Source organism: Rhinolophus hipposideros (assembly GCF_964194185.1).
Source record: "Rhinolophus hipposideros genome assembly, chromosome: 5".
NCBI classification, from domain to species: Eukaryota; Metazoa; Chordata; class Mammalia; order Chiroptera; family Rhinolophidae; genus Rhinolophus; species Rhinolophus hipposideros.
The window spans coordinates 67,979,690-68,051,778 of NC_138051.1; the positions used below are offsets into that span (position 1 = coordinate 67,979,690).

Here is a 72,089-nt window from a genome sequence, read left to right on the forward strand (position 1 = left end):
AGAAATATCTATATCTAGGTGAGGTGTCTGTTCTTATCTGTGGCAAAGTTTCTAATTGGGTGGTTTGTTTTATTGTTAAGTTTTAAAAGTTTTTTTATGTTTTGAAAAATAGTTCTTTATCAGATGTGTTGTTTGCAAATATTTTCAAACAGATATAGATATAGAAATATCTATATCTATAGATATAGGTTTAGTTATAGATCTACAGATACAGGTATATAGAGATAGAGACAGAGATAGAGATTATAAAGAATTAACTCACATGATTATGGAGGCTAAGAAGACCCAAGATCTGAAATAGGCAAGCTAGAGAGCCAATGGTATAGTTCCACTTTGAGTCTGAAGACCTGAGAAGCAGGAGAGCTGATGATGTAAGTTCCAGTCCCAGTCCAGAGGCCTGAGAACCAGGAGAGTCAATGGTGTAAGTTTCATCCTGAGTCTGTGTCAAAAGGCAAGAAAGGACATATATCCCAGCTCAAAGACAAATAGAGAGTGACTTCTCCCTTACTCAACCTTTTTATCCTATTCAGGATTTCCACAGATTAGATGAGCCCCCCATCACATTGGGGAGGGGAATCTGCCTTTCTCAGTTTACTGATTCAAATGTTTGTATCATCCAGAAACACTCACAGAAACACCAAGAATAATGGGCACTAGTGGCCCAGTCAAATAGACATAGAAAATACCATTTCGGGAAGCTAGCACTGTGACGAGTTTTCAGGTACGCCCTTTTATGCCATCCTGGTGATGGTAGTAGCATGTTGTTGATATGAAATGGCAGAGAAATCTCAGGGTCTGGAGAGCAGTTGAGAAGTACAGGCAGGTTAGCAGGCCCTGAATATTTCTTCCACCTCCACTCCTTATACACCTAGTTTCAAAAACAACTCTTAAAAATGTTTATTTCTAGTCAAACTTTCATATAAATGCAAAGTCAAAGATCTTTGATAGATTGTTATGTTGAACAAAAGGTACAATACAATGTATCCTATTATATGTCCTATCTTAAGTGTAAAACAAGGGGAAAATATGAATGTCCTTATATTTTTTAATATGCATAAAAACCTTAGAAGAATAAAAAAGAAACAAAAACATATGTAGGGGGTGGAAACAGGTAGAGGAAACCGGTGAGAAGGCTTTTCAGTCTTTACCTTTGTGTATCCATGTAAGTATATTACCTTTAGAAAAATAAATTTTAAAAAATAAATGAAAGATGAAAATAAAGATGTCTCCTTACCTAAAAGGCCTCAGAAATTTACTGTTAAGGACCACCTGGTAAACACTCTTGGAGGAAGTACTTGAGCATGAAAATAAATATATCCAGGAAAATACTATGAAATGTGGAAAGAAACGGAGAATATACATGAAGTTCTAAAATTTACTATTATCTAAATAAAACAAAACAAAAAAGCCCACACAATATGTGACTAATTACTTCTCAATGTCCAGTTTCCTCTTCTTCCTTAGTAATAAAACCCTGAGTAACGTGCTCACCTACAAACCCACATTTCTCAGCTTCCCTTGCAGTTAGGCAGAACCACGTGATAACTTCATTCTGACTAATGAGACAAAGGCCAAAATGTTAGGTGGGACATTTAAAGGGAGTATGTGTAGAGATGATTAGAATGAATTTAAAAAAAAGAGCCAACCGTATATTATCGGCAAGAGTATTTTAAATATAAAGATACAAACAGGTTAAAATAAATGGATGGAAAAGATACATCTTGAAAACAATAATAAGGCTGGAAAGGCTCTATTAATATCAGATAATATAGAATTCAAGAAAGAGAATTAGTAAAGAGAAAGGGAGAGATTTCATAATGATAAAAGAGTCAATTCATCAGGAAGATATAACAATCATAATGTCTGTATAGACTTAATGACAATGTTTCAAAATATGCGAATAAAAATGGACAAATTAAAGGGCGAAAGATAAAAACAGTCATAGTTTTGAACAGACCTTTTCCTGCAATTAAGAGCAAATATAAAAATGATTTGAACAACACTACTAATCACCTTGACCTAATAGATATTTCTAGACTACTACACTACACCCAATAACTGTTAAATACATTCTTTTTCACATACACAAAATTTGTTTATAAAAATAGACTGCATGTGGATCCACAGACATCTCAAATTTAGAATGGAAATCATACCCTAAATGATTCCAATGGAATGAAATTAGTTACCAATAAAAATAAGATATTTACAAAAATTCCAAATATTTGGAAATTAAATAATGCATTTCTAAATAATTCACTGATCAAAGAAGAAATCACAAGAGACATTTGGGAAACATTTTGAAGTAAATGATAATGAAGATAGATAAGATTTTCTGGGATGCAGCTAGAAAGTACTTAGAGATAAATGTATAGCTTTAAATGCTTATATTAGAAAGACGATAGGGAAGGGACTGGGTATTTCTGAAATCTTGTTGAGCAGGAGTGGAGACAAATACCTATTTTGAAGATGACAGATTTAATCTATCTTTTGGGGGAATACTGCTCTTTTAACAATTATCTTTAGAAGGCTATTTGATTATACAGTTATTTTTGTGATCTGTATTAGAAACACTGCCATTCCTCCACCAGTTGGAGGACCTATAATATTTAAACACAATTAAGTAACTCTGGTTCCTTTCTCCTTTGACCTTTAACAGATAGTTTCAACCCAATATATTTCTTTTAGACAAGGTATACTTTTCCAATTTTATATGTCAGCAGTACCAAACCACAAGGCAATCAGTTGTAATCAGGTATGCAACTTACCACTGCATACCTGGACCAGTGCAATTGCCTCCTAATTGGTTTAACTGTAACTTCTCTGACTAGTGTATTGTCAGTTTAATCTTTCTTAGCCACCCCTTTTCTCTTCAAACTCTGGTATTTAGGATATAAATTCCTTATTGGCCTCAGAAATGAAGTCAAAATACTTGAAGGTCCTCTATAACTCAGTCCTACCAAATCTGTTAAACTCAATTCCCTACTATTCCTCTCCACTCCAATTAGGCCTATTCTGAATTTCCTTCACACGTACTGTATTTGTGACTGCATTTTTCCTTTGCTCACCCTCCTTGCCTCGTTTACCAATTCAGTTCAATTCTATCAATTCAACAAGCACTTAATGAAATCCTACTAAACACTAGCCACTAGAATTAGGCAATAAATGCAAAGCTGAAAAAAAGGCATCGAACTTACACTCAAGAATTTTATAATCTACATACCCTAAAAGTGTTAATTCAAATCCTACCTCTTTCATGAATCCTTCCCAGGCTTTCCATTCCATGATGATCTTTCATTTTCTATTCTCAAAGCACTCAATCTCTTCTCCACCACAGATCAAGTTATACTATAGAATTTGAATATAAACTATTTTACTGTATTTTTTATTTCATAAGTTTTGTGTCCTCCACTAAATTATAAGTTCCTTGAGCATAAGACTATGTCTTTTAGCTCTTTTATATGCCCTCAAAATGCCATGTAGATATTTTAAAAATACTTATGTATTTTATTTTACCTCTTTTACTGATACATTATAAACCTAACTATTCTGGTGTGCCAAACATTTCTCTATTTAAAGTAAAAATAAACCATGATATCACTGGGTATCTCAAGGCTAAAAACCAGTTTTGAACCTCTTAATAAATAACAAACCAATTGTATCTTTCTCCTTTCTCACATATAGTCAATGTTTTTATTTTACCAGAACTACCAATTAATTCAATCAAAGGGTCAATAAAATAAATACTCAATATAAAAAGAAAAACTCCAGCTTTTTAACTGAAATTTTTCCCTTTTAACCATTGTTCAAGGTCTTTTTTTTTCTAAAACCCAGTCCAAAGTTCTCTTCAATTCTTTCTATCATTAGTTATATCATCCTTCTGACTTCCAAAAAGCCTTTGGGAAGGTTTACTATAATAGTGATATGCTGTGGACATCCTGAAGCAAGAGAGACTCTCACCCAAAATTTGGTTTGGATAGTGAAGCTGATGATACCACCACACCCACTCCAATAGGGTATGAAAAGGCTTATTCTCACATAATAATGTTTTCTGAGACTAGAGGCCAGGCCTCCCAAACAGGTCTAAAAATGGCTTGAGAAAGCAGAGAAAGAAGACTGGCTTTGGGGTTTTATGGTGGTTAGGGGTGGGGCTGGGGCAAGAGTCCTTATACATGGCTTTAACTTCCCACTGGTGCCAAAGGAAGGGACATCTGGACTTTCCTACCATCTTGACTAGATGTGAGACAGAATGGGAAGAAAACAGGGTGACACTTAAAATCTGTCACTAGACACACACCAAAATATGGAGTCAGACTCTTTATTAATACTTGATAACTCAATACAACTAATTTAAAAAGTACAAAACACAAAGATATTGAGTAACATGCTTATATAATTTCACAAAATTTTAAATATCTTCATTTAAGTTATATAACTGATTGATAAGCAAATGCTGCATATAAAATATATAGGTGAATTTTTGTTGAAGACAGAAAACAAAATTTTAACTATTCTTCAAAAAAGCTTAAGCAAAAAGAAATATTAGGAGTATCACCATTCATATAACAATACAATTTTCAGAAATTAGCTTTACACATTTAATTTCCTTCCATTAAAAATACTGTAGTAACTGACAAAATTAGAATTTTACCCTTTCTTGTATTAGAATAAAATGACACATTTTATTCCCCATCAGTAACATAAGTCATTGGAGGTTATTATTAAGATATTACTCTTCATATTGCAAAAGTAAAGCATAAGTGAAACAGTAATTTTAAAAGCATTTTTAGTAGCTAAAGTACTAAGTACACCTCAGCACTAATACTGCACAGTTACTGCTAAAAGATCTTCTGAAGGCCTGAAGGAGTTCTTGTTCTTCTCAAAGTACCTAAAATACTATCAGAATGAAACTTACGTTATGTGGAGAAGCAGGTTTAATATTTATAATAAAGATTAATGGAAAAAGTATCAAATTCTATTAAGATTAATAAATATTCTGCCTGGACATGGCTTGTAAGATCAAAACCAAAATAACAATAGCTAATACTGCAAACAAAAACAAAATAACATGACATAGGCTTAATTTAAATCAATATTTTAATAAATGTAATCAATATAACTACGATAACCCTTTATTGCTTTAATCAACAAAAAATGTAGTCTTCATATTTTAATGTAAATTTATGCCCTAGATGATTACAAAGCAGTAAAATAATTCAAGAAATTACTAATTAGTTCAAAAAAAGTAAATTGTGTTGTATTTTGTAAAGAAGATGAAAAATCTTTCACAGAAGAAGGTGTTGAATTTTGATCTTATTCAAATGAAAATGGAAAACTAAAATCATCTTTTCCAGCTCCAAATGTATGAGTTGAAGAGTCTGATGGAAAAGAAAATGTAAAGGCATCTTCTCCTTCTGGTTTCCCAAATAAGTTTCCTGAGGAAGATCAATTGACAATATCATGCTATCCATGTTACATGATTTGTATAACCTACTAAATTATAATATACTACATACAATAAATAAACATTGAACCATTTATCTATTAAGCAGATATTTAACTATATTCCTCTTATGTGCAAAGTATTGTCCTTTGTACTATGGTAGGTGAAGCAGGTTCAAACTTAAATCTTACTTTCAAGTAATTTGAATTCAAATATATAAGGCACATACTCATAAGGTAGGAAGAGGATTAAAACACCTCAAATGGAATAAATATCACAGAGGCACAGAAACAGGTGTGCATGGGAAAAATAAGGGTAACAGAAATCAATTCAGCTTGTCAGGAGCACTGAGAAATGATAAGGAGCTATTAAAAGGGAATTAATGAAGATGAGCTCAGGAAAACTGCTGTATGTCCACTATAGAATCTGGACTTTGTCTGGTAGATAACAGGAAGCCATTGAAAGTTTTCAAGCAGAGATATGACAAGATTTATACAGCTTTATAAGGATTACGCAGAAGAGAATGTGTAGTAAGGCTGAAACAGGAGAGTGTCTAGAAGTGGGAATAATAAAAAAAGAGATGACGAAAGCTTGGCCTTACCTACAATCATAGCAAAGGAAATGGAGAAAGAAATGCTGGGTCTGAAAGATATTGCGTAAGTCAAACTTATTCAACTATTACCGTATTTTGCCATATATAATGCGCACCCACATTTTTGTCCCAAACTTTCAGGGGGAAAAAAATCTTTCGTTTTAATTTTTTAATTCAAATTTTTATCTGTTTACATTTATGTACTTGTTTTTTGTATTATAAAGGAATTTTAGCATTTATTTTTTAACATATTATGGTACACAAAATTTTATGTAACAATTAATTACAAAACACAAGAACAAATACAAGGTACAAGAAAATTTATGTGCTGGTAACAAATTTACAATACTTATGCATCATAGAAGGCCAAAAACTCTTTGTCATTGCAAGTTCATCATAAGTTCAACAAAACCAATTATCATATTCCAGGGTATTATTTTCCATATGGATATCATTATTGATTTCTAGAGTTACACTTTTAACTCATAAGCATAAATAAAAGAATTAAAAACATTTATATAGATATAACATCAGTACTACCCATGTATAATGTACATCCTTATTTTTTTTTTCACATCTTTATTTTTCCCTCACAAATTTGGGCAAAATAGTGTGCATTATAGATGGCAAAATAAGATATTTATTGAGTAAGTACAATTATTGCTCATAGCATTGTTCTAAGAAATTGACAGAAAGTGAAAAGGATTTTATAGTTTTAAAAGGATTTTTTAAAACCAAATTTACATAAGAAGTTATTTGGGTAATTACTCCCAGAAAAAACATTGTTTTTCATTCATATTATTTAAGACTATAAGTATATTTTTAACATGTTAATTATAATTTTTAATTGTTATTAAACAATTTGAAATGTACAGTAATTCAAAGACTTACTTGAAACAAGTCTTTTAAAGCACCTATATTTTCTCCATACAGAACCAATTCAATGAGTACATTAAGCAAAACAATATACATTGCGCCATTTTGAAATTTTATATGTTTTTAAACATCTGTTATTTCACCCAAAATAAATCTGAGCCAACCAAAAGTAGGGTGAATGGGTGGATGGATGAATGGATGGGTGGGTGGGTGGGTGGGAGGATGAAAGGATGGATGGGTTGATAAACACATACTTGAGTACTTCCTCTCTCCCTTTCTCAGTCTTTTCTTTTCCATGGACTTCAGTACACATCTATAAGACTTAATGAAAGATAACTACAATACAGCTATAGATCCAGAAAGAACTAAAATCTTTAATCTCCCATTGAATAAGTGAATTTGATTTTTTTTTAATTTCAGAAGAAAAGAAGTTCATATTGAAGTCTTCATTAAACTTCTATGCTCATCATAAATAACAGATTATTGTACAAGGCAGTAAGTGTAGGTGCTGTGGAGAATTCAAAGAGTCCTAGCCTTCAAACAACCTGTGACTAGAAGAGATTTTATATATAATCATAAATAATAACAGATGGTAGAATGTAAAAAAAGTATTTAAAAGAGAGGCATTCAGAAAAGTGAAGGAGAGATCTTTTTGAAATAGAAGGTTGAAGAGGAAAATAATAGGTTCTATAGAGAAAAACCTGGTTTTGAAAAGATGATTAGAAAGAAACAAAGTTGAGGATTTCAGAAAGAAAAAAGTGGGTCAGAAAGTGTGGGCATATTTGGGTTGTAATGAGTTCTTCACTCTAGCCAAATCACAGATTATTCTTTTAAGAGAAAAGGCTTAAAAGGTATGTTGGAGCTAGATTAGAAAAGTAGGAGCATATAATTTGACACTGCATGGGGAGCCACTAAAGGTATTTAACTAGGACAGTGAGACAGTCAACACTATGTATAAGGAAAATTAATTGGACTGTGATCTATAGGTAAGATGAAAACACTAATTATGCTGTTACTGCAATAGCATAAGTAAATGCTAATAAGAGTTTAAAATATAATGATTTCAATGAAAATATTATAGGTAAGAAAGGAAATAAATATTTCAGAGAAAGAACTGATGTAACTTAATGACTAGCTGACTATAGTCACAGACACAAAAGAAGTTAAAATTATTACTAACGTTCTAAGTCTTGGCAACTAGAATAATGGAGATATCATTTGGTATGTCAGAAAGAGAACAAACAAGTTTGATTTCAGATATGCTTAGTTTTTAATTTCAACAGATGTCTTAAATATAAAAAGATATCAATAACACAAATGGAAATAAGATCCTACCAGATGGCTTCACTGGTAAATTTTACCAAACATTTAAAAATGAATTAATGCCAATCCTTCTCAAACTCTTCAAAAAAAAAAAAAATCAAAGGGGGGAATACTCCCAAACTCACTTTACAAGGCCAGCATTATTACCTTGATACCAAAGCTAGAAAAGGACACTACCAGAGAAGAAAACTATAGATGAATATTCCTCATGAATACAAATGTAAAAATTCTCAATAAAGTACTAGCAAATCAAATTCAGCAGCACATTAAAAGAATCATTCATAATGATCAAGTGGGATTTATGCCTGGGATGCAAGGATTGTTCAACACACACAAATGAATAAATGTGATTGATACATCACGTAAAGAGAATGAAAGAAAAAAATCATATGATCATCTCAACAGACACACAAAAGCATTTGACAAAGTTCAACATCTGTTCATGGTGAGAAAAAAGAAAATTTTTAACAAAGTAGGTATGGCAGAACAGACTGCAACACAATACAGGCCAAATAAGGAAAGCCCAGAGCGAACAACATACTCAGTGGTTAAAGGTTGAAAGCTTTTCCTCTAAAATCAGGAACAAGACAATGGTGTCCCCACTCCTATTCAACATAGTACTGGAAGTCCTTGCTAGAGCAATCAGGCAAGGAAAAGAAATAAGAGGCATTAAAATTGGAAAGGAAGAAGTAAAACTGTCTCTATTTGCAGATGACAAAATTTTATATAGAGAAAATCCTAAAGAGTCCACAAAAAAACCTGATAGATGTAATCAACAAATTCAGTAAAGTTGCAGGATACAAAATTAACATACAAAAAATCAACAGTGCTTCAACCAATTTGGGCATTCTAATCTCCTCACCTTCTCGCTCATCCCCATCCTCCTCCCATCTAGCAACCATCATTTTTTTCTCTACATCTCTGAGACTCTTTCTGTTTAGTTTGCTCATTTATTCTGTTCTTTAGATTCCACATATAAGTGAGATCATATGGTATTTGTCTTTTTCCAATTGACTTACTTCACTTAGCATCATGTTCTCTAGGTCCATCCATATCATTGCAAAAGAGTAAGATTTCATTCTTCTTTAAGGCCGAGTAATACTCCATTGTATAAACATACCACAGTTTCTTAATCCAGTCGTCTACCGATGGGCATTTGAAGCTGAATAATATTGAATGTCAACTATAATTTTATATATATGTATATATATATATATATATGTACATATATACATATATATATATGGTCATGGGATGTGGAGTACAGCATAGGGAATAGAGTCAATGGAATTGTAACAGCTATATACAATATCAGACAGACAGATTGGGGGAGGGGGATTATCACTTTGTGAGGGGTGTAAATATCTAACTATTACATTGTTTTTTACATCTGAAACTGATAAAAAATTAGCATTTCTATACACTAACAATAAGTTATCTGAAAAAGAAATAAAGAAAATGATTCCATTTATAATAGCACCCAAAACTTAGGAATAAACTTAACTAAGGAGTTGAAAGACACTACTCTGAAAACAACAAGACATTGATAAAAGAAATCGAAGAAGACACAAATAAATGAAAGGTATTCCATGTTAATGAATTGGAGGAACTAATATTGTTAAAATGTCAGTACTACCAAAGGCCATCTTATGCAATCTCTATAAAGATTCCAATGGCATTTTTTACAGAAGTAGGAAAAAAATTCTAAAATTTATATGGACCACAAAAGACCCTGAAAAGCCAAAGTAATCCTGAGAAAGAAGAACAAAATGGGAGACATCACACTTCCTGATTTCAAGCTATAGTAATCTATAGTAATCAAATAGTATGGTACTAGCATAAAAACAGACAAATAGATCAATGGAACAGAATAAGCCCAGAAATAAACTCAAGCATATACAACTAATATTTGACAAGGGAGCTAAGAATACTCAATGAAGAAAAGGCAGTCCCTCCAATAAACGGTGCTGGGAGAATTAGAAATTCACATTGAAGAGTGAAACTAGATCTCTATCTTACTCACACTCATAGAAACTGTTAGGTCTCGGAATGTTAGAGACCTTGACTTACTGTTAGGTCTCTGAATGTTAGGTCTCAGAGACCTTGACTTACATACAGAGCCATGTCTGCAAGAAAACAACACAATGTCTGTTGGCCTGCACTTGCAGACAGAGCTGAACTTACGAGAACAGAAAACACCACGAAACAGCTACTGGCTTGCAGGCAGTCAACATTTTCTGTTCAAACAATGCTACCCTGTCAGCACAGCCCCTATAAAACCCTCCTTACTCCCTCCTTTGGGGCGGTAAGTCTCTTTTAGAGAGCAGCCATCTTTTGCTCAGCCCGATAAACTCTTGCGCTCTTACAATAAAAACTCTTAACTTGCCCGACCATGCGCATTCGTTTACCACCGATCTACCAGAAATTAACTCAAAATGAACTAAAGACTTAAATGTAAGACCTGAAACCATGAAACTCCCATGAAGAAACATAGGAAAAAAGCTCCTTGACATGAGTCTTGGCAATAATTTTTTAGATATGACACCTAAGCAAAATCAACAAAATAAAAAGTAAACAAATGGGTCTACATCAAATTAAAAAGCTTCTGCACAGCAAAAGAAACAATCAACAAAGTAAAAAGACAACCTATAGAATGGGAAAAATATTTACAAACCATATATCTGATAAGGGGTTAATATCCAAAATATATAGAATTTATAAACTCAACTGCAAAAATAACAAAAAATCCAATGAAAAATGGGCAACCTGAACAGACATTTTTTTCAAAGAAGGTATATGAATGACTAACAGGTACATGAAAAGATGCTCAACATCACTAGTCATTAGAAAAATGTGTATCAAGACCAAAATGACATATCACCTCACACCTGTTAGAATGGGCATTATCAAAAGAACAAGAAATAACAAAGGCTGGTGAGGACGTGAAGAAAAGGGAACCCTTGTGCACTGTTTGTGGGATGGTAAACTACTATAGCCACTGTGGAAAACAGTATGGAGGATCCTCAAAAATTAAATCTAGAACTACCATAAGATCCAGCAACTCCACTTCTGGGTATATATCCAAAAAAAATAAAAACAATAACTTAAAAAGATATCTGCACCCCCATGCTCATAGAAGCATTATTTATAATAGCCAAAACATGTAAACAACTTAGGTGCTCATTGACAGATGAATGGATAGAGAAGTTGTAGTACATGTATACACACACACACACACACACACACACACACACACACAGATATTATTCGGTCATAAAAACCTGGGAAATCCTGCCATTTAACAACAACCATTTAACAACATAATTAAACATAACATAAATCCTGCCATTTAACAACATAATTAAGGGAATTATGCTAAGTGAAATAATTCAGACAGAGAAAGACAAATACTATTATATGATCTCATTTATATGTGGAATCTAAGAAAATAAAAAAGAAAAACAAAAAAAACCAAACTCTGAGAAAAAGAGATCAGATTTTTGGTTACCAGAAGAAGGGGAACTGGGGGAGGAGGAGGGAGAATTGGAGGAAGGCGGTCAAAAGGTACAAACTTCCAGTTATAAGATAAATAAATACCTGGGATATAATGTACAACATGCTGACTATAGTTAACACTGCTACAATATATACCTCGGGTGCCAAAAAAATGTATACAAGTGGACACTTTGGTCAATGTTGCTCAAGCAGTAGTTCACCATAATCAGAAGTGTCTGGATGCTGATGGTAACCATTTTGAGCACTCCTTGTCATTGCAGAAGTCTAACGTGACTTGTATTCATCTTTTGTTATTGGTATATATTGAGTACTACAATTTTAATACAGTCTTTTCCTTTCTTAAAATGTGTATATATTTTTTGGCACCCTCTGTATATATAATATATATGTATGTGTTACACACACACATATATATGTATATATACATATATATGTTGTTAAGAGAGTAAATCCTAAGTGTTCTTTCTCATCATGAAGAAAAAAATTTTTCTTTGCTTTTTCTTTTTGTTGTATCTATATGAGATAATGAATACTAACTAAATTTACTGTGGTAATCATTTCACAATATTATGTAAGTCAAACAATTATGCTGTATACCTTAAATTTATACAGTACCGTATGTCAATTATATCTCAATGAAACTGGGGGAAAGACTGTAAGAAATATTAAGGTCCTAGAGTTTTGGAGAAGTGAGGAAGGGTAGATATGAACTGGTCATCATCTGTATTATAACATTTCAAAGTACTGAAGTTAATGAGTGTCGAATGAAGGTGTCAAAGGAGAAAATTAGATTTAATATGTTAGATGACAGATATTTAAAGAATGTTTGCAATTGGTAGATTTCTTCTGGTCTCATAGCAGTAAATACCATTTATGGCAATTCCAAAATTTATGTCTCCACCCCCAATGAATTCCAGATTCATATATATAATTTTTTACTATACTTTCACTTAGGTAGCTAATAATGGGCTTTTTAATAACACTTCCAAAACTGAACTCCCAGTTCCGGTCAATCTCAAATTAACTTCTATAAATTTTCATATTTCCATAAATGGCAATTCCATTCTTCCAGTTATTCATGTCAAAATCTTGGCATCATTCTTATTTCTTTCCCTAATCCTTACATCCAATCCACAAACAAATCCTTACAACTCTACCTTCAGAAAACTAATGACCAAATCTGATTTCTCACCACGTCCACTGCCACCATCCTCGCCATCATCAATTCCTACCTATATTGTTTTAATAGCTTCCTAATCAATGTCCCTGATTTCACCCATGTTTCAATACAGTCTGTTTTCCATATAGAAGCCAAGTAACTCTTTTAAAACCTGTGGGATCACTTCAGTCCTTTATTCAAAACTCTCCAAAGCTTCCAATCTCACTCAGAAAAAAATAAAAATCCTTAATGGTCAAGGGCCTCATAAGGATTGCTTTCCCTCCAAACTTTTTGATTTAATTTCCTACCAGTTACTCCTTTCTTATTTGATTCCAATCATACCAGTTTACCTGTTGTTCAATGATCATGCTGAGCTTGCTCTCATCTTTTGCTTAGAATCTCACTAGTTTGTAACCCCCACCTCCTTCAGGTCTCTGCTCAAATGCTGCCTTTTAATGATGCCTTTCCTGACTCCCTTGTAACACAGCAACCAAGGTACTCCCTACCGTTTACTTTCCTTCATAATACTTATTATCACCAGTAAATGTAGTTAACATCAAGCCCAAGCTGATCTAGGTCCATTTGGAGAATGATCTTGGAATCTGACTTCTCACAGCACTCTTTTCTTAGCAAATACAGAATTAAGGTAAATGTAGAATGTTGTATCTGCCTAGTCTACTGTGTGAGACTGCACCTGAATTAGAGGAGCTGTGAGTTGGTATACAGGCCTTGGGCCTCATGATTAGAATGGTAATAAAAGGCTGGTGGGAAACTGAGGTTGCAGCTTTTGTGTGTCAAGGTGACCTATATGCACCATGCCTTTTGTCCACAGCAGCCTTCCATGCCCCATGTGGGTGAAGTGGTAAAAAAAAGCTTATTATTTGGGTAGATGGTGGGCCTCTTAATGAGATAAAGATGCTATACATGCTATTATCTTCTATCCTGTATCTTTCTACAAAGCTAGGTAAATCTAATATTGGATTAAAAATTATATTGTGTGAATCTGATTGCTAATTCAAACCCAGATCAATTTAGTGTACTACCTGACACACAATCATTTCTTTGTCGATTTTCAGTCTCTCCCACTAGAACATAAATCCGATGAGAACTTTGCATTCTTGTACACTATTCTATCACCAGAACCAAAAGCAATACCTGATATAAAGTATACTATATGCACACATATATGTTTATATCTATATGTTGAATAATTAGTCAAGGGATAAAAGAAGAAAGAAGCTCCAATGAAAAGTAAGCACGGAGATATAGAAGGATATCCAAAACTTCAGAAAGAAGATGGGAATAGTCAACTAGATCAATGGTGCAGAGACTGAATATGGCAATAAATACCCATAATGTTTGGTAATTCATAAGTCACTAATAATATTGGAGAAAGCATGTTTAGTAGAGTAGTAAGAGAAGAAGCTAAATTGCTAAATAATAATAATAATAATAATAATAATTAGTGAGTGGTTCAGAAGTAACAGTAATTTTTAAAGAATAAACTAAGTGCCTAAGAAAATCAGTTAGAGACAAATAAATGCAAAGGGAAAAGTTAACATGTTTTTATATGTTTAACAAATTACTTACCAATTTCTTGCTGTGATGAGAGAGGATTTAAATTTCCTGCAGCACAATGTTCATTAAACTGAAAAATAATTTTCATTAAATATTACTCATGAAATCAGTATATATAGCATTTATATTTGAATCTAAAGCCTGGTTTTTCTAGTAAGCATAATTAGAGTATACAAGATAGCGACATTCTATATAGCACACTATTGTATAACACTAAAAAGAGATCTATCTTCAAAACCTATCATTTACTTATATTAAAATAGGCTTACTGACTTGATTCTAACAACAGATAAATTAATAGGCAACATAAGCATAGTGGATAGTTCCTACTTTGGAATAGTAATATAACCTAAAATTCTAATTAACTTTTGCTTTATTCTGAAGGTTTCACAAATCAGGTTCTTGGTATTATTTTCCTTCCTATAAAAGTAATTGGAAGTATGATAGCTTCATGTCACTTCAGATCATGTTTTACGGCCAAAGAGTCTATTTTCTCTGTAAGACAGGCTTTTTGAAAAATGGGATCATGAGACATAGTTTTCTGTCCTCTTTTGTTTCTCAAAATGTTACATTATGAGCATTTTTCCATGTCACTATTCTTCCAAAATCTGATTCTTTTTATGGTATTTTAATATTCTTCCATATTGACATACCATACATACATTTTCAATCATTCTTTTATTTTGGATATTTAGGTTGTTTCTATTCCTTTTTCTAATATAACGCCCACATGAATACTGTTATGCACAGATTTACATTTCTTTGACAATTAATAAGGAAAAGTGTTTTTCCCACAGATTTTATAAATCACTTGAATTTCTTTCTCAGTGAATTATCTATTCACCATATGGACTTTGTCCACATCTCTATTGAGGCAGTAATTTTTCTTGTTGGTACATATAAGCTCTTTGCATATTAAACATATAAATTCTTTATCATATTATTACAAATATTTTATAACACATTATCACTTTGCCTTTAAATTTTTTAACATATAAAAATTTGTATGTAACCAAACCCAAACTTTTAAAATTTTCTTTTGGCTCTTCTTCCATTGTTTTTATGCTGAGAGAATACTTCCTCCTCTCACGATCTGGCAAATATTCACCTATATTTCCTCTGAAATATTGATGGTTAACATTTTTTTTTTTAAAGATTTTATTGGGGAAGGGAAACAGGACTTTATTGGGGAGCAGTGTGTACTTCCAGGACTTTTTTCCTAGTCAAGTTGTTGTCCTTTCAGTCTTAGTTGTGGAGGGCGCAGATCAGCTCCATGTCCAGTTGCTGCCCTTGCGTGGGACATGAACCGGCAACCTTGTGGTTGAGAGCCCACTGGCCCGTGTGGGAACCGAACCGGCAGCCTTTGGAGTTAGGAGCATGGAGCTCTAACCTCCTGAGCCACCGGGCCAGCCCGTGATGGTTAACATTTTTAATTTAATGCATCTATAACTTCTATTGGTGTAAATGCAAAATGAGTGCCCAATTTATCCCTACTAATTTGTGGTCCCATCTTTATCACATTCTAAATTCTTTTGTGTCAAGACTTTCTAGACCAAGCCATCAATCTATCATTCCTTGTACCATTATTTCACTATTTTGATTGCTCTAGTTTTATAGGGTGTTTTATTATGTAGAAAGTGAAATACCCCCCACCAATACTCTATTTTGTTATTCTCTTATTATTAATGTCCATAGGATCTATAATGCTATCCTCTCTTTCCTTCCTAATAAAGGTAAACTGTCTTCTGTTAGTCTACGAGGAGTTTATAAATTTTGTTAATATTTTTCAAAGAACTAACTTTGGCTTTATTAATTTTCAGTTTTCTATTTCACTGATTTCTCTTATCTATCTTATTTATTCATTCTGTTTACTTTAGGTTTATTTTGTTCTTTTTCTAGCTTTTCAAGGTGGAACTTTCAGGTCACTGATTTTAGACCTTTCTTTTTCTTTTCTATTAACTTTAAATAATTAATAATTTAAATAATTATCATTTTTGCCTTGGTTTTGGCAGCATCCACAATTTTTGATATGCTGAATGTTCATAATCATTCATTTCAAATCTTTTCTAATTTCTCTCATGATTTCTTCTGTGATCCATAACCTTAATATTCAGGATTCTCCTAATATCTTGCTATTCATTTCTAATTTAATTTAACTTCATTTCATTTAATTCTACTGTGGTCTAAGAATATACTCTTTGTGATTTCAATCCTTTTAAATGTGTTAAGACTCATTTTATGACCCAGAATACAACTTCTCTTGGTGACTGTACCATCAGCACTTGAAAAGAATATATATGCTGCAGTTACTGGTGTGGTGTTCTATAAATGTAAGTTAGGTCAAGAAGTCAATAGTGTTGTTCAGACTTCATAAAAGATCTTTATTGATTGAGAAAGGGATGTTAAAAATCTCCAACTAAATGTGATTTTGTCTTTCTCCCTTTAATTCTGTTAATTTTTGTTTCTGTATTTTGAAGTTGTTATTAGGCATATACACATTTGTCACTGTTATATCTCTCTTAAGAATTGATTCTTTTATCCTTATGAAATGTTCCTCTTTACCTTTATTAACATTTTTTGTCTTGAAAACAACCTAAAATGATATTAGAATAGTGCTTACAGTTTTCATGAGATATCTTTTTCCATCAATTCACTTTTAACCTGCCTTTGTCTTTAGAGTGTGTCTCCTGTAATAACTATAATTGGGTCATGCTTTTTATCCATTCTTACAAACTCTGCCTTTTAATGGAGTGCTTAGCCCATTTATGATTAATATAATTATTTTTAAATCTCTTATTTTCGTCAATTTACTATTTGTTTTCTGTTTGTTCCATGTGTGTCTTTTTACACTGTTCCTTCTCTGCCTTCTTGAGTTAAATATTTTCTTAGAATTCCATTTTAATTTATTACTAATATTATCTTTGAACATTGTCTTGATTATTCTTGACCAGGAAACTTAATAATTATTTGCCAATCTCCTTCCTAACCCCACCATGCCAGGACTCAAATTAGATTTTAATTGGATTACGTTTATAAATCACTTGAGGAAGAAATATATATTTACAGTATTTTCTTCCTATACAGGTACTTCATATATCTTTCTAGGTATTCAATTACTTTTTAAAAATATTTTTTGTTTTTTTATCCAAATGTATGTTTCCTGCTAAGGTATGTACACGTATTTTGCATTTACGTTACTATTGTAAATGAGAATTAGCTAACTGTAGTCTATGTTTTTATGGGCAGTATACACCTAGGAATTAGCTGTTTTTGAAATAAGCATTTAGATAAACATTGAGACAAAGTTGAAGACATGAAATGCTATGAAATGTATAGTATTATGTCATCCATCAATACATTTATAATTTCCACAATTTAATATAGTGTGACGCATGTAGCAATAAATATTCTAATCTATATAAAATTGACTAAATATGACTAATTTAAATGAGCAATAACAATACCATACTGATATTACATTGCTATATAAATGGCATTATTAAGTGCTTAGAGCTTTTCTAAGTGCTTTGTATACATAAATCCATTTAATATTCACAAACCCTATGGTAAAAACTATTATTTCCATTTTACAGAAGAGAAACAGAGAGTTAAGTACCCAAAATCCCACATCCAATATATATATACCCAAGTAGTCTGGCTTCAGAATCTAGTCTTAACCATTACACTACGCCATCTCTACTGGTCAAAACAGCACTTTACCATGATTTCTATCACTGAACAGTATAAATCACCATTAGAAGGATATTCTTTAGGACTCTTAAAATTAACCAATGATAATGTTGCTATAGACACACATGTAGATGAAAAGGCCAACTAATAACATGGAGAATTTTTACACTGAGAATATGGGAAATTTGTTTAAAGTTAGATACATGAATTATAAAGCCAAATTAATTTTTAAACTGCCTTTAACTGCAATTTGAATAATCCCTACTCTGAGATTTTTTTTTATATATATAGATGTCAGCTTGGGGCACCTGAAGTTGAAAACAAAAAGATAGTGGGGGAACATTGCTATACTATCAATACTAAGAATCTTTTTAAAAATTGCCTCTGACCCAGGATAGTTTGGTACTAAAGAATTAAAATTACTTAAGGTTCCAAGTGTACAATTTTTTAGAAATTTAGCTTTAGCTTCTCATATTACCTGATCTGATGACACTTCTGAATCAAATATAGAAGAATCAAATAAATTCAATCCAGGTGATCTAGAAGTATAACTCATAAGAAAAGAAAGTCCAGGGGATTCCTTTTGTGCTTGACCTTCAGGCATTGTATTTCTATTTCTGTTAAAGAGAAATAAGAAATCACCAAAATGTTAAAAATATACTATTAAATATTGCAGACTGGAGAGCATCATAAGAAATGCACAGAGGTAAGAATTACTATAGTAAAGGAGTAAGTAGTTATTGAAGTGATAAACCTATGAAGAAAAAGATGGTTTTAGCTGGTGAATAATGTTAAAGTAAAACAATGAATTACAGAATGATAATAATTCCTACTGAGAGTATACTGTCAGGCTTTATTCTAGGCATTTCCATCAGCATTAACTTACTTATTCCTCACAATAAGCCTGTGCGATAAGTACTATTATTATCACTTTCATTTTACAGAAGAGGTTTTGAAGCATAGAAAAGTTAAATGACTTGCTCAAAAGAATGTAAGTGGCCAGAGTGGGGATTTGAATGCAGCAATCCAGAGTCAAAGTCCAAGCTCTTAACCCAGATGCTACTATATTGTCCCCAAGATCTTGAAAGTCCAGTCATAAAATTTTTGGTCTTGATGAGAAGCCAACCATTACAGAGTGCTGCATTAGGGTGTTAAACCATAAAATGATTTGCGAAAAATAATTAGACAAAACAGTATATAATAACACGGTGGTTAAAAGCATGGATTCTGGAGGCAGAACTGCCTAGGTTTGAATCTCAACTCTATCACTAATGAATTGTAGCATCTGTGATTGTTCCCTCATCTGTAAAATAAGGATAATAATGTACTTACATCTCATAAAGTTGTTGTGAACCTTAAATGAGCAATATTTATAAAATTCTTAGATACAGCGCTATTAAGTTTGTTAAATGTAACAGAAGTCTAAAGATAACTTTCATAACTACCTCCATGACCATTAGTCACTTAACTTTATAGATCGGTTTTCTCATCCACAAAAAAGAGGTTTTAGCATATGATTGCCACATCTTTTTATATTTTTCAGATTTGATGAGTTCCACTTTGAACATGCTGTGTTTGTGTCAACAGCATGACATTCGTATATATAACTCTTACTAGCAATTTAAAAGATAGCAATAGAACACAGGTGAGAGATTCCTGATGAAGTGAAATCTGACATACCTTTTAGAGAAATCTCAGGGTTCAGCATTAAGGGAGGGATTGAACTAAACAAAAAGGCTAAAATGCAACACTGTTTTCTTGGCTGCAAACTATGTATCTATGGTTTCCAAAGTTAATCATGTTAGAGATATTTAACCTACTGAGGTTCCTTAACAGAACAGCAATCTTGCTAGACCTTATAGTGTACGGAAAAATGACTGCTGAAACATTATTTGATGATGTCCACAACCTACCAATGGGATACCAGCTTTTTAGCTTCTATAGCTTTTTTTCTTATCCTTTGGAAAAAATCTCAAATGTACATACTATTTAACTAGATAAGTACTCAGGATCTATGCCATATTCAGTTAAATGCTGCAGGGAAAAAATGGGAAGAGGATCTATGAAGTAAGAATAGCAGAATGTTAGTAATTGTTCAAACAGGGTAATAGGTACGTAGGTTCATTATACTAGTCTTTCCCTCCTTTGTATATTTGAAATATTGCATAAGAAAACTTTTTAAAGTTAAAGGTACTAGACATTTTACTACCCTTATCAATTATTTATATAACTCAATATATAGATTATATTTATAATTATATATAATTATTAATTTAAAGCCTACATATCAGAGGAGGGAGTTTTAGGAAACAGTGATTTCTCCAAAGATTCAGGTGTTTTCACAGATTCAGTAGTTCTTAAAAATGAAGGAATTTCAGGAGTTCGTGGAAAATCCTCAGCCCTTTCTTCTACTTCATCATTATTCTCTCCTGGCATCCCAAGATGTTCTTCACATATAACCTGAAAATTCAAAGTAACAGAAAACTATAAAAATGAATGTTATTGCATTAATAAACTCACATAGATAAAAATGTGTGAGGTGGAAAACACCATATTAATCTATGATGTTATCACTTCATAGGCAAAATAAGTGAAATAAGACTAATTGGTGAAAGTGATACCAAAATATACCTATCCAAAAAATGGAAAAAATTATTTTTAATTTTCTAAATTTTCTTTTTCTTTCCAGCTCCACCTACTCCCTGCCTGAAAAGATAAATGATAACCAGAACATACTCAAAACGATGAAAAGTGGTTAGGAATGATTTTTCTTTTAAAATTCTATAGCATGCTCTGGCTCAAAAATTGCATATGGCATCTTCTTGAAAGGGAGAAGTAATTTATTTCTAAGCAATCTTGCTCTCATTGGCTATGTTCTTTGCAATTTTTTGCCCTTATAAATTCATTACACTACTTTCTCTGCAAAGATTGAGAACCTGAATAACTAATTTTCCTTTTTATGATTCTATAGACTAGGAATATGATTTCTCAAATATGTTTGTTATACCAAATCCCATTACAGAAACAGTTTGGGTTCCTCCGTCAAAAAAATTTAAATGTGCCTTTTACCTTCTTTACAGCAGTATACTATACTATGTTGTTTTTCTGTAACCCTTAGTAGCTATGGTAAAGTATACTACTATGTTGTTTTTCTGTAACCCTTAGTAGCTATGGTAAAGTTGGTATACGTTGTCTACATCTATCACAATGAAAGCTTTCCATTATTAAAAATTATTTTGAAGATATTTTTGTGGTAACCACTGGTTTTAAATTGCCTTGGCAAATCATTCAATCTTACCAAACAAAATACTTTTCTTCAGTTATGATTTAACTGTGGTGTCAATATATATAGTGAATTATTAGTAAGAACTTTTTGTATATTTTCATGTAAACTTTTTGTAGCTTCAGTTTTTAATCTAAAACTCCTCTAAGGAATAGATTCTGTAATACCATCGCAACATGATTACTAATATAGTAACATCTAGACCTCAAATAAACTTCATTATACTAAATCTGAAATTAAAATGGAAAAAGAATGTTTTAAACTGAAATATTTTGCTTAGAAATTAGAAACCAAACATTTAACTTACTTGTGAAGTACATTTTGATTCTCTCAAATGTCTTACTGTCCCTTTATCTCCACACTCAGCATCTGTTTATTATAAAACAAACTATTTTTTTCTTTTTGCAATTTAATTATAAGTAAAACATAGAAAACCATTACCAATATTTAACTATTTTTGACCTACATAAAGGCAGTTTCAAATAATTCAACCCAATACATAAAGACAAGAATAAAACCTATGTGAATAGTTTAACAAAATTATAAAGCAAATATCCATGTAACCACCACCCAGGTGAAGAAATAGAATATTACAAGTACTCCAAAAGGCCTTATATTCCTCATATCCTCCTCCACAGATGTAATCAGTATCCTGACTTTTGTATCAAATCATTTCCTTGATTTGCTTTATATAGTTTTAATACCTAAGCAATAGTTTATTTTTCCTTGTTACATGATGAAATAATAATCTATGTGCCCTTAATTTTACTTTTTTTGTTTAGCATATGCTTGTGAGATTCATCTATATTGCTGTACATAAACATAGTTTGCTTACTTTTACTGATGTAAAGTACTCCATTGTACAAACACAACACACTGTCTCTATCCATTCTACTGCAAATGGGCATTTGAGGTGTTTCTGCTTTGAGGCTATTACATTCTTTAATATATACGTGCAAATACATACCTGTATTTCTCTAGGTATAGACCTAGGAGTGGAATTACAAGGTATAGGGGTATGTTTATCTTCCATTTTACCAACTGTTAAACTATTATTTTTTCAAAAGTTTAGTTTCCAAACTAGTTATCAATTTTTGTTGTGGCAACTAGCCCTCCCGAGCTACCCTAGGAAATCACTCAATTTCACCAGACAAAATTATTAGCTCCAATTATAATTTAGGTATGGTCTCACTATATGGTCATTTATAAATGACAGTTCCTACCAATAGTTATGAGAGTTCCTATTTTCCTATTGTCCTAAATTCTCATCAATACTCAGTATTGCCAGACTTTCTGAATTTTGCTAATCTGGTGGATGTATAATGATATATCATTGTGGCTTTATTTTTCAGTTTCCTGATTTACTTAGCAACTTTTCTGTTTATCTGCCACATAAGTTTCTCTATTTAAAGTGCCTATTCGTAAGTGAATGAACCAATCAGAAACAGTTTTGGGGACAAAAAGGAAAAAATAGAGTTGTTAGATGGGCGGGGGAGGGGATAAGGGGAAAGGTGAAGGGATTAGGAAACAGCCGGTAACCACAAATGGCCTCAGGGTTTTTGAAAATTAATTTGGGGAACGTAATCATTAATGTTGTAAAGCTTTTGTTGGGTATCTGATGGACATGTGTCCTATTTGGGAGACCACCTCAGGGATACTGTGGATGCCTGATCATGGCACTGTACACCAGAAGCTAAACAATAATGAATGCCAACTATAATTTTATATATATAATGTGATGGCTCAGTGCGAGGTCGGAGGGATAGTGGATGGGGGGAGGGGGGTTCACAGTGTGAGGGATATAAATGATGAACGTCTAAGTATTACCTTGTCTTGTACACCTGAAACTAATAAATTATAAAAAATAAAAATAAATAAAGTGCCTATTCGTGAATTTTGCACCTATTTCCAACTGGGTTGTCTGTCTTTTCCTCCTGGTTTGTCGAAGTTCTTTACATTTTTGGAAACTAGTCCTTTGACAGTTTTATATATTGAAAATATATCATTTTGCCTTCCATTCTTGTTATGCCTTTTGATGACATGGTGACTTAAATTCTATTATTTTCATGACTAAAACTTCTTAATTTTAATATGGCAAAATTTATCATTCTTTCTTTTTAATTCTTATTTAAGAAATCCTTTCTTATCTTGAATAGGTGTGTTTTTATTTGATCATCTGCAAGCTTTATAGTTTTGCCTCTTGCACTTAAGTCACAACTATTATTTTCACCACATAGTAACTTCTTCTAAATATAGGCTTGGAAATTACTGAAAGTCTTTTCTTCTTCTGAGATAATTATATGCCTTCTTAAGTATGAAGCCTTATTATATATTTTCAATGGCAGCTAGGACTGTGCCAGATATATGCATTACCCCACAAAACTGTATTAGGGATGTACTGTTCCCAGAGATTAGCCATTCCTTCTTTGTCTAACACTCTGTCAGCTTGACATGTATAGACGATTATAAACAGGTGTAACAGATCACCTGTGCACATAAAATACAATTCTTTATTCTAGAAGAAAGCAGGAATATCCATCTGCATGGAATAAACATATTATATTGGTTGAGTCTTATACTAAGAATGGGAGAAATAGACTCATAGTATATTATATGACCATTTTGAATATGCATATATTTACAGAATTTTTATATTTCCCGAATGAGCCATTTTTAAATTTCAAAATAAAAGTCAGTAATCCACATGCTACAGACAAGAAGAGGTGAAGACATTTATATAGCCTAATGAATGGAATAATTAGTATTCGTTACTGGGTTACTAAAATATACATACATGTGTATGTGATATATTACATATTTTATATACACATACACTTATACATATACATATATATACATAGACAGAGAATGAGTTGGCATTTCAAAGTGTATCAAAGTTCCAACAGCAAGTTGATTCTAGGATAATAAACTCATACATATATATCCTGTGACCTTCCTATGATTTTATTCAAAGAAGGTAATCCAAGATAGTAAAAGATTTATATAAAAGAATATAGTAGCATTATTTACAATAGCAAAAAAACTGGAAACAGGACATTCAAAGTGAGAGAATGGCTAATTATAACATATCTATACAATGGCATATTATACAGTCATTACAAATAAAATCTACTTAATAGTATGGAAAAAAATACCCTCAACAGTGTATCAAATAGAAAGGAAAGGATACAAAATGACATACATAGTATACTTCAAATTTGTGGGAAAAATATAAAAGAACAAAACATACATATACATAGAAAAAAATCAAGAATATACACCAGTATGTATGGAGTTGTTTATGTCCAGGTGGTGGTATTTTTGTATCTGTTATATATTTCTCTGTTTTCCAAATTTTCTACAATGAAATGTATTTGTTTTATATTTAGGGAAAATGTATTTAAAAACCAGGCAGGCATTGTCAGTTAACCAGAGAGACAAATAATCCAAATAATTTATTTGAGTAGTATGAAAACTTGATACAATTTGTAACTTCTACTTCTTAGGAAAAATGTAAACAGCAAATACCTGTCTCTCCTTTTTCAAGCCACTGATTGCAATTTGATTGTTTCTGCAGGGTTAACAATCTAAAATACAATAAATATCATTTTATATTATTTGCTGAGTTAACAAATTCTTCCAGAAATTTAAAACATTTTCTTAGTTTTAAAAGTTACCTGAATGGCATAAAATTTTGTGAACTTTTAACAGCCATAACATGTGAACATTTTGAATGGTTATTCACAGCAGAGTCACTAAATTCCTGAACAAAAGAAACTAAGCATTAGAGTAGGCTACACAAAACGATAAACGTGTTTGGCTTTCCATGGCTACTCAGGACTCTCCAAGAGCACTCTCAACCTCATCATCATCACTATTGTTATCAATATCAATCACAACTACAAACATTAACTGAAACCACTACATACAAAACATTAAATCAAATACTGGGAAACAAAAATGGTTTAACTCAAGGAATTTAATGTTTTTTACAAGTATAATAATTATGCTTGGTAGTATTTCTACATTTAAAGTAAACTTTTAAAAATTTTATCCCATATTCATTGACTAATCAAGTGAATCTTACCATTTTCTAAACTGATTAGCTAATTTCTGTGTCTCTCTCTATCCTTTATAATCTCTCAAACTGAACATAGGAAAGCAAAACAGCAGGTTAAAATATTAAAGCGTAAAATGTTCTTTTTTACGTATGTATGAAAGAGCTAATATTACCTTTTGAATTTTAACTAAATTTTAATATTAATATCTAAACCACTGCTTTACTAATGTTTGTATTGTTTCAAGTTTCTCATTCTCCCTAAGTCACTCATTTTGAAGAGTTCCTGATTCTTATTTGACCCAAAATGAAAATATATTTAAATAGGATAGTGTATCCCATAATAGCCACTGGTCCTAATTTTGTCATCTTATCGTGTTTTGGATCATAGAAAAACACCTTGTCCCGTAAAAAACACTGGTCTCTTAAAAAATAAGTGCCGTTACTGTTTTGATGTATGTTTTAAACATACACATTTGTATATATGCCTCCTGGTAGAAGTATTTGTTTGGAGTAGATGCCAAGAAGTGAAATTGCTATGCATATGTTATTTTTTATTGGTACTGTCAACCAGTCCTCCAAAGTAGTTGTACCAAATTATACTCTCACTATTGCTAACCTCACTAGATATTGTCAAATGTTTTGATGTTTGCAAATCTGTATGTGAAACTGGGTAACTCATTGGTTTAATTTACATTTCCCTATGCTCCAGGCATCTTGTTATGTTTTGGGCCCTTTGTCTTTCCTTTTCTGTAAACTACCTTATCTTTTGCCCATTTTTATTCTTTTTTAATTACTTCTCAAAAATTATGTATTTCTATAGTGGCTGTACAAATTTCTATTCCCATCCACAGAGTTCTCATTTCTCTACATATTCACTAACACTTATTATATTTTGTTTATTTGATAATAGCCCTTTTAACAGGTATGAAGTGATATCTCATTATGGTTTTGATTTGTCATCATAAGATTTATAAATAGGAACACTATATGATCCAGTAATCTTACTTCTGTGTATATATCAAAAAATAAAATAAAATAATTATATTGAAAAAAAAATGATGGATTTCTTTAAATGTTAGATTCTGGATACCAATCCCCGGCCCATTCCACCATCATCTTTCAACTTTGTTAGTATCTTTTGACACAGAGAACTTTTTCATTTTGATGTAGTCTACGATCAGTTTGTCTTTTTTTGCTCCATGTTGTTGTAATTACTGCATTTTGATAATGTTTTAAAATGTTTTGGGATGATGAAAATGTTCTGGAATTAGACAATGGTGATGGTTACACTACTTTGTGAACATACTGAAAACCACTGGATTGTATACTTTAAAATGGTTAATTTTGATATGTGAATTATATCCCAAAAACAAAAGTTTAAAAATAAATATTGTGGATTACGTCATCAAAATGGCGGCGTGAGGTGAGCCTCTATAAAGCTCCCTTGGAATTTACAACTAATCGAACAACAATAACTCCAAAAAGGACTCCCTGCACAGCAGACAGGCAAGACGAAGAGGCCCACTACTGAATTCACCTAAAGGTGGAGAAGGGGAGAAGTGCGGAGACGGAGCCGTGCGGGTGCAGGACGCAGACCTAGCTCAGTGCTCCGAGCTCACTGCATCCCAGAACTACCGCAGCTGCGGGAGAGGGAAGAATTCGGACTGCTAGGGCTCCGCATAAGGCCCACAGGGCTGAAGGGGCAGCACATAACACGGCTGAACCCAACGCTCACAGCAGACACCACGTAGTAAAGACTGAGGGAAGAAGGCTGAAAACGGTGGTTTAAGCCCTCACTGCCAAGCAGAGAACGGAAGCCTTAGGCACTGAGACAAGCCGCCCCATCCCGATCCTCCCAGAGCTCGCCCCACCCCCACCTGCCCAGAGCTAGAAGCGGAACAGTAACAGTGTCAGATCAAAAGAACAGAATATTTGATGTTCTGAGAACTGTGGACCGCAGACACAGATTCGCAGCCCAACTAGTTCCGGCAAAGGGGAGGGAGCCGTGGAAGCGGGACGGGCCATGGTGGTGGTCGCCACCATTGCTCTGGGCCACCTCTCACAACTCACCCTGCCCCTGGCCCCACCTATCTGGGCAGATCCCTGCAGGAGTAAACAGAACTGCTAAAACATACGGGCTCTGAATCCGGTGCAGGAAGAGCTTTGGAACTTCAAAAGTTCTCCGCATACCCACACGGACACTGCGCCCTGTGACCCAGGTGAACTATTAACAGAGGAGAAGCCGGTCTCCCAGGGAATCCCCTCATTGTGTGAGAAGCTGGAATAGTGCAGAGAAAACAAAGCACTACCATGTGAGAAAGAATAAAAAGGCTGCAGTCGGAGAGAAAATAAAACATTCTACCAACAAGTACTGAAAACAAAAAAAAGACCTCTTCCTATCAACCTGTTCCAGAAGCCACTCCTGTAGATGTCTAGGAAGAGAAATAATACATCAGTAATTGCCATGAATAATCAAGACAACGAGACAGCTCAGAGAGAAAGTGAAAAGTCTCCAGAAAAGGAACTTAAAGATATGGAAATATGTAACTTAAATGACAGAGAATTCAAGATTGCAGTTCTGAAAAAACTCAACGAGATGCAAGAAAACACAGAAAGGCAGTTTAATGAACTCAGAAACACAATCAAAGAACAACATGAGCATTTTACGAAAGAAATTGAAATTTTGAACAAGAACAAGAACCAAATAGAATTTCTGGAGATTAAGAACTCAATAGAAGAAATTAAGAATCAAATAACCAGTTTAGGTAGTATAGTTGACCAGAAGGAGGAAAAAATCAGTGACATCGAAGATAGAAACCTGTAAATTACACAGATGGAAGAAGGAAGAGACATGAGACTTAAAAGAAATGAAAGAACTCTACAAGAACTTTCTAACTCCATCAGAAAGGGCAATATAAGAATAATGGGCATACCAGAAGGTGAAGAAAGAGAGAACGAAACAGAGAATATATTCAAACAAATTGTTGATGAGAACTTCCCAAACTTGTGGACAGAACTGGATCCCCGAATCCAAGGAGCAAATAGAACACCTAATTACCTCAATCCCAACAGGCCTTCTCCAAGGCACATTGTATTGAAGTTGTCTAAAATCAACGACAAAGAAAGAATCCTCAAGGCAGCCAGGGAAAAGAAGACGGTAACCTACAAAGGAAAGCGCATTAGATTATCATCAGAGTTTTCAGCAGAAACTCTACAAGCCAGAAGGGAGTGGAACCAAATATTCAAACTATTGAAAGAGAGAAATTATGAGCCAAGAATAATATATCCAGCAAAGGTATCCTTTAGCTATGAAGCAGGAATAAAGACCTTTCCAGACATACAGAAGCTGAGGGAATTTTCTAATACACAACCTGCACTACACGAAATACTAAAGGAGGCTATTCGACCACCATCAACAGACACACTCTGTGGCAATCAAAACATAAAAAGGAGGAGAGTAAAGGCCTGAACCGGAATATGGGAATGGAGTAAGTAAGCGTACTGCAGAAAATGGAATACCCTAAATATCAAACTTTCTTTTACACAAACTTAAGGGTAACCACTCAAAAACAAATCCACAACTGAAATATAAACTGTAATAAAAGAAGAAACAGGGTAACATTATAGAATACCACCACACAGAAATAACAGACAACAACAAAAAGACAAAAGAAACAATGGAGACATAGCCTTACCAGAAAACTAAAGATAGAATGACAGGAAATCCTCCCATATCAATAATCACCCTAAATGTAAATGGACTGAACTCACCAATAAAAAGGCACAGAGTAGAAGATTGGATCAAAAAACTAAACCCAACCATATGCTGTCTCCAAGAGACACATCTCAGCTACAAGGACAAGCATAGACTCAAAGTGAAAGGGTGGAAATTGACACTCAAGCAAATGGTACCCAGAGAAAATCAGGTGTAGCCATAATGATATCAGATGAAACAGACTTCAGGGTGAAAAAGATAACAAGAGACAAAGATGGACATTTCATAAAGGTAAAGGGGACTATACAACAAGAAGACATAACAGTCATCAATATTTATGTCCCCAATCAGGGAGCACCGAAATATACCAAGCAACTACTAATAGAACTAAAGGGAGAAATTGACCAAAACACAATTATACTAGGAGACTTAAATACATCATTGATAGCTATGGATAGATCATCCAAACAGAAAATAAATAACGAAATAGCAGCCCTAAATGACACATTAGATGAAATGGACATAATTGACATATATAGAGCACTTCATCCTAAACCATCAGACTACACATTCTTTTCTAGTGTACATGGAACATTCTCAAGGATACACCATACACTGGGACATAAAATCAACCTCAGCAAATTTAAAAAGACTGAAATCATACCAAGCGTATTCTCTGATCACAAGGCTTTGAAATTGGATATCAACTGCAAAAAGAAAGCAGGAAAAAACAGATATATGGAGACTGAACAACATACTTTTTTTTTTCTTCCCCCCACCCCAAACAACATACTTTTAAAGAACAACTGGGTCAAAGAAGAAATTAGGGAGATCAAAAGATACATGAAAACAAATGACAATGAAAATACATCCTACCAAAATTTTTAGGATGCAGCGAAAGCAGTTTTAAGAGGGAAATTTGTATCATTACAGGCCTATGTCAAGAAACAAAAAAAATCCCAAATAAATAACCTCATGTTATACCTTAAAGAACTAGAAAAAGAAGAACAGGTGAAACCCAAGGTCAGCAGAAGAAAGGAATAACAAAAATCAGAGCAGAACTAAATGAAATAGAGAACAAAAAGACAATAGAAAAAAATTAATGTGACAAAGAGCTGGTTCTTTGAAAAGATTAACAAAATCGACAAACCCTTGGCTACACTCACTAAGATAAAAAGACAGAAGACACTAATTAACAAAATCAGAAATGAAAAAGGGGAAGTTATCACGGACACCACAGAAATACAAAGGATCATCCAAAAATACTATGAAGGACTATATGCCACCAAATTCAATAACCTAGAAGAAATGGACAAGTTTTTAGAAACATACAGCCTTCCAAGGCTCAACCATAATGAACTGGAAAATCTAAACAGACCGATCACCAGTAATGAAATTGAATCAGTCATCCGAAACCGTCCCAAAAGCAAAAGTCTGGGACCAGATGACTTCACTAGTGAATTCTACCAAACCTACAAAGAGGATCTAATACCAATCCTGCTCAAACTTTTCCAAAAAATTGAAGAAGAGACAGTACTTCCTAACTCATTTTATGAGGCCAATATTACCCTGGTACCAAAACCTGATAAGGACAACACAAAAAAAGAAAACTACAGACCAATATCTCTGATGAATACAGATGCTAAAATCCTAAACAAAATTCTAGCAAGTTGAATACAACAATGCATTAAAAAGATTTTTCATCACGACAAGTGGGATTCATCCCCGGGGCACAAGGATGGTTCAACATCCACAAATCCATCAATGTGATACATCACATAAACAAAATAAAGGACAAAAATCATATGGTTATATCAATTGATTCAGAAAAAGCATTTTACAAGATACAGCATCCATTTATGATGAAAACACTTAATAAAATAGGTATAGAAAGAAAACACCTTAACATAATAAAGGCCATCTATGACAAGCCCTCAGCTAATCTCATGCTAATTAATAGTGAAAAACTAAGCCCTTTGCTCTACGTTCAGGAACACGACAGGGCTGTCCCCTATCACCTCTACTTTTCAACTAGTGTTGGAAGTCCTTGCCAGAGCAATCAGGCAAGAGAAAGAAATAAAAGGCATCCAAATTGGGAATGAAGAAGTTAAATTATCACTCTTTGCAGATGACATGATGCTATATATAGAAAACCCTAAAGACTCCACCAAAAAGCTGTTAGAAACAATCAATGAATACAGTAAAGTTGCTGGCTACAAAATCAATGTACAAAAGTCCATTGCATTCCTATATACTAACAATGAAATCTCAGAAAAAGAAATACGAAAAACAATTCCTTTTGCAATTGCAGCAAAAAGAATAAACTACCTAGGAATAAACTTAACCAAGGATGTGAAGGACCTATATGCTGAAAACTATGAGACATTTTTGAAAGAAATTGAAGAAGACACAAAGAAATGGAAAGACATTCCGTGCTCATGGATTGGAAGAATCAACATAGTTAAAATGGCCGTATTACCCAAAGTTATATACAGATTTAATGCAATCCCCATCAAAATCCCAACGGCATTTTTTAAAGAAATAGAACAAAAAATCATCAGATTTGTTTGGAACCACAAAAGACCCCGAATAGCCAAAGCAATCTTAAGAAAAAAGAACAGTGCTGGAGGTATCACACTGCCTGACTTTAGCTTGTACTACAGGGCTACAATAATCAAAACAGCATGGTATTGGCAGAAAAACAGGCACACAGACCAATGGAACAGAATTGAGAACCCAGAAATAAAACCACATAAATATGGACAGATAATTTTTGACAAATAAGCAAAAAACATACAATGGAGGAAAGACAGCCTCTTCAATAAATGGTGCCGGGAGAATTGGATAGCCACGTGCAAAAGAATGAAACTAGACTGTTATCTGTCACTATGTACCAAAATTAATTCAAAATGGATCAAAGACTTAAGCATAAGACCTGACACAATAAACTGCATAGAAGAAAACATAGGTACTAAACTTATGGACCTTGGGTTCAAAGAGCATTTTATGAATTTGACTCCAAAGGCAATGAAAGTAAAAGCTAAAAGAAATGAATGGGACTATATGGAACTTACAAGGTTCTGCACAGCCAAAGAAACCATCAACAAAATAAAGAGGCAACTGACTGAATGGGAGGTTTTTGCAAACAGTGCCGCCGATAAGGGTCTAATATCCAAAATATACAAGGAACTCATGAAACTCAACAACAAAAAATCAAACAACCCAATTGAAAAATGGGCAGACGACCTGAAGAGACATTTCTCCAAAGAGAACATACAAATGGCAAATAAACATATGAAAAAATGTTCAACATCACTAATAATCAGAGAAATGCAAATAAAAACCACAATGAGATATCACCTCACCCCAGTCAGAATGGCTATCATCAACAAGACAAATAGCAACAAGTGTTGGAGAGGCTGTGGAGAAAAAGGAACCCTTGTACACTGTTGGTAGGAATGCAGACTGGTGCAGCCATTATGGAAGGCAGTGTGGAGGCTCCTCAAAAAATTACGAATAGAATTACCATATGACCCAGCAATCCCTCTCCTGGGTATCTACCCAAAGAATTTCAAATCATTTATACATAAAGACACGTGTGCTCCAATGTTCATTGCAGCTTTGTTTACGGTGGCCAAGACATGGAAACCACCAAAATGTCCTTCAATAGATGAATGGATAAAGAAGTTGTGGTATATATACACAATGGAATACTATTCGGCGTTAAGGAAAGATGATCTAGGAACATTTGTGACAACATGGATGGATCTTGAGAGTATAATGCTAAACGAAGTAAGTCAGACAGAAAAAACAGAGAACCATATGATTTCACTGACATGTGGTATACAAACCAAAAACAACAAAAGAACAAGACAAACAAATGAGAAAGAAAAACTCATAGACACAGACAATAGTTTAGTGGTTACCAGAGGGAAAGGGGGATGAGGGCAAGGGGGATCAAATATATGGTGATGGAAGGAGAACTGACTCTGGGTGGTGAACACACAATGGGATTTATAGGTGATGTAATACATAATTGTACAACTGAAATATATGTAATTTTACTAACAATTGTCACTCTAAAAAATTAAAAAGAAAATGTATTAATAAGAAATAAATATTGTGATATCTGGTAATATAAGTCTCCCTAATATTCTTTTTAAAAATCTTTTATTTTAAATCTTTACTTAAAACCATGTATTAATCTGTTAATGTAGTGACTCACACTGATAGATTTTTCTAATGTTAAACCATCATAACATTCCTTGGGAAGATAGCTACTTTTTAGAATTGGTTCAAATACCCTTTTTGTTCTAGTAAATGGTCAATTTTGGTGAATACCGCAAACAAAAATTTAACTGAATTCCATGTATGTTAGGCACAAACTTTGCTAATTGTGTTGTTCAGATCCTGTACATCCTTACTTATTTTTTATCTACTTGATTTTTTTTCTGTGGCAGAAACTGCCAGTTTTCTATCCTATTCAAAATCTACTTTCCTTCTGTGTTCTCATTTAACAAACAAAAACAATGCCATCTGTATTTCTCAACCTCTCCACAGACGGAAGTAGCCATGTAGCTAAGTTCTGGCCAATGAAACATTACCACAAATTGTTTAAGAAGCTTCCAAGAAAGACCTTTAAAAATAGGGTTGAATCAGCTAGCCTCTCTCCCCTCTTCTTTCCTGCCTGGAAGGAAGGTATGATGGCAAAGTTGCAAGGGTTAGTTTCTGACTATGATTTGACATTGAGGCAAAAGCTTAGCATTTAAAGATAACAGGAAAAGAAAGCATATATATAGAGTCTAAGAAATAATGAAACTGTGGAGATGATGCTGTCAGCCCTGATAAGTGAACTTGAGTCACTTTAGAAATGCATGGCAGGCAAGAGAAAAATAAATGTTTATCTTGTTTAAGATGCTATTATTTCATCGGTTTGGTTTTGTAGTGTTTCACATGTAGCCAAACTCAGAACAGCAAACTCAGAACAATTGAACTGTGGGTTCAATTGTTTTTCTTTCAAATTCTACTTATTTGCTTTCTATATTTTGAAACTGTGTAACTTGGTATATTGTGGTTATGACTTTTTGGTAAATTATTCTTTTTAAAAATATGAAATATATTTATCTCTACTAAACTTTTTTATCTTGAATTCTGTTTTATATGGCAATTACATCTGCTTTGGTTTTGTTTGCATTTGCGTGATATGTATTCTCCATATTTTCAGCCTGCATTTGTCAGGTTGCATGAGCTGTTCTAACAGTACATAGCTGTATTTTGTTTGTATGTTCCATAGAAGCAATTATGTCACAATTATGCTTTTCTCCTTCAGAAATGTCTCACAGTTTTTGGTCTACTGGGTACAGAACTTGGAATTTTAAAATATCTTTTCTATTATTTTTAGAGTATGTGAGAAGGCTCCAGCATATGATCAGGCTGCCATGTTGAAACTCTTTTAAGTTTTTTACACCCTGAGGTTGTACTAATGGTTAATATATTTATAACACACACACACACCATATCCTAAATGCAATACATTCACTGTCACTTAATGCAAGCAAGTATTTAATTTACACTAGTAAAAAAGAAATACCAACCTGTGTATTGTTTTCTTTTTGTCGGAAGTCAATATTGGCAAGCTTTGACTGCTTCACAGAATTTTCTTCTTTTTTATCTAGGTTATTAAATTGTACAAATTCAGATCAATTCCATAGAGAGAATTAAATATCATGCCCAACATTTAACCTAAACTTGTCATTTAAAAAATCAGGTAACCTACATCTCTGATGAATACTGATACAAAAATCCTAAACAAAATTTTAGCAAATCGAATACAACAATGCATTAAAAAGATTATTCATCATGACCAAGTGGGATTCATCCCTGGGGCACAAGGATGGTTCAACATCCGCAAATCCATCAATGTGATACATCACATAAACAAAATAAAGGACAAAAATCATATGATCATATCAATTGATGCAGAAAAAGCATTTGACAAGATACAACATCCATTTGTGATTAAAACACTTAATAAAATAGGTATAGAAGGAAAATACCTTAACATAATAAAGGCCATCTATGACAAGCCCTCAGCTAATCTCATAATTAATGGTGAAAAACTGAAGCCCTTTGCTCTACGTTCAGGAACACGACAGGGCTGTCCCCTATCACTTCTGCTTTTCAACATAGTGTTGGAAGTGCTTGCCAGAGCCATCAGGCAAGAGAAAGAAATAAAAGGCATCAAAATTGGGAATGAAGAAGTTAAATTATCACTCTTTGCAGATGACATGATACTATATATAGAAAACCCTAAAGACTCCACCAAAAAGCTGTTAGAAACAATCAATGAATACAGTAAAGTTGCTGGCTACAAAATCAATGCACAAAAGTCCAATGGAAGTAAAAGCTAAAATAAACGAATGGGACTATATGAAACTTAAAAGTTTCTGCACAGCAAAAGAAACCATCGACAAAATAAAGAGGCAACCGACTGAATAGGAGAAGGTTTTTGCAAACAGTTCCTCCGATAAGGGTCTAATATCCAAAATATACAAGGAACTCATGAAACTCAACAAAAAAACAAACAACCCAATTGAAAAATGGGCAGACTACCTGAAGAGACATTTCTCCAAAGAAGACTTACAAATGGCAAATAGACATATGAAAAAATGTTCAATATCCCTAATCATCAGAGAAATGCAAATAAAAACCACAATGAGATATCACCTCACCCCAGTCAGAATGGCTATCATCAACAAGACAAATAGCAACAAGTGTTGGAGAGGCTGTGGAGAAAAAGGAACCCTTGTACACTGTTGGTAGGAATGCAGACTGGTGCAGCCATTATGGAAGGCAGTGTGGAGGCTCCTCAAAAAATTACGAATAGAATTACCATATGACCCAGCAATCCCTCTCCTGGGTATCTACCCAAAGAATTTCAAATCATTTATACATAAAGACACGTGTGCTCCAATGTTCATTGCAGCTTTGTTTACGGTGGCCAAGACATGGAAACCACCAAAATGTCCTTCAATAGATGAATGGATAAAGAAGTTGTGGTATATATACACAATGGAATACTATTCGGCGTTAAGGAAAGATGATCTAGAAACATTTGTGACAACATGGATGGATCTTGAGAGTATAATGCTAAACCAAATAAGTCAGACAGAAAAAGCAGAGAACCATATGATTTCACTGATATGTGGTATATAAACCAAAAACAAGACAAACAAATGAGAAACAAAAACTCATAGACACAGACAATAGTTTAGTGGTTACCAGAGGGTAAAGGGTGTGGGGGAAGGAGAACTGACTCTGGAACACACAATGGGATTTATAGATGATGTAATACAGAATTGTACACCTGAAATTGTGTAATTTCATTAACAATTGTCACCCCAATAAATAAATTTAAAGAAAAAATCAGGCAACGATCAATACTTAACTTAAAATACAGAATTATGAAATTATTACATAACTCTTAATTCTTACTATATAATTATTATTACAATAATTATAAATGTAAAATAAAGACCAGCTGACAAAACTATATCTTTATAATGGGGAAATCAAAGAAGACAGAATGTTGATATTAATGATCGGGGGAGAAAAACAGCCAATGTAGGTAATCTAATATAACGCATTTAATCTAGTCTGCAGATCCATTGAATGAAACATGATTCAAATACCTCAGTGACTAAGTCACAAATATCATTAACACAAGTCTGATACGCACTTTAATCACATATATTGATAATACAATTTTTGAGATAAAAAATATGTAATTATTCATCCTCTTCTGACAGTCACACGACCAGACCCAAACACTTTTTTTTTAATGTAAGTGAATAATTTTTCTCTCAAAGAGAAAAAAGTTAGGTATAAAAGGTATATATCTTGTTCGCTCTCAGGAAAAACCAAAATGTTACTTTCCTAAGTCTATGGGTCTCTAGTATTGTTTGTTCTTGGTTACACCAAATGATAACTAAAATTGCTTTTTTCTGTTTCTTCTATATGTTTATGAAGAAGACTAATTTATTGAATAATAGATACTGTACCTATAACTCGTGGTTCTGAAGAATGCATATTTATTGGTCTGACTAATTTCTGAGATTCATATGGAAGAAATAATTGACTGTTCTGAGAAGTTTTATTCAATGTAAGTACATGTTGTTCATCTTTTTCAAAAATTCTAAAGAGAATAAATTACATTAAATATTCGCTAAGTAAAAAATTAACATATATTAACATAAAATAGATATTTAGATACGATATACTTAAAACTCCTCATTTCACAATAATAAAACAGTTGCAGAGAATTTAACAGATCTGCCCAGTATTACTAAATTACTTACTAGTGTCACAAGCAAAACTTTTCCTGATTAAGTTCAGTGATCTTCTTAGTTTATCACACTCTTTAAAAATGTAATCACTTTAAAAGACTTTCTAAACATGTCAAAAATATTTTAAACCAAAATCTTATCCACAAATAGCATGCTTTAGATTTCAGAGTAGTTCAAACTTTAAAACGATTTATTTAGAAACAAGTCAACTAACATGAAAATAGAAACCATTAAAACAATATTACAATCATAAATGGGTCTTTTGTTTTTTACTGGAAGAATAATTTCATTGACTACTTCCTAAATTAAAAAAATAATTTTAATTATTGATAGTTAAATAATTTAAATAATATCTGATAACAATCAAAATACATATTGAGAAAAAAGGACTAGTTACATAATTTCTTCTCAATATAGAGAATTTTATATTAAAAATTTGTCAATACACTGAAATTCTGCACATTTACCTAGTTTTCTAATCAATTTCACTGCAAAATTAAAAACACATTACCATGGGAGTGGAAGAATCAAGAAAATAACAAATCCAAGGAAGTGGGTTCAGGGAAATTAACTTGGGAGAGGAATGTGTTTAAAAATCAGGATGAAAGCAATGGAGCTTGAGGAGAGGAATTTAAGAAAAATGAAAAAGGGTATGGGCAAAGGAGAAAAAGTAGAAAGTTTATCAGAAACAGCAATACTAATACATCTATTTTTCCATCACACAATAACAGACAAAATTAATCTTTTTTTTAAAATGCCTCCACCACTGATATCTATTTTATCACCATTAGGATGAATGACAAGGAAACATGATGCCACAGATTCAGTAGCATTTTGGCTCATCTTTACTCTCTGTGGCAAAGGAAGAACTAGTCATGCTGGTGACAGTGATAAAACGGTAAATACAATTGCCATTCCCATCCTTGTTCCTCTTGTTTTAACTCCTAATGGTGACTCATCATGGAAAATGGGATGAAATGTACAACTGACAGGTTACAGAACAGCAAACATGCTGCTGCTTTCCTGTTTCTCTCTACAAATTATCCTTGGCCTTACTAAATAACAAGCATATTTGAATATTAGTCCATAATACTTAAAGGTATAAATATTTTTCATAAGAAATGAACAGAAAGTAACCTGCACAAGAAAAATGTATGTAGATACTGTGTGAATATTAGTGACTTAGAATAGAATATAGAATAAAAATTTTAGATGCAGTATATTTGTTCACATAAAATCCCATTTTAAAGTTTACCTATACCTTTCTTTCAATTCCTTTCTCTTTTCTATATTTTTTTCTTCCAGAGTTTCTGAAAAATTCTTAGTTTCATAAAGTCTTGCAATCTGCTAAAAAGAAAAATGACAGAGCAAAACAAAATAATTACCTGTGAAGCATTAAGGAACACATGCTTTATCTTAACTAACATGATTTTCTTTTCTATATAATCGCAAGATTTATATTTTTGATAGTATTAGCTATCGTTTAATGAAAGTTGTTAAAACAATAAATTGTATTCCTTTAACTTTTCTTTACAACTCCATTAGTAAACCTAGATTTCAATGAGCTTCCACCTTCTTTTTTTAAAAGGACAGTCAGAGAAGCAAAGTAGACATTGATTCCCTACATAGAGACATAGTAACCATACATTTTAAAGGAAGTTGAATCCACTTTCTTATCATTACTAAAATGACATTACTGTTATCTAGAATATCATATCTATACATGATAACTATACCATATTTAACACAATTTTCAGAAAATGTAGAAAATTAGCTGTTCAATTTTTTCTGAAAATTTGGAAAATTTTGGAATTTGATGGGTTCTCATACCTGTCAATGAAGCCTACATTTCAAAGGATGACACTAACAATGTGTTCAAGAAAATAGCATGCACCATCGATCTTAAATACTAAACTAGTTCTAGCCTAGCTCTATATAGATTCTACTCGTACATTTTCAAGACTAAGTTCTTTATACCATTTACTGTCTTGTTCTCTTTTTTGAGATCACTGTTATAGCTCTTTTAGTGCCTTTAAATTCCTGTTATTAAGCTACTTCTTGTTCTTTCATCATCTTCTTTCCTCAGCCCCCAAAGGAAGTTAAACTAGTCCCCAAAACCCAGAGTTGAATATACTCAATACCTAAAACACATTTTGGCTCCAAAGGCAATCTGATGCAAACAAATGATTGTAAGCGTTTGTCCCTACTTGGGATCTTTAAAAACATCTCTTCTAAGACTGTCAACTAACATACCATTATACTTATACATTAATATATACATTAGAAACACATAACAAAATATATACCTGGTTTAAACAATTAATTTCTATTTCCAGTTCATCTACTTCTTTCTTCAATTCACATGAAATTTTGGAAAAATTGTTGGCATGTTTAAGCATATCTTGTGTTTTACATCTCAAATTAACCCTTATATGTTAAGGAACTATGTTATGTAAGCAAAATTTTACATTTATAATGTATGTACTATATCAGAAATAATTAATGTCATGTAACATTATTTACACATATGTTCCACATAAGCAATATTACTAACAGTTTCTGAAAACAGAGGTAAGACTAATATAAACATCTGAAAAACTGACAAACATAATTTATTGTTTATCTATGTTATTTATATATTGAGCTTTAAAGTAACATTTCATCCAAACTATTAGTTAGGATTTTTTCTTTTACTTCAACATTTTTAAAGGGTGGTTTTTTGCCTTTTTTTTTTTTTTACCCAAGTGCATCATATTATTTGGCATGACTAATAATATATAACCAATTTAGGTGCAAATTCAACTTCTTGTGTTGCTATCATTTATTTGTTCTCAAAGTCAACATTAAAAATCCACCCTTTTCTTGTTCCGAAAGGTTCATGAGTGTACCATGCAGAACTCAGAAGAGAGCTAGATCTTCTATCTAAACTTTCTACTTGAACTGAATTTAAACCCAATTTCAGGTAGAGAATTTTTCAGCTGCTAACAGACATCTTGCATGGTCATTAGCTACTATAATTTCCTAAGTTACTCTACAATCCATTTAGGAGAATTTAAAAATAAATAGGATATTGGTAGTGAACAAGAACTACAGAGAAAATCTGTCAAACTTGGCCCATTCTGCCTTAAAATATATGATTTATATGCTAGAGTATAAAATTTCAGATGAATATTACTTACAATGCTATGCTGTTATCTAAAGTATACATTTAAATTGGTATAGACATTCAAATCCTAATCTTCAATTCTCCCTACTTCCATCACCTCTTCTTGTTTGCCATGCAATCACACATCTCATCCCATCTTATATCCAACTCCCTAAACCCCTGCTGTACCTTCTGCATCTACCAACCTCTGCCCCTGTTAAACACACACACAGATGTTAAACACAATCTACCAACCTCTGCCCCTGTTAAACACACACACAGATGGGCAGCAAATGAACAACTAAGAACAGAATAAGCTAAAACCCAAACATGGAGAGAACAAGTAGCAAAGAGTTAAAAGGATAATTTAGGATGAAGCAGAATAAATCAAGGTAGAATGCAAGGATGAAGAAAGTTTAGTATAAACGGTAGAGTTATAATTTGATAGGAAACCATATGAAGGATTGTGGAGGCTGGAAGTTAATACTCTTCCAGCCTCCAAAGTTTGTCATCAGGTAAGATCTCCCTGACAAACAAGACTTAGACCAATTATGTATTACTTAAGCATCTAATACAATGCCATTATATTAGAATTATTTGCTTATATGTCTGTCTCCTCTACTAAAATATCCTTGCAAGGAAGTTCTGTGTCTTCCTGGCACAAGGTATGCACCCAATGAATTTCTACAGGTAAATGAATAATTGTGACTTACATCCTTATCACTTTCCATCCTAACAAGTAATAATGAATAGATTTAATTGGAACTCTTTCCTAAGACAGAGCAAGATGACTTTTTCATTGGTTGGGTTGTTAAGATACGCCATTTAAAGCCAGATACATATACCACTTCATTCTTATTAAAATTGCCTGCTTCTGATCACATGCACATATATGAAAACTAATCCCAGATGACCTTTAAAGTAACCTTTAATATTTTTTAATTAAACGAAAAACAAATCCATGTGATCCTTACCAGGGAAACAAAATAACAATTAAAATACAGAAATAGTACTCATCTAATAAAAATTCTAAGTAGAAATACTGTTGTGGATACAAATGTAATGTCCATCTAGTAAGTGATGGAAAGGGAGCAGGCACTGAAAAACAAAGTCATATTTCAGAATAAGTTATTACATTCTTTTCATGATAAAGACACCATAATTAAAACAATATACAATAAAATGTTAATACCAAGAAATTCCATAAAAACAGTTTCATGCATTTTTAGTTGTTCAGTACATGCCAACACTCTGTTTTGAATTTCTTCATATTCCTTTTTCTTCTCATAATATTCATGTGAAAGGGGTATTTCTGCGTATTTTAGTTGGTATTGCTTCAAAACATCTTTATACTGACATACATACCCATGGTACATTTTTCTGTTAAAATTAAAAGAAATGATGTCATTATTACGAGAGTACACCTTAAAACTTTCTAAATATCGCTTGTCAAAGTCTATTAAATTAAGCATAAAAGGCAAGTTAGAGATCTACTTATCCCTGCTTCCCTCAATACTGTCAGATTTTCTTTAACTACATGACATTATTCAACTCTACTCTTTTTCTTCACTACCTTAGTTATTTACTCCTTAATCCTCTTCAATTTAACTTCCACTCCCAACATTCTAATGAATTACCCTTTCCCAAGATCACCAATTATCTAATTTGTCCAACTCTGATCTCTAATTTTCTTCCTAAATAACACTGCAAAACTTGGTTCTTTTGATCACTTCTTGAATGTCTATGTTCCTTGAGTTCTGAGTCCCTATTTTCCCCAGTTTAGTTACTTCTTTAACAATGCTTTTTATATTTCCTTCAATTTCCTAAGCCAAAATTATTACATGAAGTCATGTCCTCTGTGTAAGAACTCTGGGTTCACGTTCTTGTATACTCCACAACTATTTTATAAAAAAAATTTCAGCATTGTTTGGAGGAACTCCTCCATTTCAACTCAGGTCCAAGTAAGAGGTCATCTATTTAGGCACAAGTCTTGAGCAGAACACTTAATTCTTGCAAAAATTATATTAATTCCTCTTTCTCATTTGACCTTTGCTTGATCTATAGTAAGGGTCAGTTACTATGACCCATGGGCCAAATCTCACCTGGGACCTGTGTTTGTATGGCCTATTAGCTAAGAATGATTTTTACATTTTAAATGATTGAAAACAATCAAAAGAAGAATATTTCATAAAATATTAAAGTTATATGAAATTCAAACTGTAATGTCCATAAATAAAGTTTTATTAGAACACAGTCATTCATTTTTGCATTGTCTAAAGTTGCTCTTGCACCACAACAGCAGAGCTGAGTAGTTACAACAGAGACTGTATAGTCCACAAAGCCTAAAATATTTACTATCTGGCCTTTTACAAGAAAGTTTACCAATCCTGATCTACAATATCTAAAATGTTCAATCCAGGTTCATTATAGAAAACATTCTTGAATCCTCTTTTTACTCAATTGTTATCAAATAATTAGTTTGAAGAAATAATATTCATAGAAAATTTTCTAAAAATATACAATCCTTACGTTCCTCAAAATTTTATAAATCAAGCCATACTATATTGGGGAATTTCTTAAGATACTATAATGATTATCTCACTTTGGCAGATCAGAAAAAAAAGAACAAATATTCATAAACTGCTTATTTATTAGTAAGAAGAAAAGTAGGATAACAGCCTTGTACTGGGTAGTAGGTCTGAATCTTAAGAATGTTTTAATTTCTTAGTATTACTAAACTCTGTCCTGTTTAACCAGATAAAGCAGTTGAGCCCCAAACAAGCTCCTATTTCTCTAAATACATATTTGCTAATTAAACCCTCACTTCTTAGAGAAATGGTCCAGGTAGGAGGGAAACACCTATAAGAAAACTGAGTCTGGGTCACCAATTTCAGTGAGATTAGCATACCAAATCTATCCTGTTCATATTATATATTCATGCCCACTCTTCTAATACACTCGGTACAGAAACTCTGGCACAGCCCAGCCTAGACAAGTCATGATTCAAGAAGAGTCATTACTATTTCATCTATTGCCAGCAATACTAGTCTCCATGAATGCCTGGGGCAGAGATGGGAGATTAGGAGAAACAAGGAGCTGGTACCTCTACTTCCATCATTACCAATGATACCAACAAATGGACTCTTTTCCTTTTATAAATGCCTGGTATTGAGTCATCAATTCAATCAACCTATGTGGCTGGTTTAAGAAAGAAAGAGATAGCTGTTTTCACTTTAATATCTCTGAAGAGCTGAGACAGTTATCTACAGTAAACAGTCAGAAAGGTTCATATTTGGACTGGTTTGTGTTAGTCCCTCACAGAATCATTTTATTAATTTTTATAGCCAAGGCTTTTATTAAGAGATGTTATATAAAAAGCAATAATATATGTTGTACTTATTTTGGGGAGGACACTGAAGATACTGATCACCACATTGCACAATTTCCCCTTTATGAGAACCCAAGAGAGAAATTTCTCTCAACTCTCAGTGCCAGGAAAAACCTCTGGTTATCCTAAGCAACTGTTTGGTTTTTTTAATGAATACTCTGAATTCAAAACTGATCGTATTTCCACAATGCCCTATTACTAGGAATTTCAAAGCCTAATTTGTGCTTGTATTTAACAAATGTGCAAGACCATGTAGTATGAATTTCTATCCTAATCAAAGGCTTCATCTTCTTGTATTATCCTTACTTCCCTGAAGCCTTTATTTTTATATCTAATTTTCTTTTAACACTACGGTATTATTTATAGAATTTATCTCCAATCCTAGCTTATCACCCTCCAATAACTTGGCATCCATCCATGGAAAGTTTTGGAATCCAGGTAGAAGACTATATGAAAGTAGGTGCCTTTGTGAAAGTTTTGGAATCCAGGTAGGAGACTATGAAACCCTGGTGCAGGCCAAGACTGAAAGAAGCCATTTTGAGAAGGCAGGTTCATATCCTGGTGGCTAACTTGCTGACTGTGGCCCTAGATACAGACCTAGAAACAGCACTATACTCTTGAGAACTCAGTTATAGCCCCATTTGGCTTTGGGTCTGTCACCAACTGACGTGGGAAGAATCACGCCCACCGATGCGTCAAGTAATAGGCATACAGACCCTGGTCCCAGCTGGGGACCCTGAATCACTGCCAGTTACCCATGGCCACAGTCCAAAAGCCCCTGGAGGTAAGCCTGCCAAACTCAGACGGTGTATTCTGGTCCTATAACGGGGCTCCAGTCTGTCCCAGCCACTATCATCAAAGAGTCCTGCTGGTATAGGGACCCAGCAATAGAAATTCTTGCCTGTGCTTCTGAAGATCCTGAAAGGGCCTATGTTTGGTTCCAGCCCCCTCACAGCAGAAGTTTGTCAGCAGTACTGAGGGTCCAGCCTCCCAGTGAGAGAGACTCCCATCTATATCCCCATAGATCTTGAAGGGCCCTATACTTGACTTTAGGCCCTTCACAGCCAAAGGACCCTAAGAGATCTGTCATCCTGGGGACCCAGAAAATGCGTATCTGCTAGTGCACCCCTGGAGATTTTGGAAGAGCCCTAGGGATACCTGGCTCCAGTCCCTCCAGCCACAGTCAGGGAACAGTCCAGTTCCCTGGTGGGAGACACGCCCATTTGTGCCTCCAGGACTGAGCCAGCACTGAGGCCTCAATAGCGGTGGTAAAACCTGAAACAGCCCTGATGCTCAGTTCCAGTCCCCCCAGGTTACAGTCCAAGGCCAGTCCTAACCACACATGAACCCATCCAGTGGCTAGGCGGGAGCCCTCCCAGGGACCTGGAAGGAGCCACATCTATCTGCACACTTGGTTAATAAGCCTACTGACTGAGGAGCCAATTACAGCATTGTTCCAGTGCTATCCTACTTAACAAGATACTGGAGGCAGTTTCACCCCAGGGACAAAACAGGATCCATACCTGCCTAAGCCTGCTAACAGCACACCAACTCCAGATTCCACTGCAGACCCAGAGAAAGCCTCAAAACCAGCTCCAACACAGTACAACTACAATTCTAGAGGTAATCCTTTCAGCTCAGAAAATCAACTGGAAAGAGCCTTTACCTTTTAAAACCAGTCTGTAAAGACTGGAAGAGGTATTTGGTCATGCAAACACCAATGCAAGGCTACAGAGATCACAAAGAATCAGGCAAACATGACATTACCAAAGAAAAGTAATAAAGCTTCAGTAATTTACCCCAAAGAAATGGAGATCTACATTTTTCCTTACAAGAAATTCAAATTAATCACCTTAAGGAAATTCAGTAAAATGCAAGAAAACGTAAGACAACTAAATGAAATCAGGAAAACAATGCATGAACAAAAATAAGAGGTTTAATAAAGAAACAGAAACCATGAAAAAGAACAAAACAAACTGTGGAGCTGACAGAAACATTACAGAACTGAAAAATTCAATAGAAAGCATTAACAGACTTGTGCATGCAACGAAAGAAGCAGCAAACTCGAACATAGTTCATTTAAAGTTAGCCAGTTAGAACAACAAAAATGGTTTTCAAATGGAAAAAATGAAGAAAGCCTACACAAATTATGGAACACTGCCAAACAAATGAATATTCACTATAGGGGAGTTCCAGAAAGAGAAGAGAAAGAGGCAGAAAGCTTATTTAAAGAAATTATACCTGAAAATGTCCCAAATCTTGGGAAAGAGATGAACATCCATGTACATGAAGTGCAAAGGACCCGAAGCAAGATCAACTCAAAGAAGATTCCTCAAAGACACATTATAATCAAATATTAAAAGTCAAAAACAAAGAGAGAATTTTAAAAGCATCAAGAGAAAAACAACTCATCACCACAAGGGAACCTCTATAACATCATCAGCAGATAGCTCTGCAGAAATCTTGTAAACCAGGAGGAATGAGATCATACAAAGTGCTGAAAGGGAAAAACCAACAACAGAAAACAACTACCAACCAAGAATACTATACCCAGAAAAACTGTCGTTCAGCCATGAAGGCAAGATAAGGGTATTCTCAGACAAAAGATAAGGGAGTTCATTACCACTAGACCTACCGTACAAGAAATATAAAGTGGTTTTTCAAATTGAAATGAAAGAACACTAAGTAACAACATGAAAACATATCAAAATACAAAATTCAATGGTAAAGGTGAACACATAGTCAAATTCAGAATATCGTAATACTGTAATAATACTGTGTAAACTACTTTTATCTCTAGTATACAAGTTAAAATATATTAAAAATAACTATAGCTATGATAATTTGTCAATGGATGCACAACATAAAAAGATGTAAAGTATAATATCAATAGCATAAAATGTGAGGGGAGAAGTAAAAGTGTAGCTTTTGTATGCGATTGGTGGTAAGTTGTTACCAGCTAAAAATAATCTGTTATATCTTTAAGATGTTTTATGTAAGCCTCACAGTACACACACACACACACACACACACACACACGCACACAAAACTATCATAAATACACAAAAGATAAATAAAAAAGAATTAAAGCATACTACTACATATTACTACAAAAAATAAATCGCAAAGGAAGACAGGAAGAGAGGAAGAAACAAAGTAAAAAAACATTCAGAAAACAATAATATGGCAATAATAAGTCTTTACCTAATAATATATTAAAGTAAATAGACTCAATTCAAAAGACAGCGAATAGCTGAATGGATTTAAAAACAAAGACCTTACAATATGCTGCCTACAAGAAACTCATTTTAGCTTTAAGGACACACATAGGCTGAAAATGAAGGGATGAAAAAAGATACTCCATGCAAATGGTGACCAAAAGAGATCAGAAGGGGTTATACTTACATAATAGACTTTCAGTCAAAATCAGTCACAAGTGACAATGGTCATTATATAATAACAAAAAAATCAATTCATCAAGAGAATATAACAATTGTAAATACATAAATGTGCACCTAACACTGGAGCACCTAAATATTTAAAGCGACTATTAACAAAACTGAAGGAAGAAACAGCAAGCAATACAATAATGGTAGAGTACTTCAATACCTCACTTTCAACATAGGAAAGATCATCCAGATAGAAATTAATAAGGAAATAGCAGACCTGAATACACTGAATACCCAATAGACCAAATGTACCTAATAGACGTACACAGGAAATTCCATGTAACACCACCAGAATAGAAATTCTTCTCAAGCACATGGAATATTCTCCAAGATCATACGTTTGGCCACCAAGAAATTCTTAACAAATTTAGAAGATTGAAATTACATCAAGTATCTTTTCTGGCCACAACTATATAAAACTAGAAAGCAACAGCAGGAGGAAAATGGAAAAATTCAAATTCATGGAAATTAAACAACACACTCCTGGATATTTTAGGTCCAAGAAGAAATTAAAACAGAAATTAAAAAGCATTTTGAGGCAAACGAAAATGAAAACTTACAGGATGTGGCAAAAGAAGTTCTAAGATGGAAATATATAGCAATAAATGCCGACATTAAGAAAAAAGACAGATTTCAAATTAAAAATCCTAACTTTATACCTCAAGGAATTAAAAAAAAATCTAAGTCCAATACTAGTAGAAAAAAGAAAATAATAATGATTAGAGCAGAAATTAATGAAATAGACAAGAAAGATGATAGAAAAAATTAAACAGAACCAAAAAATTGTTTTTTTAAAAAAGACAAAATTTACAAACCTTTAGCTAGAATGGTTTTAAAATTTACAAACTTTTAGCTAGAAAAAAGAGGATTTCAACAAAATTGTAAATAAAAAAGGAGACATTACAACTGACAACACAGAAATACAAAGGATCATAACAAGCTACTATGAATAACTATAGGACAACAAATTAGATAACCTAGAAGAAATGGATAAATTTCTAAAAACACACAATCTACCAAGACTGAGTCATGAAGAAATAGAAAATCTGAACAGATTAATTACTCCTAAGGAGACTGAAGCAGTAATCAGAAACCTCCCAATGAAGAAAAGCCTAAGACCAGATGGTTTCACTGATGAGTTGTATTAAGCTTTTAAAGAAGAATTAATACCAACACTTCTCAAACTCTTCCAAAAAATTGAAGAGAGAACACTCTCGAACTCATTTTATAGGACCATCATTACCCTGTGACTAAAGCCAGGTAAGTTACACTACAAGAATGGAAAATTACAAGCCAATATCCCTGATGAATATAGATACAAAAATCCCCCAAAAATACTACCAAACTAAATTCAACAGCATATTAAAAGGATCATACAACATGACTAAGTGGGATTTATCCTTGGGATACAAAGATGGTTCAACATACACAGATCAATAAAAATGATACATCACATTAATAGAATAAAGTTTTAAAATCATATGATCCTCTCAATAGATACATAAAAAGCATTTGGCAAAATTCAACAACTTTTCATGGTTAAAACTCTCAACAAACTGGGTAAAAAAGGAACACATCTCAACATAATAAAAGCCATATATGACAAGCCCACAACTAACATCATACTCAGCGGTGAAAGCGTTTCCTCTAAAATCAAGAACAAGACAAAGGTGCCACTCTCCCCACTCATATTCAGCAAAGTACTGGAAGTCTTAGATAAAACAATTAGGCAAGAAAAAGAAATAAAGGCATCCAAAAAAGAAAAAAAAAGTGAAATGGTCTCAGTTTGCAAATGACGTGATCTCATATATAGAAAACTCTATGACTTCACCAAAACAACTGTTAGAACTAATCAACAAATCCAGTGACGTTTCAGGATACAAGATTAACATACAAAACCCGGTTGCATTTCTATACACTAATAATAAATGAGCTGAAAAAGAAAACAATCCCATTTATAATAGCATCAAAAACAATTAAAATATTTAGGAATAAATTTAACCAAAGAGGTTAAAAATCTGTCCACTAAAAACTGTAAGACACTTGATGAAATTGAAGAAGACACAAATACATGGAAAATATTCTGTGCTCATAAATCAGAAGAATTAATATTGCTATAAATGTCCATGCTACCCAAAGCCATCTATAGATTCAATACAATCCCTATCAAAATTCCAATGGTGTTTTTCACAGAAATGGAAAAACAATCCTAAAATCTGTATGGAACCGTAAAAGATCCCAAATAGCCAATCAATCTCAAGAAATAAAAACAGCTGGAAGCATTACACTTCCTGATTTCAAACTATGCTACAAAGATATAATAATCAAAACAGTGTGGTACTGGCATAAAAACAAATACACCAATAGAACAGAATCAAGAGGCCAGAAATAAAACCATGCATATGCAGTCAACTAATATTTGGAAAAGGAGTCAAGAATACTCAATAGGGAAAGAATATCTCTTTAATTAATGGTGCTAGGAAAACTAGATATCCACATGCAAAAGAATGAAACTGGATGGATTTATTTTTAATTTAAATAAAAATATTTTTATTTAAACATTCATCCTATCTTTTGATCACATCTCATACATAAAATCTAAAAGAAACCGAACTCATAGAAACAGAAAGTAGAATGGTGGTTGATAGGGGCTGGCAGGTGAAGGAAATGGGGAGATGTTGGTCAAATGGTACAAACTTCCAGTTATAAGGTGAATAAGTTCTGGAGATCTAATATACAGCATGGTGAATATAACAATACTGTATTATATACTTGAAAGTTGCTAAGAGAGTAAATCATCAATGTTCTCACTACTAAAAACAAATAGTTATGTGAGGTGACAGGTGTGTTACCTAAGCTTACTGTGGTAATCCTTTCACAATATATACATGTATCAAACCATCATGTTGCACACCTCAAAATTAAATAATGTCATATGCCACGTTTTTCACAGAAATAGAACATATAATCCTAAAATTTATATGGGACCATAAAAGACCCCGGATAGCCTCAGCAATCTTGAGAAATAAGAACAAAGTGGGAGGTATAACGATACCTGATTTCAAACTATACTACAAGGCTACAGTAATCAAAACAACATGGTACTGGCATAAAAATAGATACATAGATCAATGGAACAGAATAGAGAGTCCAGACGTAAATCCATGCCTATATGCCAATCTAATCTACGACAATGGAAGCAAGAATGTACGATGGGGTAAAGATAGTCTGTTCAATAAGTGGTGTTGGGAAACCTGGACGGACACATGCAAGAAAATGAAGCTGGACCACCTCCTTACACCATATACAAAAACAAATTCAAAATGGCTTAAAGACTTAAATGTAAGATCTGAAACCATAAAATATCTAGAAGAAAATATAGGAAGAAACTTCATGGACATTACCCGGAGTAAGATTTTCACTGATATATCCCCTCGCGCGAGCGAAGTAAGAGAAAAAATAAACATGTGGGATTACATCAAACTAAAAAGTTTTTTCACAGCAAAGGAAACCATCAATAAAACAAAAAGGGATCCTACTCTATGGGAAAAGATATTTGCCAATGATATATCTGATAAGGGATTAATATCACAAATCCATAAAAAACTTACTCAACTCAACTCCAAAAAAACAAACAACCCAATTAAAAAATGGGCAGAGGACTTGGGGAGACATTTCTCTAAAAAGGACATACAGAAGGCAAGAAGACATATGAAGAAATGCTCAACCTCACTAACCATCAGAGAAATGCAAATAAAAACCACAATGAGATACCACCTCACTCCAGTCAAAATGGCTATTATCAATAAATCAACAAACAACAAATGCTGGCGCGGATGTGGAGAAAAGGGAACGCTAGTGCACTGTTGGTGGGACTGCAGATTAGTGCAGCCACTATGGAAAACAGTATGGAGGTATCTCAGGAATCTGAAAATGGAACTACCCTATGATCCAGTAATTCCACTCCTAGGCATCTACCCGGAGAAATCCAAAACTCCAATTCAAAAATCTGTATGCACTCCTATGTTTATTGCAGCACTTTACACAATAGCCAAGATATGAAAACAACCAAAATGCCCATCGGTAGATGACTGGATTAAGAAGCTGTGGTACATTTATACAATGGAGTATTACGCAGCCATAAAGAAGAAAGAAATCTTATCATTTGCAGCAACATGGATGGATCTAGAGAACATTATGTTAAGTGAAATAAGTCAGAAAGAGAAAGACAAGTACCATATGATCTCACTTATATATGGAATCTAAAGAAAAGACTATGTGAATGAACTAATCAGAGTCAGTTTTGGGGACGCAGAGAAAAAACCGAGAGTGGTTAGATGGGTGTGTGGGAGGGGGTTGGGGATAAGGGGAAAGGTGAAGGGATTTGGAAGCAGCTGGTAACCACAAGATGGCCTCAGGGTTTTTTTTTTGAAAATTAATTTGGGGAAGGTATTCTATAATGTTGTAAAGATTTTGTTGGGTATCTGATGGACATGCGTCCTATTTGGGAGACCACCTCAGGGATACTGTGGATACCTGATCATGGCATTGTACATCAGAAGCTAAACATTAATGAATGCCAACTATAATTTTATATATATAATGTGATGGTTCAGTGTGAGGCCGGAGGGATAGTGGATGGGGGGAGGGGGGTTCACAGTATGAGGGATATAAATGATGAACGTCTAAGTATTACCTTGTTTTGTACACCTGAAACTAATAAATAAATTAATTAATTAAAAAAAAAAGAAAGTGATACATCCATAAAAAAAAAATAAAAAAATAAATAAATAAATAAATAAATAAATAATGTCATATGCCAATTATATCTCAATGAAGCTGAAGAAAACCTAGTAAAAATGTAAAAAATAAAAATATATTGCTTTCATCCAATTATGCTAAAAATAAAACCATTTCAATTTTTTAAATTAAGTGAAATGATAATGCTTTTTCAATTTTATAATGCTTTGTTTCATTATATTCACTAATTACATTTAGTCCCGAAGACCAGATGATTTTACACATAAAATAAACCCACATAAATATTGGTGTTTATCTATCAGAATTTAACAACCCACTAAGTTAACACTCTGAAAAACAGAAGTTTGATATAAAATATCCTTCAACAGTCAATATAGGTATCCCCCACTTTTTGAAAGTTCACATCCCATTACTTTATTTTTATGAAAGACCTACATTAGTACCTGTTTTTGCTCACCAAAAGAAATCCGAAGAGGATTTTCAATTTTACGAGAAAAGGCAAAAAGCAAAAACGTTTAGTGTGTTTTACAGCCAGCTGTTGTAAAGGCAGCACTGCACCCCAGCAGCAAGGGTGGCACTGCCAAGTTGAACTATGTTCAGTATCAAAAATCAAGCCGCCATAACCTTGAACTGTCTGTAAGCATCTATCCTTTATCTCGATTTATTTTGTGCATTTCCTTTTTTACTGTATGTTAGTGTTATTTTAGGTTTTGTGTGTTATTTTTGTGATTTGATAGGTTATTTTTTAGGTCTGTGAAAGCTCAAAAATGTTTCCATTATATAAAGTAATGGTGACTCCTTCATTTTATACCATTTCAGCTTACGAAGGTTTCATAAGAATGCTAAATTTGGGGGTAGCAGGGGAAACCTGTACTCCAAATTGTTCATAAGCTAATATCTACAGATATTACCCCAGATGTTTACCTGTAACAATTCAATGACATTTTTACAAAGCATATCCTATTAATACTAATTGATAGAACTGATAAGCTTAAATTAATATATATACTGTACTTGTCTTTTTCAATAGTTTCTTGATAAATAGCAAATTGTTCTTGCATATAGTCTTCATGTTTATAAAAAACATCACATGTTGGCTTCCAGCTACGGAAAAAAGAATTACAATTAGCATCTCAGAATGATAAAACAAATTTTAAGAGATAATAAAAGAGAATGCAACCATTCAAAAGATACCCAAATCTTTCTTTTGCTGGAGAAAACAAGCTTACATCAAGAAAAACATTCCCATCTCCCATCACCAACTACCAATACCACCCTTCATACAATCAATCATATGTATGCTCAAATATCAATATCTGTTAATTTTTACATACCACCTATTTTGGAACCGTGACTAAAGAAGAAGAAAATGTGATATGGCTGGACTGTGTATTTCCATGGCATTTATAGAATATACTCAGCAACACTGCAACATCAGGCTTTCTTTCTCATCATAACTCTAAGATCTTGGCTGAGAAAGTCTTTTGGAGTAAGCATTCAAAGAGCTAGGACAGAGCTAAAGAGACTTTTTCCTCATTCAAAACTTAGAAAGTCAGGTTGTTATACCTTCCTTAACTATAAGGATATAAACTAGTCCAAAATGAATTATGAAGCAGATGGTAAGAATAAAATATTCATATTATACACTTTTTGTTTCATTACTTGACTCAAAAAATGTCACCAATGTGAAAAATCTAAAATTAGCATACACCATGGCAGCTTCCATTCTAAGTGCTGTTCAAGTATTTCCTCTAGGTCTTTTTTTAATCTTTTTTATTTTTTCAGATTCAAAAAGCCTACATGGAAGCACAGAAAAGTATATGTAAGAAAATAACTATCATTCATATTCTCAACCTTGAAAAATATTATTAATAAATTGTTTCCAGATTTTAAGTATATATTTTAACATCTTTGAGATTATATTCACATATAAAAATGTATCCTCCTTTATCACTTACTGTTAAATTATACACATTTTCATTGTCACTAGGAATTCATTGGAAAAGTTTTAATAAATAGCGTTTCCCCGAAAATAAGACCTAGCCGGACCATCAACTCTAAAGCATCTTTTGGAGCAAAAATTAATATAAGACCCAGTACTATATTTATATTATATTATATTATATATTATAAAAGACCCAGTCTTATATTAAAATAATTTGATATTAATTTTTGCTCCAAAAGATGCATTAGAGTTGATGGTCTAGCTAGGTCTTATTTTCAGGGAAATATGGTATATCATATTCCATAATTTATCTAATCATTCCCATGTTGTTGGTCATTTTTGCTTAATCAAAATTTCTCTATTGTAAACGCAACTTGTATTTAAATATTTGTCTGAATTTCTAATAATTTCCTTAGAAAATATTCTCCCAAATGGATGTAACCATAAGGTCAAAGGTTACACATACATACTTTCTAAGTATTTTAAAAATTGCATAATAAATACATGTTCAATGAAAAGACTCACTGTAGGCCTTTTGATGTACATAGTTCTAGACTTTTTTCTATATATAAATACTCATATGCATTTACTAAATTGGATTCATACATTAACGTTTTATTGCTTTGTTCAATTCGTAATATACTATTAACATCTTTCCATATCATACATATGCACTTATATCATAATTTTACTGGCTGTCTACTATTCATTCATATGAATATACCAAAGTTCGTTAAGTAATTGAACATTAGAGTTGCTTTCAATGTTTTCCTATCACAAAAAAGGTTGAAATAAACACCTTGTTATACTTACATCTTTTGAGAGAATGCCTAATTATTTCCTTATGAAAAATTCTCAGAAATTGAACCATTTAATCAAAAGTCATGCTTATTTTTAAAGCTTTTTAAAAAGTATACTGACATATCCAAAAGATTTATACCAGTGCAGTTTCCTATAGTCTATGAGAGGTAATTTCCTTATTCCTTGGCCAACACTAGGTATTATCTTTCTTTAAATTTATACAAAACTTAAGTCAAAAAAATAGCATTTCATTATTGATTTAATTTGGATATCTTTGATTACTAAGATCGAGCATCTGTTCACATGTTCATTAAACATATATTTCTTCATTTTGGTATTTCCCTGTTTACCTTCTCTGCTCATTTTTTAAATGGGCTTTTGTTTTCTCTTATTAATTTCCTCAAGTACTTTATATTTTTAAAAATTAACCCTTATTTGAAATTTTCCCTACCTTATTCTTTTGCCTTTTATATCATTTTGGGGTGTTTTTAGTTTGCATGAAGTCATATTTATCCATAGTTTTCTATGTGATTTCTACCTTTGGTGACATATTTAGAAAGGCCTTCTTCTCTCAAAGATTACACAGTTCCCTATTTTCTTCCAGTACTTTCAAGAATTCATATTTCACAATTAAATTTCTAAACCAGCATGCTGAAATCACAAACTACAGGCGTTAATGGTATTAAAATCAACAGATCCTACTAACTGTCCTCAGAATTCAGCAGAGATTAAGTTTGTATAAAGTACAGTACATCTTGAACACAGCAGGTACCAAGGGGAAACTATCAATACTCTTCCAGTACCCATTGCAGCTAGCTGAAGGAAACCACTGGTAAAACCTACTATAATAAAACTTACTATAATAAAACCTAAATAAAAGAATAAGTTCAACAATATATACTTTTATCTTGATCTGACTGCCAAAGAAATTTAAACATTGCTAATTCTGGTGTTGGCAAGGATATAAGGAAGTAGAAACTCTCATACGTTGTTGGTGAGAGTATAAATTAGGATATCTTTTTGGAGAGCAGTTTGGCATTGTCTAGCAAATGTTTAAATGTGCATACTCTTGGTTCTACCAAATTCACTTCTAGGAGTTCATTCTATAGCAATAAGTCTATAAATGTGAAAGGATACCGGTATATATTGCTTATAATAGGGAAAAATTGGAAATAAATGTCTATTAACAGGAGAATGGTTAAATAACTTAGGATACATCAATATTATAAAATACTATGGAGCTGTTAAAAAAAGAATGAAATCTATACATAACCATTACATGTATAGTACGATTTACATAGCTTATTGTTAAATTAAAAAACAAGTTAAAGAATAAGTATGGTATGATCCCATTTTTGTAAAAACATAGATATATAGATAGTTGTATATGTAAATATATGTATTAATGATGTTAAATATTTATTTAAAAGGTCTGAAAGGATACTCAGAACTCTTAGGAGTGATCACTATAAGGAATAGAACAGGGTGGAGGTGGAAATATAGGCTGGGAAAATTTTTCATTCCATACTCCGTTTGTATAGTTTTCGAATTTTTATAAGTATGTGTTACTTTTACAAAAATTAAAAACTAATTTTTAATTTTTAACAAAAATTTCAAATTTTAACAAAAATTAAAAACTAATTAAAAAGTATAAAAACATAATGGGATAAAAACAAAAAAGGCTTGTTAAAATCTTGAACAATGGGCCGGCCCAGTGGCTCAGGTGGTTAGAGCTCCATGCTCCTAACTCCCAAGGCTGCCGGTTCGATTCCCACATGGGCCAGTGGGCTCTCAACACACACACACACACACACACACACACACACACACAAAAAGGCAGAAAAAATGCAAAAAAATATATAAAAAAAAACCCTTTCTTTAAAAAAAAACAAATTTTGAACAAAATATTTTAAAACAAATATAGTTCTAAAGTATAGTACTTAATACAAGACAATGGTCTATATAAAATTAAATACAGAAAACTAATATGTTTAATTTTTGTAAGTATTTGTAATATACAATAAAGTTCCACTAGTAAGTCTTTGTTTAAAAATGTATGCTTTATTATGGATTTAACTACTAGAATCCACAACCTGAAGCCATGTTGAAAGAATTCTCAACATATTGAATACTTTTATTTTCAAAAGCTACTAATTTTAGGCTAGATTCCACTAGACAAAATAAGATCCTGAAAATTCAAAACTGGAAGTTACTTCAAATTTATTTATGTAATAGGAATTTTACATACTGAGCCTAGATTAGTCAAAAGTCTGTATTTATACTAATTGGATCTGAATTAGAGAGATCTTATAGCATTCCTATTTTTCTTTTGAATCTCCTGTGATCCCTTTTTATAGTAGCATGTAACAGGCAATTTAAGACTTATTTAATTCATCCTTGTGCTAATATAAAATATTACTTTAAAACAGCAGTATCTTCAACTATAAACTCAGAAATCTTGAATAAAAGAATTGTGACAATTATTGAAAGTTCTTTTCTTTCAAATACTCACTTACTGCAGTTGTCTTTGATCTCCTTACTATGTTTACAGTAATGACCAATTTCCTCATCTGTTGTATTTATAGTTTCATGTATCTTACTAATAGTTGCTTTGTTTTGTTTAATATCTTCAAAGCTTTCTGGAAAGAGGAAATATTTATTTTCTTAAGATGGAAATCATAAATTAAACAAATACAGTAGGAAAAAGAGGTACAGCAACTTACCTACAAAGAAGAGAGTCTGAGAATGGAGTCTCGGAGTGGAAATGAGGCGATGGAAAGGGCCCTATACTAAAAAGCACAGAACCAGGACAAGACTTGCTCCTAGACCCAGAAGCCAAGGATTTGGGTTTGGGTTTAAAGAGAAATAAATGTCTCCTTTAACGTAAGAGGGCTAGATTAAGTGATATCTAAGATCAACGGCATCTCATGATGCTATGAGTTCACGTAAATATTTACTAACATATGATATTAACAAGAGATTTGTTTTTGACAAATGTGAAATTTCTATTCAATTCATGTCAATTAATTATTAAATGCACCTTCAACTCACTCATTTGTTACAAGATACAAATATAGTTTTTTAAAAAGATTAAAACAAATCAATATTCTATTATTTTTTGTTGCAGAAAAGATAACCAAATTCTACCTTTTAAAAACTACTAAGAAATTAACAGTTCAATTTTCTTTTGATACCTTTTATGTAGAATCTTAAAATACTACCTTTATGCAATTTGCTTTGCCATTTCACTCATAACATTATTTTTCAGTATTATTATTCCTGAAAATATGGCATCCACCAATCCTGTCCCCTGACTTGTGGTGATTTCTAAAAAAGATAAATTCACTCAAATGTTTGAAATAACTTGTGTTATTTGAGAAAAATATATTTTCACCTTCACTTAATTGTCATTTCAGCTTATAGCAAAATTCTTCAACACAAATTAAATGCTGAATATAGAATTTTATTGTTAAAAAACTGTAGTTAGGGTAAATAGCTCATTATTAATCACTAAAGAAAACTGGCACAAAAGTTATAATGTCAACTATAAGTTACCTAAACAGGCAACTGCATATTACCTTATATGCCATATAGAATTAAAAACTAAAATGTCTTCATCATGCAAAAATACTTACTATTAATTCGTTGAATCATATCTTCTTTAGTACGTATATCTTGCTCATACTGGAAAACTAAAATAAATAATTTTTTGTGGCTTCCCTTCATTATGAAAATATCAAACGATAATACAAACAGTTACCTATTTCTTTATTTTCATTTTATACGTACCAAATTCTAGCAAAAGTCTGTCCAAACTGACAAATAGGCTGTCATTCATCTTGGATACTACGTTAAAAAAAGAAAAAACATTTTAAAGTAGGGATTTTCTGAGGTCGTATGCAAAAAAATATATATTCACTAACAACCTTGTTAATGTAGCATTATTACAGGAAAATGTGAGCAGAGAACCACACTGATTTGAAGGAAGAGACCCCCTTCAGCCTAGTACTGGGCATTGACCCAGTAGGCACTTTAATAAATACTTGTTGAACGTGACAAATTTCTGGGGGAGGCATCCTAATGTTTATATGTAATATTATAATAAGTCATTAAACATTCTGGAGTCCACAGACATCCAGATTTCTCAAAAACATACACCCTTTAAAATAAATCTCTCTGAATATGTCCTTTCTGGGCGTGTGTACTACTACGAGTAGCAAGATTCCCACAGAAAGTCCTTCACCAACGGCGAGGTAAAACCTAAAGGTACAGTGCGATTTTACACTTCCGAATTTCCCACCAAGAATCCAAAAGTGGAGGTTTTCACTTAAAGGACGGCCAAGTCGCTTTACAAAATGCGCCCGAGGCGAGCTTCGTGTCACTGGTTAACCACAGGTCCGAGGAAGGATCTTCCCGCGCGTTTTGAAGCAGGAGGTTCGCTGTAGGGCTAACACTCTCAGAGCCTACTCGCTTCCCCCAACCCGAGTCCACCCAACACTCCAAGCACGCGGCGACGCCCACTGCTCGGCGAGGCACTGTGGCTGAGATCGAGGCCACGGGCCCGGAAGCCCCCAGAATACGACCTCCGGTCGTACTCCGAGTACAGGGCTCGCCAGCGCCGCGGCCCCCGCAGAGCCGCCTGCCCAGTGAATAACCGCCACATACAGGTCCCTTTCCCATCCACCTCAACGGCCATAGTGGGACCTGAATGTAAACTCCCTTCCGTCCCCGGGTCCCAGATTCCTCTCAGGGTCGAGCTCCGGAGACGCGAAAACAGATCCCCACTCCCAAGGTGCCCCAGCCCCACGTGAACGAACTGGGCCGGCCCAGCCACGCCCTGTCCGCGAAGCCGACGGTGGAGCGGCAGATCGCGCAGAAGAGCGAGATCCCAGTCCCCGCGAGACCAGGGCTGAGGCAATCACTCCTTCCTTCCGGGGCCAAGCGGCCACCACCTTAAAGACCCCCAAGTGGACACTGGAGTCGGAGAGGGAGCCCTAAAAGGAGGCGTGGGGAACTTGTGAGGGACTTCCCGTTTTCTCGAAGACAACTGTTTTTTAAAGAATACTCATTCTTCTTGTAACATAACAGTTTAAAAGATAATTTTGGGAACAGGAATAAAATTGATATTAATTTTAGTAGAACAGTAAACAGCTAGAATCAATCACCAAAATTCAGTTTTGCATTCAGCATTTTCCAAAACTTCATGAAAAGCTGTAAGATTTGAAATACATTTTCATTCAACAAACATTTTGAGAGTTTCAAATAAAATGCACGTTAACATTTTCTCCAAAAATACTGTCTTTAATCTATGTTCTTAGACTTTGATTAAACAAAGTGAAATAAAGAGGGGAGAGGCGGCCAGAAGGCTCAGCCGGTTAAAGCTGGAGCGCTCAACAATAAGGTTGGAGGCTCAATTCCCGCTTGTGATGGTGGGCTGTGCTCCCTGCAACCGAAATTGAAAACGGCCAGTGGACTTGGAGCTGAGTTGCACCCTCCACAATTAGATTGAAGGACAGCTACTTGGAGCTGGTGGGCCCTGGAGAAACACACTGTTCCCCAATAAAAAAAAAGATTTTTTTTTTAAATTTAAAAAGTGGAGAAAAAATAATTTTAAAAAATTGCCTTAATTATTGGTATATTTCTGGTGAAATGTTTTTCATACTAAACGATCTAAATAATTGCTTCAATTTACCACAACCTAAATTGTTTCACAGATTATTAAAATGAAAAAGAAACTTTCAGAAATTTTTTCTTGCTTAAGTATCTCAGATCATATATGCATAACCAATTTTATTATAATGTAATATAATGTTGCTCATTAGTTAGCAAAAGCTAATGTAAAGTTTGATGACATAAGAGATTTAGCAGCTTTATTCTTATACTTGATTATAATATATTACCCTTTTAAGGAAAGCATGAGAGAATGAATATGAAGGCTTATCATTTAGTCTTGCTGGCATTACATTGCTATGTCTGTCAAGAAAATTTGATAGGTCATAAGAGTTGGTTCATTTCAATTTAACAGTATGTTTTCTTACGCAAATTTGTGGAAACCTGGAAACATCAACGTATGAAATTCAATTTATTTGCATTTAAATTCACATCTTTGCATATACTAATTACTCTCACAAAAATACACCTGAAGTCTACCAAAATCACTACCACCTATCCCATTCCAAAATTCCTTCTGGAAAAGCAATAAAGATGATGTTCCATCTACTGGAGAGTTTTAAACAATAAATTTTATTCTTCCTTCTAAATCCTCCCAATGAAATATAGTGCTCCGTTTGAAAATTACAGAACCTGAACTCAGTTAAACATTTATCCTAATAAATCATTTTCTAGAAAAGTACGCCCGTAAAAATCTCTCTTTACCTACTATTAGCACCTTCTCCTCCTGCTCCATACAGACAAATCAGAATCTGAAGAAATTATTTAAACCTGCTGTCCATTCTAATGGTACTGTATTCCTTTTCAATTATTGTTAAAAGTATCCAACAGAAACCACATCTCCTACCTACAATTCCTTTTCACTCCTTTCCTCATTGACTTTTTCAACTCAACTGCTATCCCTATTACATTTAACTGCTTTCTCAGATAATCAACAAAAATTCTTGCTCCAAATCTAATGGTCTTTTCTAAGCTTTATTCCCCCTTCTTTTCTCTCTCTCTCTTTTCCATATTTGGTTCCATTAAAATTCTCTGTAATCCTGCCTTCCAAGACACCACTCTCTTCTAGTTCTCCCATCTCTCCTACCTGCCTCTCTGATTTTGGCTCCTACTTCTTTCCCTCTCACCATTGCTACCCAACTATGGGCTCTTATCAAAGCTTTTTCTTTAACTCTACCCATCTTTGTACTCTTCTTTGGATTATTCATCAATAATGGCTTCAGTTCTTAATTCTGTGCTTAAAATTCCCAAATCTGTATTTCCAGTTCTATCCAATTGTTTCAAAATTATCCAAATATTTACATTTACATGCTTTGCCATCAATCTGAATTTAATGCTTTATCCTTCTTCATTTAATAACCTCCTATTCATTCTTCTTTTTTTTTTTTTTTTAGGATGAAATGCTCTATCAATGTCAATTATGTCCACTTCATCTACTGTGTCATTTAGGGCTGCTATTTCATTATTTATTTTCTGGTTGGATGATCTATCCATAGCTGTCAATGATATATTTGCTCCCCTAGTATAATTGTGTTTTGGTCAATTTCTCCCTTTAGTTCTGTTAGTAGTTGCTTGGTATATTTCGGTGCTCCCTGATTGGTGGCATAAATATTGATGACTGTTATGTCTTCTTGTTGTATAGTCCCCTTTACCATTATGAAATATCTGTCTTTGTTCTCTTGTTACCTTATTTTTAAAACCTTAGTGGGTTTTTTTGTTGTTTATTTTTTAAGATTTTATTGGGAAAGGGGAACAGGACTTCATTGGGGAACAGTGTGTACTTCCAGGACTTTTTTCCAAGTCAAGTTGTTGTCCTTTCAATCTTAGTTGTGGAGGGCACCATTCAGCTTCAAGTTGTTGTCCTTTCAGTCTTAGTTGTGGAGGGTGCAGCTCCAGATCCAGTTGCCATTGCTAGTTGCAGGGGGCGGGGGTTCGAACCCGCAACCTTGTGGTTGAGAGGACGCGCTCCAAACCAACTGAGCCATTCAGGAGCTCAGCGGCAGCTCAGCTCAAAGTGCCGTGTTCAATGTTAGTTGCAGGGAGCACTGCCCACCATCCCTTGTGGGACTCGAGGAATTGAACTGACAACCTTGTGGTTGACAGCCCACTGGCCCATATGGTAATCAAACTGGCAGCCTTCGGAGTTAGAAGCATGGAGCTCTAACTGCCTGAGCCACCGGGTCCGCCCCCTCCTACTAATTCTTTAAATATCAACTCAAGTATCACAGCCTCAGCAATACCCATTATAAACTCTCAAATTTCATGTATTTATTCTTTATAGCCTTTAACACGACTATAATTCTACATTAATTGTATAATTAATATATCAATATCTGTCTTATCCACTATATTCCATGAGAACAGACCCAACCCCAGTCCACCTCTCCCCAACATTCACAAACACCTTGGCAGCCATATTAAATAGGTTATAGCAGTAGTTTGTCATAATGGCTATAATCCCAATTCAATTCATAAGCAATTCCAAAGTAACAAATGCCACTTCATTTTAAGAACAGCCCTTATATGAAAAACAGTCATAGAAGAGGCAGCAAAGCACTGTGAATCTGCTAGTACAAATTTATTTACATGAATAGCAATCAGGTCAATGGGAAAAACAACAGGCTTAAAGTATGCCAGGATTTTCAAATATGCATTATTAAATTTACAATTTCATATTAAAACAAAAACTCCTTTTCTGTTTCTTCATTTTGATTCCCTGTGTTGAAATTAGTGCTGCTGACTTTCCTGGCCAAATTAGGTTTATGCCTGCATCATCTCCTAGAATTACTAAGGCCATGAAACAAGGGTTGTTGTTTAATAACTCGGCTGTCCTTTCTTGACAACAATCCTAATGCTAGTGGGTTTCCTTCTAAGTGTGTGCAAATCATATTAGGCTAATGCAAAATACCCAGCTTTTTTTTTTGTAGCTCTTGTATACATCATTTAATGGTAATCTGACCCATCCATTATTTTACTGTTCATGTGTATTTGATTCTGTTTTTGGTGCAAATCTTCTTCTCTCAAATATGTCTACTTACTTCTAAAATCCTATTAAGTGGGATTTTAAATTTTAATTTATTTCCCATTATTATATACTTCATGCCACATAACTCTTTAATTTTATTCCTTTTTTAATAACCATTATATCCCCAGCACAAAGCCTGACATGTGACAGAAATTCAACAGGTACTTCAGTTAATGAATAAATAAATGAATGAGAAGTGCTCAAAAAATGGTTACATCATTTCACATCTGGATTACTGTAACAGATCGGGAACAACTCCTCACTTTGACCTATCTTATATTCTTCCTATTCCATCCTTTAGCAATACTAATTTTTCTTACATCTATTTCACCATGGTACTCATCTAATTCAAAAGAAATTAATGATTATATTTTCCTCTGCTTCAAATTAGAATGCCTCTGCTCTATTTTAAGATCTCCTATAATTTGACTTCAACTTTATTTCCTAATAAAATCTCTCATTTTAAACAGGCAAGTTCCCTCATTGACCCATGAAGACACTATGCTTATTTCAGCCTTGGTGGCTTTGTGTTCAGTGTTCCTCTCTACTAGAAAGTTTCTTCTTCTTGACCCAATCAAGAGCTATCCATTCTTCAGAGTTCATATTCCAACTTCCTCAGAAAGCCTATCCCAAATATTATAGATATTCCTTTTCTCTGAAATCTGTGACACTTTCTCTGAAGTTTGTGGCACTTGCGTAGTACTTACACAGTATGTTAAACACTGGGGTTATAAAGAAAGTCCTTGCTCTCAAAAACCGCTCCATTTGACTATGGAGACAGATATTGATGGTTATGAATACTATAATAGAGATGTACATATGTGATTGGGATGAAAGTTTGGGGATATTAAATCAATGACCTCAGTGACCTTATTTCAAAGTCAGTCAGCAACTCTGTATCAGTCAGGGTCCCAGCAGGAAGCAAAATCACCCCCAGCAGATTTAAGTGAGAAAACTTTAGTAAAGAGACCACTTATAGAGGTATGGGAAGAGGACAAAGTGTATGGTGTTTCACACCAGAAAGTAAATACCTAGAAGCCCAGATTCTAGCAATGGGTTTCTGTACAACACTCTGAAAGGCTATATGGGGGGAAATCCATACTATAAAACCATCCACTCCACAGCAGAGACCAGAAAGGATCTAAAGAACACCAAATGGCTCGAAAGCCCCATCTACTCCACCATGAAGTCATATTTGCCCCATCTCCATAAAAATGACATTTAGAGAGGCAGAGGAAATCTAAAAGATTTAGTATTTATCTGAAAAAGACTGAATTATCTGAAAGAAACTTTTAAACTGGCAGTAACTAAGATATCTCTCAGAAATTTAAACTTGTCCCCCTCCTACCCCACTGCTCCTGGTATCTAGCAAAGTAGAAGCTCAAAAGAAAGATTAGATCAGTTAGAGAGACATAAAAGCTCAGGATGTTCAAGAGTCCCCTCTCAGACAGCAGAACTCATCTTTCTTAACAGGATTCAGTAATACTAGTATCTAGCTCCCACAGGGCTCTCTCATCTCAGGGATGGACACGTGACCTGGCCAGGCATGGCCTGGACAAACACAGCACTCCATCTCTAGGGCTGGTCTCTCCTTAAACTGTATGTGTAGAATGGTAGAGGAAAAATGTCTCTCTGAACTGGTGAACTCCAAAAACCTCCTAAAGCTGGAGCAGCTGATAATTATCTTTCTCAATCATATGGGAAAACCTGTCCTATATAATGAAAGCAACATAGATGGAAGCAGAAGCAAGATATAGTGTCAACTACCCCTGCACTTTCAGTTCTGTAAGTCAATAGATTCCATTTTTGTTCAAGATAGTCTAAGTTGGGTTTATATTACCTGCACCTATAAATGCAGGAAAGTAGAGATGATGAAATTTTCTGTCACTATATATGCCATTTGAAAATTTACTTGCATCAAATTTCCAAGCATCAAAGTCAATTAAATTTTCTTTGTTTTGTCTCCGATTGATTACAATCATGCCATGCTTTATTTAGTTTGTTTTATATTTGATCCATGATATCTTGTACAGATTTTATTTTCCCTGGAGTTTCTAATTGCACCTTTCCCCCCTACATACAGAAGAATCATATATCTTCTTCACTATATCATTAAACCCTTCAGGCTCATTACTAATTGTTGAATGCACTAGCATAATTTCTCAGCCCAGAGTAAGCACAAACACTCCACTTTGAGAGACCTATACCTTTCCAGGCTTATCACCCAATTTCATTAAAGCCTATTTCTTAGGCTGCAGTCTGGGTGCATTCACAGGAGTGGGGGGGGATAGGAGAATCATTATCATGGCCCTATTCTAGATAACTCTTCAAGCTCTAACCTCATTTTCTGCTCCTCTTCCCTTTCCAATTATCTTTATCTACCAACTCAGGGGGACTCAATGGAAAAAAATTCCTCATTCATTTTAAACAATAGTAAATGTTAATTATTGTACAACGATGCCTTCAAAATCTATGGAGTTGTATAGGACTTAAGATCTTTACAATAATAACCTCAAACCATGATACTTTTTCAGTTATCCTGTCAGCTTTTCCTATGTGAAAAAACTATAAAATTTTACTAAAGGACATAAAAGAACATTTAAATAAATGAGAGACATTCCATGTACCTGAATGGGAACATCCAATGTTGTAAAGATGGATTTATCTCAAATTAACTATTTATGTAATGCAATTTATTGGAGTGGGTCATCAAGAGGACGTGACCGCCAGTTGACCTACAAGCTGGATCCAGGTAATTGAAGGCTCCTCACTTCCTCCCCTGTCCTTAAAATATGTGTTCTGCCTACCATTCCCACGGTGGGAGCCATTTTCAAGGATGTAGCCTTGAAAGTTGTTATGAGGCCACTTGGACTGAATATGTGACTGAACCCAGTTAAAGGCCTCTATATGTATAAACTTTTAAGATTTGGTAGATGGGTGTGGAGATCTACTCACCTTGTGGCCTCCCAAGGCAAGCCTCATAATTAAGTTTCCTTGCTGATTAAACCTGCCACCTACCAATTTTGGGTAGCCTACCACTTTTTAGGTCTCTCCTTGCTATCTGTGTACAGGGGCCAGTTTGCAAACTGACAATGCCCAAGCTAACCAGGGGACTAAATAAATGGGTCTTGAGAAAGAGACAATGGGAGAAATCCCTAGTTGGCCATTGACCTCTATGTGAGGAGGGGTGGCATGTATGCCAGATGTTTGTGGCCTGCCACATGAGTATGAGGATGCCCCCAAAATGCCAGCTGCTGAAATGCATTTGAGAAACTGAATGCATCTATATCAAAGAAGGGGGGAAAATATGTCCAACTAAAGGTTGAAGCTCAAGTTACAAAGTTGGAACAAGAGCTGAAGTTAAAGAAGGATGTGCAATTGTCCACTACTCTGCTAGCTTCAGGGCTGGCAGACAAGGTGGAAGAGCAGAATAATAAGTTGAATACTTTAGTGTGGTGTTTCGCAAAGCTAGGAGGTTACAAACTGCCAAGGATTAAAGTCTGAGTGCTTGTGACAAAGCCTGACTAGGATGCTAAGAGGTAGAATCCCTGAGAAAGTGCGGAGAGCAAAAGGAAGGATGCGGTGATTGACAATGAAACAGACCAAGTGCCCCATGCCATCCAATACATCCCAAACACTAAAGAAAATTTTAAATAGCCTTAGACTTCTGATAATAGAGAAATACACCCTAAAACTCCTAACGAGAAAACTTTCATTCTTTCTCTGCCCTTGAAATAGTAAATCTTATCATGTCTGAAATATAAACACCCCAGCAGATAACTAGGTAAAACACTGCCCATGATTGCCTGAGACTGAAGGGGAAAAAGGAGGGGGGTGAAAGAGGTTTTTAAAAATACAGACTGCTATATATGGTCAAAGGATGTGGAGTACAGCGTAAGGAATAGAGTCAATGGAATTGTAACAGCTATATACCATGTCAGAGGGGTAATAGATTGGGGATTATCACTTTGTGAGGGGTGTAAATGTCTTACTATTACATTGTTTTGTACACCTGAAACTAAATATATATATATATATATATATATACATATATATATATGTATATATATATATACACATATATATATATGTGTGTGTGTGTATATGTATATGTATATATATATATATATATATACAGTAATTTTATGGAGGGTTTGGACTAGATTTTGGGCAAGGGAGCTTCTATATATATTTTTTTCCCTTGCCCAAAATCTAGTCCAAACCCTCCATAAAATTACTGTGAAGGACAAATACAAATCTTAAAAGTCTTCTCCACAAATATTAGTAAAACATTTTAGCCATGTGAGGGGGTAACCTTAACTTATTCTGTCTTCCAGAGACACATTTAGAGTGAACTCTTTTTATAAACTAGTGAGCTTGTTGCTGTACCCGATTCATGGCTAAACTTTTGGAATGAAAGCTATGGGGTCTCTGTTTGTGCCTGTATGATTATGAATATGAGACATTTTTCTACCTCCAGAGGGTATTGCCAAAATTAATTTGTAAAAGAGCTGTATTTAACTGGCTTAAAGAAAAATAATCTTTAATATCAATAGTGTACTTATGTAAAACTGAAACTTAATTTTCTTTCATCTTTTAAAAGCAAAGTTTTCTTGGACTACTTGTTGTTGATGGGATTGTGAAAGACTTTTCTTTACCTTTCTTAAGTCATCTGCTTAGAAAACAAAGATTCTGTGTTTTATCAAAATAACTTCCTGTGTTTCATGTTGTCTTTATCTGGTCTTTGATTACTTAAGAAGACTGAGTCTTCTCTATTAAAAGAGCTAAGTTGTTTTTACAACTATGTAACTTACTGTATTTGCCTTTGAAATCTTTGTCACTTATGTAAAATGGATAAGTAATGTTTCACAGTGATCTATTTAATCCTATTTAATCAAGTCATTTAAGACTTTTGATATTTTTGACAAACTTCCCAAAAATAAAATTCTAAATGAAATCTTGTTGCCCTTGAACTAATTTTTTACAGAGGACCATGGAACATCTCAAAATATGTGTTCTCTCTCTTTATAAAAAAGAGATATTTAACTAATTAAGCTTATTTGACATGTTAAATTACATGGGAAGTATTTTCAAATAAGAAGTATTACTAAACTTCCTTTAGGTTATTTTGCATAAATATTTGTTATTAATATAAGTGTTTCTGCAAAAGTGCTTCAGCTTCAAGGGGATTTATGGAGAACATTCTGACAAGTACAGGTTTCTGAAAACTAAGATCAATCTGCAGGGGCAAATATGGGAGGGGCAATATGGACCTTTCAAGTGCTTCCCCAAGGTAACATGCACAACACTACGATATGTAGTAGATAGTAGCCCAAGAACTGTCCCTGTTCTCTTCCATATCAGTAAAATGGGCCCATTACATTGATGATATAATGTAAACATGTGAAGACTTGCTTCTGCTATGGGACACTGCAGACTTTGCTAGAACATCTGCAAGGGAGAGAATGAGTGGCGAACCCACAGAAAATTCAAGGCCCAGGCACTCCCATAAAGTTTTTTGGTCGGATAAGACGCATGTTGTCCCAGAAGCTGCAATTGATAAATTGCAAGTTTATCCAACCCCTAAAAAACATAAAAGAGGTGCAAATTTGATAGGGATTTTGGTGTTTTGAAGGACTTTTATTCTCCACCTGGCACAGTGCCTCCTTCCCTTATACTGCCTAGTGTAGAAACGCTGCATGTGGACTAGGGACCAGAAAAGGCAAAAATACTAGTGAAGCAGATTAGAGTTTGACACAGGGCTGCCATTTGAGTTATATGTGTCTTTGACTCCAGAAGGTATGGGTTGGGCACTGTGGCAGAGACAACAGAAGAAGAAAATACCCCTAGGATTTTGGTCCCAGCTCCAGAAAGAGGCAGAAACCCAAAATACCCCTCGAGAGTAACAGCTCCTGCCAGTATACACAGCACTCCTCCAGGTAGAACCTCTCATGAAGAAATAGCTAAGAACTTCCCTTCCTATCAAGGGGTGGATGGAGAATTCCTTTGACCCACCTCTGCCATGGCTCAAACTCCCATTTTTGTCTAAGTGGCATGCCTATTTGCAGCAGAGGAGCTGCACCCTGTCTGCTGGCCCATTGTCTCTAGAAATGTGGGTGGTACTCAGACCTGTAGAGTATGTAGATCCTCCAAACGCCTTCACCCTTATTCCTGTGGTGGCCCCTGTGGTCTATAGACAGTAAGTGGGGGAAATTCCTGCTGATGTCTGGTATACAGATGTCTGGAAGCAGGAACAAACCACATCAGCCAGTGAGCTGAACTCAGTGGTTTGGCTGGTGATCACCCATGAACCCTGGCTGTTAACCCTTTGCACTGACAGTTGGGCTGTTCTAAAGAGATTAACCCTATGGCTTGGACAATGCGAAGCTGAGGGGTGGATAATCATGAACAAGCCCTCATGGGGTCAGGATATGTAGAAAGACATCTGGATTCACATGCAAGAGGCTGAGGCAACCTTCACTGTCTTTCACATCCCGGCTCATAAGGTGCTGACAACCCCTAGCAATCAGGAGCTGATACCCTAGCTCAGGTACAGGCCCTAACTACTGACACTTCAATAGATACAACAGATTGGGTGCATCGAGTGTCCACCATAGTACCCAAGTGGAATGCCTTATTGCTTAGGATGCTGGCTTGCCCTTGAAATACAGTGATTTGGTTAATGCAGTAACAGCATGTCCTATGTGTCTAAACAATGCCTGAGGCAACTACCAAAGGAGTATGGGGCCATCCACCAAAGTTCCCAACCAGTAAGAAAAATTGATTACATTGGCCCCCTCCGTCTGGTTTGTGTGGATGTTACATCTGACCTAACCCAAGCTTTCCGCTATCACCACGCAAACCAGGTCGCTACCATTAGGGGATGAGAGAAGCTGAGTAGCATGTACAGATTCCCATGTCAAATAAACAGTGATTAGGGGGTCACATTTCAAAGGTCATAATATGCAAGACTGGTCCAAAGAATATGACACTGAATGGAAGTTCCATCCCCACTATCATCTGTAAGCAGGATTGGTAGAAAGGAAAAATAAACTATTAAAGCAGCAGATTAAATTACTAACAGGTAAAACCACCTTAGCTGGATGGACTAAAGTATTGTCCCAGGCTTTAATACATTTCAATGGTTAACTAGTAGGGCCTGTTGCCCTGTGTGTCAGAATAGGGACCCCTGCTGAGACACCCAATACCGTAAAGACACAAAAGTTGCAAGAAACAGCCATTGCCCCGACTCACCATAGATCAATGTGCTATGCCGCTGAGAACACCAAAGCCCCATCACACCTGGGAAAAGTTTCATCTACTGGAATTTGCAATGGGTTGTCCCACCAGAATGGCTAAATAGCTGCCAAACAAGCCACTGCTATGCTAGTGAAACCCCTCACTGACTGCTTAGGGCACATTGTGGAAGGAGAGCTGTGTAAGATTGTAAGAACCAGTCATGAAGAGTGAAGTGTTGGACATAATCGGGAGGACATGACCGCCAGTTGACCCACAGCCTGGACCCAGGCAATCTGAGGATCCTCACCACCTCCACTGTCCTTAGAATATACGCTCTGCTGACCATTCCCACAATAGAACCATTTTCAAGGACGTAGCTTTGAAAGAGTAAGGTGTTGTTGAGACCATATGGACTGAATATGTGACTGAACCCAGTTAAGGCCTCTATATGTATAAACTTTTAAGATTTGGAGGGCAGGTATGGAGATCTACTCACCTCGTGGCCTCCCAAGACAAAGTACATAAGTTCCCTTGCATGTTAAACCTGCCACCTAGCAATCTGGGGTGGTCTGCTTCTTTCTTCAGTCTCTCCCTGCACTTTATGTATGGGGACAGTTTGCAAACCAACACAATTCCATGAAAATTCCCACTGGACTCTTTGAGGTAGTGAAAAAGACACTTGAAAAAACTGACCTTAAAATTCATCTGGAAGAAAATATTCACAGAACAGCCAAAGAATTTTCCTAAAAACTGCTAAAGAATAATTTACCCTATAAAATATTAAAATGTATTTGAACTAGTGAAAACATAGAAATAGACATCAATAAAAGAGAATAGAAAGTCCATAACAATAACTGTGTACTTTTACATATAGAAATTTATGCACTAAAGGTGGCATTTCAAATCCATGGGAATGCATCAATCAATAAATAATGGCAGGAGAATTAGCAAATGATTTGACGGGGGAAATACCTATTAGATTCCAAATTTACATGAGACCCGCAAAATAAATCCAGATGATTAAAAAGCTTAAAAATGTATTTAATCTAGCAAGAGGAGAAGAAAATACAAATTATTTCTATAACT

The 72,089-nt window shown here is 34.1% G+C and overlaps 1 protein-coding gene across 1 annotated transcript; it reads right to left on the bottom strand.

The window, feature by feature from the left end:
* Positions 1-5,313: 5,313 nt before the first annotated feature.
* On the bottom strand, positions 5,314-58,907 carry LOC308497897 (protein SIX6OS1; the record flags this gene model as incomplete). The annotated part of the gene is made up of 17 exons (XM_081048976.1): positions 5,314-5,435; positions 14,500-14,557; positions 18,656-18,794; positions 20,462-20,637; positions 21,768-21,829; positions 24,989-25,047; positions 25,138-25,223; positions 34,830-34,906; positions 37,296-37,429; positions 38,842-38,927; positions 39,887-40,007; positions 41,781-41,823; positions 41,918-42,105; positions 53,338-53,427; positions 57,582-57,708; positions 58,705-58,761; positions 58,859-58,907. 17 exons carry the CDS (start codon positions 58,905-58,907, stop codon positions 5,314-5,316), a joined length of 1,674 nt encoding a protein of 557 aa, XP_080905102.1.
* Between the last annotated feature and the right edge of the window lie 13,182 nt (positions 58,908-72,089).